This window comes from Dasypus novemcinctus, chromosome 2 (assembly GCF_030445035.2).
Source record: "Dasypus novemcinctus isolate mDasNov1 chromosome 2, mDasNov1.1.hap2, whole genome shotgun sequence".
Taxonomy (NCBI): domain Eukaryota; kingdom Metazoa; phylum Chordata; class Mammalia; order Cingulata; family Dasypodidae; genus Dasypus; species Dasypus novemcinctus.
In genome coordinates, this window is record NC_080674.1 from 5,493,482 (window position 1) to 5,565,570 (window position 72,089).

At 40.8% G+C, this 72,089-nt stretch overlaps 2 pseudogenes; one reads left to right on the forward strand and one right to left on the reverse strand.

The window, feature by feature from the left end:
* Window positions 1-7,619: 7,619 nt before the first annotated feature.
* Window positions 7,620-20,137, forward strand: LOC105744672 (methylcytosine dioxygenase TET1 pseudogene; annotated as a pseudogene).
* Window positions 20,138-20,543: 406 nt separating this feature from the next.
* LOC131280279 (CMP-sialic acid transporter-like) lies at window positions 20,544-22,622 on the reverse strand (annotated as a pseudogene).
* Window positions 22,623-72,089: the final 49,467 nt, after the last annotated feature.

Sequence of the window (72,089 nt, forward strand, 5' to 3'; positions counted from 1 at the left end):
CGGCCTGACTCCGGAGCTTTTTGTTTCGGGGAGCTTTTTGTTTCGAATCCGAGCCCCAAACAAGATTTTCAAGTTCCTTTTATACAGGGTGGGGAGTCAAATGGTGCTTTTATCAAAGAAAACTACTTTCTTTGTTAGTTAAGTCTTTGCCTGAGTACCAGGTAGGTTTTCAATTAACATATTGCCCACACCTCAGGTGAGCTTGAATTAGCATCTTGCCCACATTCTGTCTGGATGCAACTTTGAATACACATTCAGTCTTACATCCTTTTTGAACATTCAAAGCCCATATCACTTATTTCTAGAGACTAGGCACACTTGGATACAGAATTAGATGATTTTGAATTTATGCACAGGCTATATTATATTTCCCATTCGAGGCCAAGTCCACGTTCCCTTAAGTTTTGGCATCACCACCAGCAGAGTTTCCCTGGACTGAATGGTATGTATATAGAGTTTGCATTGCTAACTTGCCCCCTGGGACTGGAGTCGTTGCCATGGTCACCAAGAGCTGCAGCCTCTTGCCTTTCCACACCCACAAGTCAGGACAGACAGCTTAGGTTAAGGTTATCTCTGAAGAGACAGGAGCTCCCACCCAGAGCCCACATCAATGCGACCTACTTAGGTCAGCTTTTACTTACATGTCCACAGAAGCTCAAGTAGAGAAAATTCTTTTGCAACGTCTTTTTCTGCTTCTGACTTAGGCCAGAGTCATTGTTTAGAGATTTGAGAAATGTTTATGAGTCTATTTTGCCCCTATTATGTGGAAAATTTGCTAAAAATTAAAAATGAGCAACGATTAATCCTGATGAAATGCTGGTGAAACTATTTCCCATACATTGCCTTTGGCATGTAAATTGATAGAGATTTTCTGGAAGGAAACTGAGTGGTATTAACTAAAACCTGCCTAAAGTTTATTGGGGATTAATCCCAAAAAAAGAGAGAAAAATAATAGTAAAAAGTCATTTCTGAAATGTTATTAAAATTTAAAAAATGCAAACAAAAACAGAGGAATGGAAAATGAAATATTGTACATTTATCTGATAGAATATGAAAATATGAAAATATAATTATGAAATCTAATTAGTAAAATACTAAGTGAAAATAGGATACAGAATTTTACCTCTACTGTGTTTATAGTTCCAGAAAATTGAAGAGCAATTGATTGCAGTCAGGGAGTTACTTCATTAATGCCGCTACTATGATGCTCGTGCCATAAGCAGTCATAACAAGCATCGTGCTGGTGTGGGCTCTGGGTGGGAGGCTCTTTGTCTCTTCCGAGATAACCTTGACCTAGGCTGTCTGTCCTGACTCGTGGGTGTGGGATGATGGGGGGTTGCAGTCCTGCACTTGGTGACCATGGCAACAACTCCAGTCCCAGGAAACAGCTTATCAATGCAAACTCTATAGACTTTGAATATTCAGGGAAATGCAAACCAAATGTGCTAAAAGCTTATCTAGAATGTATGAAGTCTATGCTAAAAGCTAACCTAGAATGTGGAAAATATATGCTAATTCAAGTCTATTGAGAACTGAAACAAAAGCACCATTTGACTCCCCACCCTGTATAAAAAGAACTTGAAAATCTTGTTTGGGGCTCGGGTTTGCAACAGAAAGCTCCCGAGTCTGGTCGGCCGCCAATAAACCATTTTTCCTTCTCAAAATCATTCCAGCGTCCTGGCCTCTCTATACGCAAATAATTGAACGTTTCTCAAATTCTACAACAGTGTAAGAGGTGCTCAGCACGTGCCATAGTTAAGTTAAGGAAAATCCAACCATCCATCCAGGAACAGACACACTTCCCAGAGCATAGCAAAGCAGAAAGCAAGGCAGAGCACAGCAAGACGTGCCTCTGGGCACGTCCACCTCCTTGTCAGGATTTGATGTTTCAGTGCTATGATGTCTCTTAGTTCTCCTCTCTCTTTTTAGAGGTTTGAAGAGGGAAAGGAAGCTGTTGCTCATAGATATAAGACAATTATTTATTTAAGACCTTGATAGAATGAAGCCAATTTTCTCAAACCAAGCAGACTGTCCCTATAGACAGAGCAAAGGCAGAAGCGTCAGCCACAGAAACGCCGGTGTGGCCTCCCATGTCACTCCATGCCTTGAACTCAGTTTACTGGCAAGTTAGTAGGCAGGTTTGTTCCTGTTTTAAAAATCAATTCAGGGAAGCAGACTTGACCCAATGGATAGGGCGTCCGTCTACTACATGGGAGGTCTGCGGTTCAAAACTCCCGCCTCCTTGACCTGTGCGGAGCTGGCCCATGTACAGTGCTGATGCGCACAAGGAGTGCCGTGCCACGCAGGGGTGTCCTCCCCATAGGGGAGCCCCACGCGCAAGGAGTGCACCCTGTAAGGAGAGCTGCCCAGCGTGAAAGAAAGTGCAGCCTGCCCAGGAAAGGTGCCACACACACGGAGAGATGACAAAGAGATGATGCAACAAAAAGAAACACAGATTCCCGTGCCTGTGACAACAACAGAGGCGGACAAAGAAGAAGACACAGCAAATAGACACAGAGAACAGACAACTGGGGTCGGGGGGGAGGGGAGAGAAATTTTAAAAAAAAAAGCAAGGAGAGAAGCTGGCAGGCAGGCTACCCTGGGTGTGCCCTGAGTTCTAGCGTCCTTCTGAAAGATATCCTGAGAAATATCATGGGAGAGCGGCTGCTCGGGAGAACACTGGGATCAGGGGGTGTTTGGGGGCCACGCAATGCCTCAGAAGCAGAGTGGCTCTCTGCATTGAGAGGCACTTCTCCCGATGCTCAGCCGGAAGGTGGAGGCACTGGGCCTTTCTCCCAGTCAATGGCACCAGCTGAGGCAACTGGCTATCCCATGGGAATAAAAATCATCAAACCAGGAAAAATTGTGAGGTAAGTGAGCAACAAGTCACCACTGGAAAAACCTTGAAGAGATGAACCAAAACTAATGCAACATAAATAACACAAATTTAACATAAGCTTAGCAAGTACTCTTGGAGAGATAAAGAGAGAATATTGACAACACAAAGCCAGAACACGTGGTTCTTTGGAAGAAGTCAAATAAGTATATAGGGTAATAAAAGCATAATTGTTCAAATAAAGGCAACATCCTCAATGACCCTTTCAGGGTCAAAGGGGATCAGCTGAAGGACTGTTAATGAGGCCAGGGCAAAGAACTTCAAAATGATGTGAGCAGTCCAATACAAGTATTCATAACTGTCTACTAGGGGTCTCAGAAGGAAAGAAAAGACAGTATGGAAGGAAGACAATAGTTGAAGCAATAATGATGCAGTATTTCCCAGAAGTAAAGAAAAGCATACATAAGGAACAAAAACTTTAAATTGAAACAACATGAAACATAATAAACCACATACTCCACTCACCATTAGACATATCAATATGAAAACTAAGAACTTCAAAACAAAAGAACAATTATAATATTTTCCAGAGAGGAAAATAAGATAATCTACAAATAAATAAAAAGTCATGTGAATACCAACTTTTCAGTAGCATCACTGGTTGCAAGGACAAAATGGAATAAAAGTACCATGTGTTGAAGGAAAAGAAGTAAACTATCATTGTACATCATGATGACAATATAAGAAATATTTTCAGGTTTATAAAGACTCATACATTTTGACTCCTATAGACTTAAATTTTTTATTTTTTTATTTTTAAGAAGTTTTAGATTACATAAAAATTACATAAAAATATTGGGGATTCCTATCTGCGTCACTCCCACCCCCTCCCACACCTTTCCACATTAACAACATTTATTATTAGTGTGGTACATTTGTTACAATTGATGAACACATTTTGAAGCATTGCTACTAACTGTGGATACAGTTTACATTATAGTTTACACTTTGTCCCACACAACTTTATAGGATATAACAAAATGTGTAATGGTTTGTAACCATCATTGCAATGTCATGCAAGACAATTCCAGTCTCCCAAAAATGCCTCCATATTATACCTATTCTTCCCTCTCCCTACCCTCAGAACCTCTAGTGTAAATGATATATGTTCTTCCACTTTATGTAAATGATATAAGTTCTTCCACTGCTAGAATAATAATGTTTATAATAGAATAATAATAAGTACTCTAGTCCATTGTTCATTCCCAGTCTTGAGGATTTGGGGGTTGTGATGCCCACTCTGTTTCTAATTGTAAGCGGGCTTAGATCCCATGGGGTGGATGGATGGAGCTATCTTGCTTGCAGTTGCAGACACTCTCTGTTCCTTGGGATGGGCATCGTCCATCATCATCTTTTTGTTATTTGCCCTGGGTGAATCCAGTGAATTGGAGAGTAGGTGCTGCAATTCTGCTGAGATTCAGGGATCAACCAGCACATAAAACAACCAAAGATTTAAGTCTCTGAGACATATATTTAACAAATATAGTGCTAATTATAAGTTCAAATAAAAGGGACTGAAGAGCCTTGTGTAGGGAAACTAACTCTGTTAGACTGGGGAGCATAAATTCCAAAGTAAGGCCCACTGACAACGTGCCAAATTCCTGAGCTTGTCTGCCTTGTTTTATGGTGTCTAGATATTTCTAGAGCCCCCAGGTGCACCCCTGCCTGAGGCATTGTTTACTGTGGCAGTCAATGAGATCCTGCTGAGACTTGCATAAGCGAACCCACGGAAATGACCTTCTGACTCGCTTTGAAATCTCTTAGCCATAAAAACGCATTTATATTTCATATTTCCCCCTTTTGGTCAAGGTTTTTATCCAGATGCACTGTTATTTGATGCTTGATGATAATCCCTTGATGCCAGGGAGGCTCATCCCTGGGAGTAGTGACCCAGGCCAGAGAGAAGGTAGTATATTTATATGCTGAGTTTCACTTAGAGAGAAGCCACATTTAAGCAACAAGGAGGCTTTCAGGAGGTAACTCCTAGGCAATATATAATACTAGGCTTAGTTTCAATTTCAAAAGAGAATGTTCATAAGTACAATCATCGATATCAAGGGCATGGCATAATGGTCTGTCTTCCTTCACTAGGCATTGCCCATACACTTAGGGGATTCTTTCTGTTCTATTAGACAATGTAGCAGGACTCCCCAGGATGAGAATTCAATATTCTTTTGGTTATTGCATGGGTCTCCACCCACAAAGACAACACCCCATGACCACTTGAACACATTTACATGCCTTAGCGGCATGCCCCAGGTGCACCCCTCCCCCTTTTACCCCCATCACTGACACCCCACACCAGTGATCCTCCCCTGCCACAGTTGTGACCCTTTTGTGATGCAAAACCTCTCCAAAAAAAACAAAGTAAGAAAAAAAGCAAATAAAATAATAATGATAATAGGGTGGGTTGGGGGAAAAATAAACCAAATGTAAGATATTTTGAATAGTAGTAATATTTTTGAGGATGCTCTTTAATCTTTAGTTAAAAATGTTTCACAACAATGCAAGGTCAATGGTAGTGTGAGGTATGAGAGCCCTGTATGATGTTAACATACTTTTGTTTTATAAGTTCGCAACAATTACTATACAATTATTGTTTTTGTATGCTTATATATGAGTGATATACTTCAATAAATTAAAAAAATAAAAAATAAAATTAAAAAAAATTTTTATATGTTGTGTCTTCTTTCACTGTAAGATCTGTTGTCTTATTTGTACAGTGACAAATTCTTCCGTATGTTCCCCCAGGGTCTTAAGTTTTTCATTTTATCTTCAAAGAAGCTTTAGGTTACAGCAAAGTCACATAGAAAATACAGGGGAATCTCATATACTCAATGCCTTTCCCTTTTCCATTCTCCCCTATTACTAACGTTTTACATGTGTATGGTACATTTGTTACAATTGATTACAAATATTGAAGCATTGCTACTATGGTCAATGTTTTACATTTTGTTTACATTTTGCACCGTACACTTTTATAGGTTTTGATGAAATTTGAAGTGGCCTCTATCTGTTCTTGCAAGATCATGCAGAACAATTTTAAAGTCCTAAAAATGCCTTATGTTACATCTATTCTGCTGTTCCCTCCCCCTCCCCTTGGAACCTATGGTAACAACTAAATTTCAAGTTTTGAAGAATAAAATTCATAGTTACTTGCAATAATACTGAGGGCTTGACGTATTGGTCTGTTTTCTTTTATTAGGCACTGCCTATGCTCTCGATTCTTGTGCCTCTAATTGAGAACATAGCAGGACTCCCCAGGTGGGAATTTAATACCTTATTAATATCTTCTCTTATTGCGCGGCTCTCCGCCCGTGGAGATAACACACCATCCCTAGAGGCATGGTCCAGGTGCACCCTATCCTGCATACACCCACGCCCGGTACCCTCTATCAGTAACCCTCACCTGCCATATTTGCCAAAAGAACATTCCCACCTTTATAGTTTTAACCACAGACCTGCATGACTTTTCATGAAGAAAAGATAGGGACTTTGCATAGAAGTTAAGGAGTGACTTGAAACTGATACTTGATTTTTTCTTGATGCAAATAATTAAAAGGTAAAAATCATGAACCTATTGAAACCTAATAATAAGGCCACAATATATATACTGGCCCAGCAATACAGAAGAAAAGATAAATGTACAATAGAGTTTTCAGCAATTCTTATTTTTAATTGGCAGATCAATGAGCTAAAGTAAGGCATACTAGAAATCCTTAGTTTCCAAATAAAAAGCAGAAGAAAGCAAACAAAACAAGAAACAAAAATCCAGTTGAGAAAAACAAAATCGAAAGCTGATTCTTTGAAAAAATTTAAAATAGACAAAAAATTGGCTAAACTAATCATGTAATAAGAAAGAATGTATTTTATGCATGTTTGTTCTGTAAACCCACAACTTCTCTAATATAGGGGAAAAAAAGATGAAAGGCAACAAAACGTACATGAAAGAAATAAAAAGAACATACAAATAATCAGTTCTCAATGAATATGGGGAAATAACTGCAACTAAGTACTCAGCAATCCTGCTCTTCTTTTCATATTCTCCAGGAAATCTGCCCAAGCACACCAGGAGGGGTGGGCAGTAGAGCAAAGAGTTAGAGGCAGCCTAGCTGCTCAGCAGTAGGAGAATGGATGAAGTGGCAGGTTCCTAGGGTGGACCACAATGCAGGAACAGAGGAGGAACTGTATGCCTGCATGGCAACAGGAACAAATGTTGCTGTGAAAATAACAATGCATGGATGAGATTTATTGTATCATAACCAAGTAGATAAATTCAAACAAGCACCACCCACAACAATTTCATTAGAGATAAACATAGGAAAGTACCTTTACGGGAAGTGGATTGGAAGGATATATATTTAGTAAATGAGAGTGGTCCCCAACTTGGGGAGGTCAGGAATGGGATTGGAAATTTAATAGAAAAGGAGAAATAATGTGTTAAAAATGATTGCACTACCCTCGTGTCCCTGGGGATTGGCTGCCCTGAAGTTGTGGGAATGAGGGCAAGTTGGACAGTTTGCCCAAGGGCTGGCACAGGCTCCAAGCCGGGGGGGCAGGGGTGGGTGGGCAGGCACAGTCCTCAGAGCCCAAGCAGGGCAGTGACCAAAACCTTGTGGTTGAGCGCAATCATTGGACATTCAGTTTCTCTTCAGAAATAAGACTTTCCAATGGACCAATGACCCTGTGCTCCATACCCTATAGTTTTTCCTACTTGGGAACTATGTCTCGATCATCCCATGCAAGACCTTCCAGATTTGTCAGGAAGGAAGATTTAAACAAAAAGAAAAACAGCCAACTGAAGAAGACATCCAAGACAACCAATAAATATATGGTATTGGTCAAGACTGTGTGCCCTGGAAAATTAAAGCAAAGAATTCAACAAAGAGATGTTAAGATAAAAACAGGGCCCAAACCACCCATGCCAGCCAGGAGACTTCTGACTAGAGCAGGAATAGCACGGATGAATTGGGATAGGGCCGAGGTTCTTTTCCAGAACTTGAAGTCCTTAACTTGCAATGGGTTTACCAGGGCACTCCAAAGTGCCTCTCAGCAGGGGACTTGTCTGACCCCCAGTAGTCAAAGCCAAAACCAAGAAGGTTCCACCCAGGGTACTCACTGATGTGGGAGTAAAGACCTGATAAAAGGAATCATGCCCAGTGCAAGATCCCCTAATTCCCACCCCTGCTGTTTTTGCTGTCTGTGTTCATTTGCTGTGCAATCTTTGTATCTGTTTATTTTTGTATTTTTTTCTCATTTTCTTTTTCCTCTAGGTTTCACTGGGATTCGATCCCTGGGACCACGGATATGGGAGAAAGGTACCCTGACACTTGCGTCACCTCAGTTCCTGGTTTCTGTCACATCTTGCCTTGAATCTCCCCTGCATCTCTCTTTTCTCTTTTTGTTGCATCATCATCTTGCTGCATTGCTTACTGTGTGGGCCTGACATGCCTTTACCAGGAGCCCTGGGGATCGAACTCCGGTCTTTCGTTATGGTAGATGGAAGCCCAATCGCTTGAGTCACATCCACTTCCCCCTAAACCCTCTTGACATAGACAATGTAATTGGTGTACAAAATATACCTTTAATTAAAGATGGGGGCCAGGAGACAACCCAGTCTTGGCTCCAAAAGTTCAAGAATTCCAAAATAAGTGTCCCTACTCACCATGGGCCCTGTAGCTGAGATTCATTCCTAGACATTGGAAGGGACTCCTGGTGATGAAGGACTATTCTCTGGACAGACAGAGTGTGATACGAATGATTCTGCTGTATGTTCTCCTTTGCCCCAAAGAGCAACTCCCAAGGTCTCCTCTGAGAGAAGCCCCAGCTTTCTGTTGGAAGATTTGGGATCACAGGTAGAATCTCTTAAGCTACCTGATTCTTACCTAGATCCCATCAGGAGTGAGCATGATTGCTGTCCCACCTCCAGCTTTAGTAAGGGCGTCCCTGACCTGGACCTTAGAAACAGGCTCTTGGTGGATCTCTGGATCCTGCCTCTTTGATAACACTTTTGTTAGCTCAGAACAAGAAACCCTTGGTGCTAACTCAGATCATCAAGAGGCCCTCAAAGCGACCTCATTTCAACAGGAAATTCCTGGTGCCACCCCTGTCCTAAGAGAGGCCTTCAGTGAAATCCACAGCAATGGGAAGTTCCTGATGCTAATCTATTTTACGGAGAGGCCTGAGGTGAGACCCCAGACCCACCAGAAATTCCTGGTACTATTCCAGTCCAACGAGGGGTCTTTGGTGCTAGAACAAGTACCACTTGGTATGGGTGCTGCCACAGACCTGCCTACTCTCCTTCTTGCTCCTCCAAAACCAGTTGCCGCCGGTAATCCTCCCCCAGAATGGCTGTCTCCTGTGGGCTCAAGGTCCAGGGTCATGCGCAGATTTTGCCTTTGGGCTCAGGTCATACTCCTCCATCAGCAAACGTGGTACCTCCAGCAACGACCATACACAATGAGGACAAAGAGATGCAGGCTCAAGTAAACTTTTGCCAGTAGCACTCAGGGGCTCGCATCGGCCCCTGGGAGAGGACCTTACCGGGCTTTGCTGGGCACTGCCCACTGGCCACGGCAGGTCCCAGCAAACCGGGAGGAAGCTCCCAGGTCAGCACTGCGAGCACGGCTGAGCCCGCCAGCCCACCCTGGGGTCTTTGCCAATGTCTCTTGCCACTACTGCCTCTTCTTCCTACACAACTTTGCTACCCATAGTGGAAAAGAAGAAAGGAAAGTGATGTGGGGTCCACAAGCCCTGCCAGCAGAAGACCAACTGTGGCCAATATACTTAGCGGGAGAATAGAGAGGGCTGCCGTCAGATCCGCAAGAAGAGAAGAGTGAGGGACTGAGAAAGAAACCATCCATCCTTGTGCCTTTAGAGGTTATAAGGGCAAACGAGAGGCCCCGGAGAGCCGAGAAGCCCAAAGTTTTCTTTGTTTTGTTTTGTTTTTTTCTTTTTCTTCTTTTTGTTATTAACTTATTTTTACTTTTTAAAAATTTTTATTTATTATATTTATTTTTTACACTTTTTCTATTAAAGTTAATAGATGACAAAGAACGTTATATTAAAAAAACATAAAAAACATCAGAGGTTCCCATATACCCCACTCCCCAGCTCCCCACCCCATCATTTTTGTAAATTTTATCTTTTTGAAGATATATACATCATGCAAAAAAATGTTACATTAAAAAAATAACAGGTTCCCATATACCCCCACCCCCCCACCCCACTCCTCTCACACCAAGAACCTCCCCCATCATTGTGGCACACTCATCGCACTCTGTGAACACATTTTGGAGCACTGCTGCACCACATGGATGATAGTTTACCCTGTAGTTCACACTCTCCCCCAGTCCATTCAGTAGGTTAAAGCTGGCTATATAAAGTCCATAATCTGATCCTGCAATATCATTTAGGACAACTATTTTTTACTTTTAAAGAAGCATTAGATTACATAAATGTTACATAAAAAATATACCCACTCCCTCCCCTTCCTGCACTTTCCCCACATTAACAACGTCCTTTCTTAGTGTGGTACATTGGCTGCAACTGGTGAGCATGTATTGAAGTATTGCTACTGACCGTGCACTATAGTTTACATTATAGTTTACACTCCGTCCCACACAATTTCGTAGGTTATGACAAAATACACAATGACCTGTATCTGTCATTGCAATGTCATGCAGGACAATTCCAATGCCCCCCAAAATGCCCAAAATGCCCCCATATTACATCTACTCTTCTCTTTCCCTCTTCTCAGAACTTCTGGTGGCCACTGCTTTTATATCAAGGATAAGAGTTTTTCCATTGCTAGAATAATAAAAAGTCTGTAGTAGAATAATAATAAATCTACTTTAGTCCATTGTTCATTCCCCAATCTTGAGGATTTAGGGATGGTGATGCCAACTCTTCTAACCAAGAGGTAAAAAAGGCAAGAAAAGACTTCAACAAGTATAGGATGCAGAAAAGCCACTTAATGAAGGACATTGTTGATGTGGTAAATGTGGGAGGGGTTAGGAGCAGGGCATGTGGGAATACCCTATATTTTTTATGTAACATTTATGTAATCTAAGTATCTTTTTAAAAATAAAAAATTATATTAAAAAAAAGATACCTGATGAAGGTAGGGACATTTTTACTCTAATCATATTCTCCTAAATATTTGCTGGAATTCAAGACCCACTAGGACTCTTTCACATAAGAATCTGAGAAAAACGGAGAGCAGACCTCTGCACCAACAGGCCACCTGCCCTGACTCTGCGCTGAATGTGTAACTTGAACCCATTGCCTGTTCATTCTACAGCCCTAACAGGAACGAAGTTTGAAAAGGAAGTCACTTTTTATCATTTGATTCAGTGAATTCGAACTAATGGTTTTGAAAGGCTGGGTTCATGTGGCTAAATGACTTGTGGGTTAGAGGATAATAAGGGATGTAGTATGCTCTTAAAACTCATCCAGGTACCTTTATCTCCCCCCTTCTCAATGGCTAACTCTAGTGTTCAGAAAGATACACAGATGAACACAGATTAGGTCAATGATATAGTTGAGGCCTCCCTAGTAATGAAAAAAATGAAGAGGAGAAAATAATGCTTAATCGTATTCACATCTCGCAAAACCAAACCCTGTGTTCTTTCTTTTCCCTTTAGAATTAATATAGAGATTAATAATTAGAGGAGATAAAAATGCCTGAAAAAGAACTATTCAGGAGTAATGTTTCCATAACTTTTTGTCTGCCCTTCTCTGTCCTTTTATTTTCGTGAATTTGAAATAAAGTTAATAAAAAAAGAAACCTGAAAAAAAACAAAACAAAAAAACAAGTACTGGTAAATTTACTATAAAGAAAGGAGAGGGGCACTGTATATTCCTTTATTCTAAAATCATATTTACAAGCAAATACAAGCAGAGTTGAAAAACTCCCCAGATTAAACCACCAAAAAACAAAAAATCCACACTAATGCAAGGTGTTAGTAATGGGGTGGTTGATGGGCATTCCGTGTTTTATGCGTGGTTTTTCTGTATACCTACAACTTCTCTAGTCTAAAAAAGCCAGTGCTTCCAATTGATTTTCATGAACACAGATCAGGGCATATGACCAATTCAATTCTATGTTCCTGAGGGCCACCTTTCAAAAAAAGTAAAAAGTAAAGAGAATCCCCCCAAACATGTCCCCACTGTCCTGTTCGTTGCCAGCCTTTTAACCCTAACCATATGGAGAGGAACAATTGATTGATAACCCCGATGCCGATCAGAGCTAACATTGGCACAGCGCTTCTCTGTGAATCTTCTCATGGATTCTATCATTTGACCTTCCCAATAACCTTGCAAAGTGAGTAAGCAGGAATTCCTGCTATGCTCCTTTGGTAGAGGATGTAGCAGTTTGCTATAATTGATGAATTCCAAAAAGAAATATTGGATGATGCTTGCAATCTGATCTGTACATGGCCATGATTGAGTTATGATTAGGGCGTCGCATTCCCACCCTTTGGTGGGTGGGGACTCACAGACGAAAGGCATGGCAAGGGACAGAGTTGGAAATTTCTGATGTTAGAGTTTGATGCTGAAGACCCAGGAAGTCAGCATCCAGAGGAAAGAGAAGCCAGCCCCAGGAAGGAAGGAACCTTGAACCAGAGGAAAGCAAATCCCAGGAACGTAGGAACCCAGGAAGCCGGAACCCTCGCAGACATCGGCAGCCATCTTGCTCCAAATAGACTTTGGTGAGGGAAGTAACTTATGCTTTATGGCCTGGTATCTGTAAGCTCCTATCCCAAATAAATACCCTTTATAAAACCAACCAGTTTCTGGTATTTTGCATCAGCACGCCTCTGGCTGACTAATACAGAGGCTGTTGGGCATTTATACTCAAGGGAGTTAACAGATTTACACACAGCCGACCACACTCCCCCTTTGGATTGCACGTGCTGGGGCTCCTGGCGGGATTCAGGTTTTGTGGTTTAGCCTTGCCCAGTATTCCAGGTTTCAGTTCTTCACACAGTTGAATTACTAACATTTTCACTTATGTATTATTTAATATGCTTATTTATATATTCCTTCCAGTTTACCTTCTTACATCTATTGGCATATTCATCTGTAAATGGTATTATTTGGGTGTGTGCATGCTATTCACATGGGAATTATCTAATAAATTTTCTGTATGAATTTTTGCAAGTAAGTGGACCCCCCCCTTCATCTCATGTTTTTCCACCTGCGAGACAAGGGGCTAAATCCAAGTAAAATTGTTTCTTCTAGTTCTTTCATTCTACGAATATGTGAATATAACCTTGAAGATATACTAAAATCAGCCTGTTTCTTCATTTTCAAGTCTGCACTCTTTTTCAGAGCTTCCCCGGTCACCCCCTTGCTTCTGTACCATTATCATTTAACATGGAAACAGCATGTTTCAGTGAGAAGGGAAGACTCAAAACTTGGAAAGAATCAAGTTGTGTTGTAATTTTCTCTCTCTCAGATTTCTCTTACATCTAACTCTGTGCCTGGGAACTAATTTACGTAACTATGTAACTGGCTGAATGGCTCTTTATTAGAGACCCCTGGCCGCCTGGAGGTGCTGCTTGCCCAATGGTATCCTGACCCTGGCCCCAAGGAGCTGGCATGTGGGCAGGGGGGCGCGTGCCTGGTGTCCCCACTCTGGATAATGTGCAACACTTGTTGGAGCATCTGGCATTGCTTTTTCTCAGTTTCACTGAAAATTCTCATTGAAAATGGGAATGAAACCAAGTTTGATACCTACCCCCAACCCTATCCAAGAGTTTATTAGTGTATTCATGTGGAAAGAAGTGAGGCAACTTTAATAGAAAGCTCGCATGTCTGAAATAAACAGCTTTTCTTTTTTTAACCATACTGACACCCTGTAATAAATAAACTTTAATTTATGCAAACCAGAAGCAACTCTTGTCAGATTAGCATACACTTGTCTCTTCAACCTGGAGGAAATTGTATGCAAATATCTGTCTGTTAAGACGTGATTTAGCATTTTTGGAGCAGGGTTTATCCCAAAGGAATTCTGGCATAGCCAAGGAGAGCTTTCCAGAGACTAAAGTAAAAGACAAGCTTTTTTTTTTCTTTTTAAAGATTTATTTATTTCTCTCCCCTTCCCCCCCCCACCCCAGTTGTCTGTTCTCTGTGTCTATTTGCTGCATTTTCTTTGTCCGCTTCTGTTGTTGTCAGTGGCATGGGAATCTGTGTTTCTTTTTGTTGCATCATCTTGCAGCATCAGCTCTCCGTGTGTGTGGTGCCATTCCTGGGCAGGTTGCACTTTCTTTCGCACTGGGCGGCTCTCCTTACGGGGTGCACTCCTTGCACGTGGGGCTCCCCTACACGGGGGACACCCCTGCGTGGCAGGGCACTTCTTGCGCGCATCAGCACTGCACATGGGCCAGCTCCACACTGGTCAGGGAGGCCCGGGGCTTGGACCGCGGACCTCCCATGTGGTAGACGGACGCCCTAACCACTGGGCCAAGTCCACTTCCCAAAAGACAAGCTTTTGTGAGAAGGTGCCCTTTCCTTCTCTGGAGAGCACTGGCTGTGTGACCTGGAGCAAGTCAGCCAGGTTTCTGTACTTGAATTTTCTTTCACCTACTAAAATGGCGCTAATCAAAGCGCCTCCTTCCTAGAGGATTAAACTAGTCTTGAGGATTAAACGAGGAGATACATTGTGTTACTGGATTCTGTCTAGGTTCCTGGCTATGCTGCAGAAATGAATTTCAAGAGCACGCCAGGTGAGTTGGGCCAGTAATTTATTCAGGTAGGGAGGGAAGAGAAATGGGAGAAAATAACAGAGAAAAACAGAGCAGGGATCCTAAGAAGAGAGGAAGGGGGTGAAAGAGGATGAAGAGGGCTGATTTTGAAGCTACAATTCCCCATTATAGACGATAAATCCCCAGGTTTACTTGTGGCCACACGGCAGAGGAAAATTGGCGAGAGCGGCCCACAGAGGACAGGAACGGGTCCAGAGGCGAGAGGACAGGGCGAGCGCGGGCAGGCCCGTGCCTGGCTTCTAACCGGCTAACCTTCCGCCCCTTGGCTGATGGCAGGGGAGGGGCTCCAGCTGTCGCTATTGGGTTGATCACCCCACCCCCCAATCCCGCAGTGAGCACCCAGTGACAAGGTCCCAGGGAGCACCCGGGCTTTTCCTTGCTCCTGGAAGAGGCCTTTCCCCTGGAGAGCAGACTCCTGGGGCGGGGTTCCTCCAGCAGCCATCCTGGGGGTTCCTGATGTCCACACGGACCCTGCCAGGTTCCAGGTCCGTCTATTAAGTCCCTATTTTACTAGCCTGCCTCACAGGTGAAACATTTCAAACAATTCTCGGCATGACAGTAAGCAGGGAGTTAACGTGAGCCCCCTTCTTCTGACACTCTTATTTTTATGACTCGCCGAGAGGTTCCTGGTTTCAGCAGGGGCAGAAGAACGCGGAGGGTGCGCTCAGGCGCGCGGCCTTCCTGCTCAGAGGCCTGTGCCAGGAGCCTGTTTTTATTGGCGAGTCGTAGTTCAGTGCTTGAATGGGACACCGTTTGTTTATCCATTTGTTGGCGGAAGGAAATTTGCTTCACGTTCATTTTTTGGCAATCACGTTCACACGATGACCAGCAGTGGGCCAAGAATGTGTGTGAGTTTCTCTGCAAAAAATCCACCCACATCGAGGTGAACTTGGCTGTGAGGGGACAGAGGCATTTCTTTGGCCAGCGTTTCCCCCGCCCCCCATCTAATCCTCTTGCCACGAGGACCCCTGAAACCCTCCCCTCTGCCCCTGCCGTCGCCAGTGTGAGCTCATCGTCCAACATTTGATATTTGATGAATCATTTAAGAAATGATCCAGACTGATCATCTTCTAAAGTTTATGTTCATCTAAATGGAAATAAGGACAAAAAGGAAAGGGCAAATGACACTGTATCATTATAATTTCACAGGTTTCCCGTTGATAATGGATATTTCCTGTTAAGATATTTGTTCTCCTGCTTCATTTTCTCACTTTGCTAAAATTCATGACCCATGTGGATTACAAAATGACTCTCCTATTTTCATTTGTAATGTAGATTTGAAAATTCTTTAATAGTCTCCACTTTTATAGACCATACCATGTAGTGAATATTTTAGTAAGAGATTTCTTTTCAAACTTCTTTTTACAAAGAAATACTTAAACTTTCTCATTAACGTTAATAGACTTTTGCAGTAAAAACCATCTATTGTATATGGTATTGTCATTTTTCTATGCATTGAATTGGAGATTTTAGCCTTATTAAAACATTCCATATAGAATGTTGCCTTTTTTCCTTACATTTTTGTCCCTGGTTATTTTACTATTCTCTACCGACCATTCTATTTATGTGGCCCAATATTATGTCTGTGGCATTTTTTAATGTGTACTGAGTGAGCTTCTGGAACGCATTTTTTTTTTCAAGATTTATTTATTTATTTACCCACCTCCCCCACCAGTTGTCTGCTCTCTGTGTCCATTCGCTGTGTGTTCTTCTGTGACTGCTTCTATCCTTATCAGCAGCACCGGGAATCTGTGTTCCTTTTTGTTGCGTCATCTTGTTGTGTCAGCTCTCCGTGTGTGCGGCGCCATTCCAGGGCAGGCTGCACTTTCTCTTGCACTGGGCGGCTCTCCTTACAGGGCGCACTCCTTGCACGTGGGGCTCCCCTACGCGGGGGACACCCCTGCATGGCAGGGCACTCCTTGCACACATCAGCACTGCGCAGGGGCCAGCTCCACATTGGTGAAGGAAGCCCGGGGTTTGAACTGCGACCCTCCCATGTGGTAGGCGTTCACCGTATCCATTGGGCCACGTCCGCTTCCCTGGAACTCATTTTGATGACTAAAGAGAATGGGGCAGAGCGAGGAAAAGTTCTTTAAACAAGCCCTTTTGCTTTGCTCTTCTTTTCAAAATTGTTTTGCCTCTTTTCAGTTTCTTCATCTTTCCATATAAATCTTACAGTCAAATGATCCAGTTCAACAAAAATTTCTCCTGGGATTTTGATTGGGATTGTGTTGTAGCTATGGATCAATTATAACTTAACAGAAATTACAACTTATGCAAAATGCAACAACTCCACCTTTTCCATTCATAAATTCCTAAAATTTTGGGGTAAGTTGAGTTTTGGAGACATTCACATGTACTGTTGTGTTTTCTATTTGAAAGTACACAATATTAAAATAATAAAATCAGCATCATTGAGTTTTCCAATTTTTAAATGTTTTCTCTTTTCATTTATTCAGGTTTTTCTTTGATTTTTCCTCCCTCATAGTTTTGTAATTTTAGCATATAAATCTTTCAAATTTTCTGTCAATTTCCACCTTAGTATTTGATTTTTTGGGTGTTATGGTAATAAGTTAAAATATTTTCAGTGTTCAACTTTTCATTTCAAATGTACAGGAATACAACTGATTTTTATATATTGACTTGGTATTCTGTGTCCTTTGTGAACTTGCTTAATAGTTCCAATAGCTTTATCTTTAGATCTTTGGGATTTTTATGTAGTCAATCATATGCTCTACAAATAGAGACAGCTTTATTTCTTCCTTTCCAATCTGGATTCTTTCTGTTCTTGTCTTATTGTGCAGTGCAGTGTTGAATAGAAGCTGTAAGAACGAAACCCATACCTTGTTCTTACACTAAAATTTAGCAGATCCAGTTGCTACTACATAAAAAAGAAATGTCATTCATGATCCTAGAAATCCATTCGTCCTTGAAGTGTCCTTTGATGGAGCGCTTAGCAAAATGGCTTAAAAGATTGGATACTGCAAATGTGTGAGACAGGCCAGGTGTCGGGGCAATAGGGAATGTGGGTGGCGTGGGGGGCTGGAAACTAGAGGGCCGGTGCTCTGTCGAAGGGTGTGCCCACTTCCCAGAGAGAATGCAAGCCTTCTGCTGCTAGGATTGCCCTATTTTTTTTCAAGACCAGCCCCAAATTTGAATTTTTATGTGAGTGCTTTTCAAGTTTTTCAGGTCATTAATTTTTTTAAAGCAAAACTTACTTGGCACAATAACGTGGAGCCCAAACAAAGCACATCGGCAGCTTCATTCCTCCCCTGCCGTCGGCATGCAGATCTTACTAAAATAAACCTGCCTTCGATGGATGAGCTGGCCCTCAGACATACATCTTGCTGTGGCATCGCAGGGCCCCAAAGGAGACCGAAAATGAAGCCACCTCCAAGAGCGCGGCCGCTTGGCCCCTTCCTCACCAGGCTGACGCGTCAGGTGGTCCTAGCTGCTATTTCCTTCTATTGGAGGCGGTAGGAGACAGCCTGAGTAGAGGGATTTTAATATACAATTGCAGTCAAAGTAACCCTACAGTCCAGGGGGCAAAACTCATTTCCCTTCACATTCTGGATAAAATGATCTTGCTTTCTCTTTAAAAAGCACTTTTGAAATCATAACACATAACTGCATTTCAAAAAATTTGAAAAGTGAAGGAAATGACATGCTGCTACCCCCTAACTTAACCCTTTTATTATGTAGATAACCCTACTCTCCCTGCCTGTGACCTTCTGCTGTTTGTTTTACCAGCAACCCCGCTGCTTAGGTCGGGCTGGCTACTTATTGCCCAAACACAGCGCTGCCTGTTGGAGGTGAGTGTTATTATCTCTGTTACAAAAAAACTCCCAAGAGATACAGGGATTTCCCTTAAATTTACATGAAGTCCAATCCTGCTTTGAACCCGGTTCTCTCTGACTCCAAAGCACAAGTTCATCACTATTTGACACACACCGCCTCCCTTTGCCTTTATATTAGATACAAACAGCTCTTCATTATATTAATCGTCATTTCACATTTAATTGTCTTTTACACAATAAACGTAATTTTAGAAGAGGTTTTAGGTTACAGAAAAGTTACACTGAAAGTATAAGGGGTTCCCATATACCCCACTCCTCCTCCTCCCGCACTTTCCCCTCTTAGTAATACCTTGCAATGGTGTGATACAGCTGCTACAGCTAATGAGCACAGCTTGAAGCATTGCTACTAAGCAAGGTCCAGTTTCCACTGTGGTTTACACTCAATTCCGATGCCCTGAAAATGCCCTCAATTCCACCTATTCTTCCCTCCCCTTCCCCTCAGAACCTGTGGTTACCGCAATCTTTATAGCAATGGTACATGTCTTTAATTACTAAAATGTTAATAAGTTTATTTTCCCATGGTTGCGTTCCTCCCCTGTGTTTGTTCACCCCTCATTCGTGAGGATTTTAGGAGGGTGCTACCTGCTCTGCCCCAGATTACCAGGGCGCTTACACCCCAGGGGGCAGATGGGTAGATCTGTCTTGCTTGCCGTTGTAGAGACTCTCTGTTTTTCGGGATGGGGATTGTCCTTCTTGGTTCTCCCTGAATTTAGTTCTTTATTTTCATATACATAAATTAAATTAATAGCTGAATTTCCCCATGAGCCTTATAGAAAAAATTTAAGCACGACAATTTCACAAATTGAGACGCCAACAGTGGAACATGCTTTAAAAAAGTACAAAGGTGACATTAGAACTTTTTTTTTTTGAAGAAAAGCACAGTGTCTTAACAGCAAAGAGTTCTGCATCCTGACCACGAGTGGCACCAAGAGAGCACGAGAGGAGCGGGCAGTGACGCCCGGAACACGCTGCCGGAGTCCTGAGCCAGATGCCGCTTGAGGAAGTTACACGTTCAGTTTGTTTCCACGCTAGCCTGCCTTGCTTCTGCCTCTCTTTTGAAGGAAAAGAGCCAGGTCTTTTCTGCTGCTGGGAGACAATACTGAACTGGAGAAGAAGGCGTCATCCTCATCCCCTCCTCCTGGCCCAGGAACAAGAGAAGAGTTGGTACAGAAATGGCTTTGGCACTTTAACCCTTCAACATAGTTCCAAACCTTGTTCTTTGACTACTGTAGCCTCACATGATTTTTTCCTAATATATATTTTTTGTTTTATTATTATTATTTTATTGCCCCCTCCCCACCGAGAAGGCTCCCCCCATCTGTCTGCTTGTTGACTGCTTGTCTTCTTTAGGAGGCACCGGGGACCACACCCGGGACCTCCATGTGGGAAGCGAGTGCCCAACCACTTGGCCACCTCTGCTCCCTGTTGGTTGCGGTGCCTGCTGGTTGGGGCACTGCTGTTTGCAACAGTTGCTCATTGTGGCGTCTGCTGTTGGCTTCGTGGCGGCCGTGGTGACTGCTGTTTACTTCGTGGCGTCTGTGGCATCTGCTGGTTTCCGCGCCTGCGGCGTCTACTCATTGCGGAGTATTGCTCATTGCCGTGTCTGTTCGTAGCAAGGTCTGCTCATCTTCCTTAGGAGGCCTGGGAACTGAGACTGGGGTCTCCCTTGTGGGAGGTGGGTTCCCAATTGCTTGAGTCACATCTTCTCCCTCACATGATTTTTAATACCATATCATCTCCATACTTTTTATGTACATTATATATACAATAATAAAATTCTAAAATATAACAGGTTGACCCCAAACAGGTCCATTTTAAGTCTCTGTATTAGCAGTTAACTTGGATAGCTTTCTTCTTAATTCTCTTGTCATACAGTTACATTTTTGTTTGTTTAAGCTACCTCCTGCGATTTACTTAAGGCTCTAGTTTAATGTAAATTGTACAGCTTAGGATGAATTTCTCTTGAGGTTGAAATCAACAACAACTCTCTGTTTTGGTTGGATGTGGAGTCTGTCTGGGTCACCCATAGAGACTATGGAAACACATGAGAAGGACACCCAGAGCAAACGCAAGTGCTATGTGCAATCCAAACAGCAATGGTGGAAAGGCTGCTGCAGAGAAGCCTTTCGTGAGGCTGTCTGCGTGCCTGACCACAACAGGCGTGTAGAGGCTCCCAACACTTGCAAGAAAGATGACAAACCAGATGTAATCTGCAGAGCCATGGAAAAATCCCTTTTCTTTAATTTCTGCTCCATCAGACAAGTAGATGCCAACTAATGTCACAACAATCCCTGAGACATGAATTTGAGTATTTCTCACCCAAATGAAAGTGTCTGAACTCTTTAAAAACTTCATCTTTTTTTTTTTTAAAAAGTCATTTCTTGCAAAGATTATGTAATAATGATAAAAATGCAGAAAAAATTTTCTGACTGACCAAATTTTCTGAATGCCATATCAAATTTTACCTGGAACAAAACAGTAAACAGTGAATTTTATCTCAAAAAGTGGGTGGGTCCATACTGGCTGAAAACTTCAGTTCCAGACCCAAAGAAAAGAATGGAAGACACAGGGAACATAGACATAATGTCGCGTACATAGACATTAACCGTTCTTTACTTGCCCCTCACCAGGGTTCTGAGGAACAGAAGGGAGAAGGGGATCACGTGTGTACTCACAAAGGCAGAATTCTCCTCCAAGTGAATCACAGAGGTTCACGCATGTAGCCTTTATTATGTCTTGGAAAATGATAATATTTCATCTGTGGGAACCTGCCTCTGAAAATTACAAAAACAAAAAATCAATGGGAACTGATTTAATATAAAATATCCAAATTTCTCAGTATGAGGACTTCCATAGAACAGGGAGAAGGGGATGAAAACTAAAACAATTAAAAAACATAATACTCCCTTTAGCTTGTCCTGCTATACTAACTCAAAAACAAATCTGTATGAGACAAGGATCACAGAAAAGGACCAGGGAGGGTGTGAAGGTCAAAGGTCTTAGGGTCTACTCTGAACAGCTCCCATCACCCAGTCCATCCCCTAGGAGAAGTGAAGGTTCCTAGGTGTGCTGGAAAAAGCGAGTGCCCTCACATCATCAACTGGGCTTCACCACAGATGGCCCCAGATCATCTGCTCTGATGTGGGGGCATTTTCGGAACTTGGAGTTGTCCTGGGTGGTGCTGCAGGGACAGTTACCGGACATTGTATGTCCTCTCATGGCCCACCGGGTGGACTGTGGGAGAGTGTGGGCTATGATGTGGACCATTGACCATGAGGTGCAGCGGTGCTCAGAGATATATTCACCAAATGCAGTGAATGTCTCATGATGATTGAATAGGTTGTTGTTATGGGGGGAGGAGTGGGGTGAGGGGGGTGGGAGGTATATGGGGACCTCATATTTTTTGAATATAACATTAAAAAAAGAAAGAAAGAAAGAAAACAAACAAACAAACAAAAAAACTTAATGGAATTGACCTGGACAGAGCTGGAGCCTTCTCGGAGGCTGCCCCACTTCTTGTTTTTTTTCAAACTATACTCCTGCAAATCCTGAGTATAATACGGCAATAGCTACAGCACCAAACCCTGAAAATGAATTCTGTTCCACCACAACTTTTGTAGTTGGGGCTGGTCTCCACTGTACAAGTGTGACTCCACCACACAGCATGAAAATGGAAATCCACTGTAATTTGCTAACATGTAAACAGTGCATAAAGCAGTACGGGGACTCTTCGTTTGGCAGGTCACCCTGAACACGGCTGCATCCAGACTGCTAAGAGTGGGGAGAGCCATGTTGTTCTGAAGAGTCTACACAAAGATGGGACGCTGAACTTCATCCATTCCGTGGGGCTCCCCAAGACATTTTCTCTTAAAGATGCCTCGAATCTACCCAGACTACCAGTTTTTTTAGTCAAAATTCCCACACTTAGCAATAACTTTAAACATCTGTGATACGCACAGCTGTGGTTGAAAGGTAGCGTTCTTTGTCTGATGTCCTTGCATATCTTGAAGCTAACGTATACGCTGTAGCCTCCAGCGTCATCACTGTCAAGCAGTGTAATTTTAATTATAAACTGACATTCTTTCTTGGGGCAGCCATCTTTCCCTGACAGCTCCACATGGAACTACCTACATTTAGTTCTTAATGGTATTTTTTCTGATGTTAAAAGTAATATCTGTATATAGTAGAAAAGTTTGAACATGCAGAAATTAGAGAAGAAACTAAAAACTATCCATAAAATAAACACAGGCACAATAAATACTTTGTGCTTAAAAAAAATGTGTGTGTGTAAACTTAATTAGGATCATGCTGTGCATAGTACTTCATAACATTTTCCCTTATAACTTTTTTCACTTAAAAAATTATTGAGGTGTATCATTCATACATGAACATACATACACAATAGGTATATAGTAAAAGTTGTGAACTTATAAGACAAATTGCATATCATCATAGAGGGCTTCCATGTATCATCCTACCACCAATACCTTGCATTGCTGTGAAACATTTGTTACAAACTATGAAAGAACATCATCAAAATATTACTAACTATAGCCCATATCTTACCTTTCATATATTTTCCCCCAATGCACCCTATTATTAACACCTTGTATTAGTATTACATAAATGTTATAATGCCCAAGAGAACATTCTCATATTTGTTAACTACAGTCCACTCTCCACCATTGATTCACTGCATTATACAGGCACATGCTGCGTTAATCTGCCAAAGGGGTACTGGTGCAAAGTACCAGAAATCTGTTGGCTTTTACAATGGGGATTTTTGGGGGGGGGGGGGGGGGAGCGGTAGGAGGTTATGGTTCCAAGGCCAGATCATGGCATCAATAGACATGCTTTCTCACCAACAGCTGCTGTGGATCCCAGTGTTGCCGTGTGGTGAAGCAAGATGGCCGCTGATCTCTGCCCCAGTCTCAGCCTTCCCCTCTGGGCTTCTTCTCTCAGGCTCAGCCGCTCTGCTTTCTTCCTGATTTCATCTGCAAGCTGGCGAAGGGCTTGTCTCTTTGGGCATCCTATATCTGCCTAAGCTGTTCCAGTCTCTTCACAAATTCAGCTGTAAGCTGTCAGGCAAATGGCTCCTCTCTCCCTGGGGCCTCAGCTGCTTGAGCCGTCTCCTTTCTGTCACATGTCAGGATACAAAATGACAGAGCTCTCTCTTTTGTGTCTGACTGTAGATGTGAGTCCGTTTATATCAGACCCAGACGCCAACTGTCATCCTAAGAAGACATGTCTTTCTGTATGCAAAATGCATTCATTACATGACAATATTCCAAAAACTTTAAATCATTTCACTAGTAATGCTAAGTACAAAACCACATCAAAATCAGTTACAAGAATATGGTTCGTCTTAGGATAAAGTTCCCTTCTGGCAATAGACCTGTGAAAACTATGAACCAACTTATTTGCTTCCAATATACAAATGAGACACAGACATAGCATAAAGATTTGAATTACCATAAGGAGAATTTGGGAGGCAAATATGTGTCACAGGTCCTCCACTATGCCAAAAGCCTGCAGGGCATACTCCATTAGATTTCAAAGTCTGACAGTCATCCTTAAAGTTATTGTTCCTGTTTTTCCTCGGGGCATCCTGGAGGTCCACCCTTTCCACAGGCTTGCGTGTTGGCATACTTTGGTTCCACCCTCTTCAGGCATCTGGGTGGTGAGAGTTCTAGACTCCACCCTCCAATAACATTTGGATGATGGACACACTTTCCCCAATCTCTGGGGAATAGTGCCAATGTCCTTTGTAGAGTGAGGTGGCAGCAACAGTCTCTCTAATCTCTGGCATACAGGCTCAACCCCCTCAGAGCAGTGGGGTGGTGCCTTAACTTTCCCCAATTTATGGAGAACAGGCCTATTGCCCTCAGAGCAGTAGGGTGGTGACCTAACTCCCCATTCTTCCAGGGAATGTGGTCCATCATCTCTGTAGTCTGGGGAGGCCAAACTATCTCTGAACAATAGTCTGGAACATCCACCGTCTTCAATGTCAGGGCAAACTCACCCTCTCCATACAAATGGGTGGGGTCCCCCTCTTGGCCCATGGAGAGTCTTAATTCCAGACCTCAGATTCCATGGTTTTCCTCTTAAAGCCATTTTCCCTTCCATCTCTCCTCTCCTGTCCCTTTTAGTCTAAACTGACAGTGATTTCTTTCATACATGTTGGTTTAGCATATGGGAAATGGGTCCAAGACAACAGACAGTAAGACTTTCCCCAAGTCCTTACTGGAAAACTGCATTTTTAATCCTGACTTACAAATTCCAAGTTTAGTTAATTCCTCACATGGGTTACTATCTTCTCAGAGCTTGTGTTACAAAAGTTTGGAATTTCTGAAATCAGTCTCTGGTTTTTTTGTGCCCGTCAATTCAGTTCTATCTTATCTCTTTCCTCTCTCATTTTGCTATCGGCCGCAAGGAGAAGCCAGGCCACATTTTCCACATTTACTTTGGAAATCCTTGGCTAAATGTCCAAGCTCATCATTTTCAAATTCTGCCCTCCATCTAACTTTAGGAATCAATCTTAAAGTTCTCTGCAACTTTAAAGCACAGATCACCTTTCCTCCAATTTCCAATAATAGTTTCATCATTTCCTTCTAAGACCTCACCAGAAATAACTTTAGGCTCCATGTTCCTACCAACAATTTCTTAAAAATATTCTAGGCCTTTTCCATCAAGTATTTCACAATTACTCCCCAAAATACCACTTACCCTTATATAAAACCATCCAGCATTTTTGGTAATTGCAAAAGTGTAACCCCACTCTCTTGGTACTAATTTCTGTATTAGTCTGCTAAAGATTGCCAATGCAAAGTACTAGAAATATGTTGGCTTTTATAATGATGATTTATTTGGGGGTAAAATCTTACATCTATTCTAGTCTGGGCTGTTCTGCTCCCTTCCCAAATTTAGCTGTAAGTTATCAGGCAAATGGCTCATCTCTCCCTGGGACCTCAGTTGTCTGAGACTTCTCTTTTCTGTCACAAGTCAGGATAAAAAATCACAGAGCTCTCTCTTTTGTGTCTGACTGTCCACGTGAGTCCTTCATATCAGACCCTGAGAGGGGGTGGGGACTCAACCTGAGTCATGCTTTCCTGATGTAGCAATCTTACCAGGTAATCTAATCAAAGATCCTCCAACTGAATTTAATGCAATCAAAGGACATCGCACCCAGAGGAAGAGATTAGTTTACAACATAATCTTTCTCTTTTTGGGATTCATAAAATAACCTCAACTGCCACACATGCTTTGTCCAATCCATTCAAAGTATATACTCAGTGGCTCTCCTTTTCATCACAGAGTTGTGCTATCATACCAGTTAACCCTAGAATGTTTTCATTACTCCAAAAGGAAAAACCTCAAGCCCCCTTATGTTCCCCTGTTGTCTCTTGGAATTGATATATCTTCTTTATCATTGCTTCAAAAATATTAAAATAATAATGTTAACTATTGTCCATAAGTCACATTAATTCTAATTTCCTCCTTTATGTCATTTTTAAAAACAATTTGTAAAAGAAGAACATTCTTATATTTATACCACCAACCACAATCTTCATCTATCTTCATCTACCACTGAAATCACTGTTACATATAACCTACATTAACCGCTAGTTCCCTTTCAATTGGCATTTACATCCACAGACTACCCCTTGCAGCTAGAATCACATTTATAAATCAACAGTGTTATACTCACTATAATGTGTTACCATCAACTTCTCTACTTTTCCACTACAATACACCTTTTACAATAAACCTTATTAAAAGTTCTACATATATTAAGCATCAGCTTCCATTCTCAAATCACATTCTATCTTCTAGGAACCTATACTCTAGAACTTATCTCTGTGTTTACTCATTGTATTTAGTTCATATTACTGAGACAAGAAAATATCAGTCTTTTTTTGTATGACTTATGTCACTCAACAAAATATGCCCTACATTTATCCATGTTGTTATGTGTATCCTGATATCATTTCTTCTTACAGCTGATTAGCGTTCCATTTTGTTCATCTTTTCATTTGTTGATAGACATTTGTGCTGTTTCCATATTTCAGCAATTGTGAATAATGCTGCTATGAACATCAGTGTACAAATGTCACATTGTCTCTTTGCTCTCAGTTCTTCTGAATATATTCCTAGTAACCAGATTGCTGGATCATATGGCAATTCTATATCCAGCTTCTCGAGGTACCACCAAACTGTCTTCCACAGAGGCTGCACCATTCTATATTCCAACCAACAATGAAGGAGTGTTCTTATTTCTCCACATCCTCTCTAGCATTTACAGTTTTTGTTGTTTTAAATAATAGCCATTCTATAAAGTGTGAAATGGCATCTCGTAGTTTTGATCTGCATTTCTCTAATAGCTAGTGCTGTTGAACATTTTTTCATGTGTTTTTTTGTCCATTTGAAGTTCCTTTTTGGAAAAAAGTGTTTAAGTCTTTCACCCATTTTTTAATTGGGTTGCTTGTCTTTTTATTCTTGAGTTGTATGATCTCTTTATATAACATGGATATGGAACTCTTATCACATATGCGATGTCCAAATATTTTCTTTCTTTGAGTAGGCTACCTTTTTACTTTCCTGACAAAGTCATTTTTTTAAAGGTGGTACCAGGGATTGAACCAGAGACCTTGTTCATGGGTAGCGGGTGTTCAATCATTATGCTACATGTGCTCCCCAACAAAGACTTTTGAAGAACAGAAGTGCTTGATTTTGAGGAGGTCCCATTTATTTGTTTTTTCTTTCATTGCTCATGTTTTGAGTGTAAGGTTTAAGAAATAACCACCTACCACAAGATCTTGAAGATGTTTTTCTACATTTTCATATAGGAGTTTTATGGTTTTGCTTTCACGTTTAGGTGCTTGATCTAGTTTGAGTTAATTTCTGTATAAGATGTGAGATAGGGGTCTTCTTTCTTTCTTTCATATATGGATATTCAGTTTCTCAGCACCATTTGTTGAATAGACCATTCTGGCCCAGCTAGATGGATCCCCTATATCTTTCATTTTTAATTCCCACATCCTTTGGAAACATGTAAGATTTCACCTATATGGAACAAAAAGTTCTGTTTTTGTTAAAATTAATTATTAAATAAATGAGTGAATATCTCTATTCCAATAACTTCCAAAAATCGAGTATCTATTTTTAATTATCTGATCCTTATTTAAACACTTTGATGACAAAAAATTAAAGGGAACGCTCATTATTAAAATACCCAGTCATAAATATATAGCATATTAAGAGTTCCAAAAATTTGAAATTAGTGGGGAAAATTGAAATAGAAATTATCTATAAACTTGTTCAGTTTTCAGATTTATAAGTCCTTCCATTCACCAGAATAGAGTAACACAATACTTCTAGATTCTTTCACTTGATTTTTCCACTTGGGGACAAAGTGTGGCTACTTTAAAGTATTCCATTATGTGACCAGGCTGCAATCTACATAGCTCTTCTCATTTTGATGCACCTAATGGTATTTGCTTTTTGCCATTACACTCACTATTCTAAAAAGTCTATTCTTATGCAAAGGTGTGAGGATTTCTCTTTATCTTTAGTTTATTTTTCCCGTGTCCTTATTTTGAAACTTTCTGTGTCATTGAAGTAGGGCACTCTTGCAAGCAGCATATTGGTCTGTTTTTTCTCAAGTCAATCTGGTTGATAATCTCTTTTTCAGGAGGTAATTTCAACCACTTACATGCAGGAGCCGTTGCTACCTCTCTCCAAAGCCTGGCTGCCCACCTGTGTTCTCCAGCAGCAGGCTGCCAGTGTCCCCCCTCCCTGGGCTGTCACTCCTCCCCTTTGCTTGAGGGCATTGCCAGGAACTGCGAGAAGGTAGGCTCATCTATGAAAACAAGAGAAGGAACCCTGCAGGAGGCATATCTCCGCCTGGGGTAGATTGCGTCAGTGCCTCAATCCCTCCCCTTCAGGTCTGAGACTTGTTTCTCACAGTTTCAGAGGGTCCTCATTGGGACTGAGCCAAGTGGCCCAACGTACTAACCAGTTTATTAATACATCTTTATTAGGTTTTTCAATTTTACCCTTTCTCATGTATGCTTCTTGGAATCATCTCCCAAGTAAACTACCTGCACAAAGTCCTCGACTCATGGTCTGCTCTGGAGGAATTCAAATTAAGATTTTATATTGTGAATATTATTATCTTATTCGTATTTATTTTCTCCTCCTAAAGAAGGATAGGGCTCTGATAGGCTTCAGCTTTACTTCCCCTCATTCCTTTTAATTTTGTCAATTTTTATTATTAATTATTATGGTTTTAAGATAGTCAGTGGTTAATTAGGTTGATTAACTTACTTCACCATTTCTATGCTCACCATTGTTTCTTGAGTCCCATTTTTTCACCCTTGGTTTAGTGCTCTGCTTTTTAAATCTATATTGCAATGCTCTAGACTATTATTTAGAAAGGATCAAGGGGGTTGGTAAACTCTCTTGTGTTCTGAAAATGTATTTCTTCTCACTTTAGAATGATAGTTTGGACATAGAATTCTCGCCTGCTATTTCTTTTCTGTGAATTCTTTGAAAATATTATTGTTGCCTGCCTCCATTGTCACTGATGAAATGTCAGCTTTCAAACTAATTTTTGGTTTCCTTGTAGGTAATCAGTATTTTTTAGTGTGGTAGCTTTTAAGATTTTCCATGTCTCATGTTTTTAAACTTTAAGTCTCTGCTTCGACAATCTGAATGAATTTCAAAAATATTTGTGAAGACTGAGTTTAATCTGTTTACTCAGTATTTTCCAATTCAAAAACTCTTTTATTTTTATTTCCAGGATATTTAATTGACTCTTTTTCTTACTTATTACTGTTTTTATTTCAGAATGACTAATTTTTTCAAGGAGGCTATTTCTTCCTTTAGTCCCTGAGTATCACAAGTATTTTTCTTTTAAAGCCTCCTTGTAGCAGTTTGATATTATTTATGAATTCCAAAACAATATTTGATTATGTTTTTAAACTGGCATGATACCCTTCAATTCTATTAGATTTAGTTGAGATGCCTTTGATTAAATTACATTAAGAATAGGACTTTAATTCAACCATATCATTAGGGCAACTCAGTTTGAGTCCCTGCCCCCTTTTTGGACTATGTAAATGGACACTCAATCAAGAACAGAATACATGAAGGTAAATACATGAAGAAGAATACACAGAGGAATAGAGAGAGCTCCACAGATATGGAGGAGGAGTGAACTTCGGTCCTGAGGCCCTGGGAAGAGATGAGCCGTTTGCCTGATAGTCTACAGCTGACCTTGTGAAGAGACCAGAGCAGCTGATACTGGGAAGAAACAAGCCTCCAACCTCCAGCTGAGATCAGAAGAAGCTGGGCCCATGGAGCCTTCAGAGAAAGAGGAAGGCTGAAGCCTCGAAGATTTGCCCGCCATCTTGCTTCAACACCTGGCAACAGACCTTTCGTGAGGAAGTCGTTCTTAGGAATGGTGCTTGAGTTGGACTCTCTAGGACCTTGTTGCTATAAGTTTTACCCCAAATAAATACTCTTTATAAAAAGCAAACAGATTTCTGGTACTTTGCATTAGTACTAGACTAATAAACTACTTTCACATGTTTTCATTATTTTTTATTTCATCTGGGCCTTTTCATTTCCTGGGGGAATATTTTGTTGGATATCATTCTCTGAATTAAGGTTTATCCCTTTTGATTTGCAAGGTATCCTGCTAGTCACATTCTTTCCTTCTCACTCACATGGTCTCCCTCTCTTCCTCCTAGTCATTCTGTGGTATATTCCACCTGTTTCCCCAGAGCCCACAATGCAGAACCAAGTATTATCCTGCTGCTTCCACAGTGACCTTTGGGATGTAGTCACAAAAACCTTGGGTTGCTCTGACTCAAGTTCTGCTTGCAAAGCTGGCTCAGCTTCCTCTTGCTTTTCTGATAGGCAGCTCAGGTCTTCCCCAGTGCACCTGCTTGTGTCTTCATCCTTCCTTCATGGGAAGAGGAGTCTGATCCATGTCAGTTCAGGCTGGGAGCCTGGCTTCGGTCCCCATAATCCTCATAGGATCAACCTCCCCGTCACCTCTATTTGAACAGCAGGTGCAGGGCAAGCCTCAATTTCCCTTTTGTGTTTTTTTTCCTTTTTGGTCTGTAGAGACTGTTGTCCTGTTTTCTTTCCTAGGCTATGTCTTCTTTTTCCTCTTGATCTTACATTCTCTGTCATTCTTATGTGTTTGATGGCAGTCATGATGGTGGAGGAGTTGGGAGAGATTTGAAGGATGAGTTCACCCTACCATTTGGGCCAGAAGTTCATTTCTTTCCCTTTGCAAGGATTTCAAATGTAAACTGAAGTTCTGTTCCAACGGTCACACATTTCAAGTGAGAAAAATAAAAATTAATGAAAAGATAGAGCATCTCAGTAGAATTCTAAATTCCTGTTTTCAGCATGGTGTTTTCAAGACAGCTTATTTTTCATGATCACTAACAGGGTGAACAGAAGTCTATAGTGACTAATGGGGGTGCAAGTTTCTTAGAAATTCATGGGTCTGGCTTACTTGCCAAGGTCCCAACGGCTTCAGGGGAATTTACACTCTGATTAGTGTAAGACTTTAAAAGATAAATCTGTAATGGCTGCAGGGAGGCAGCAAAACTAATGGGTGGCCATCTGGCTTGGTTTTATTAACCTATTTGTTCCAACTGTGCTTGTTGGCTTCTGTAGATATGGCAGATGAAGATGAACTGTCAACAAAACATTTTAAAATGACTTCCGAGGTTCTGCTCTCACTTTTCTTGAAATAAATTCTGGAAGACTGTACCTTGATTGTGTCTGTCATGTGCCAGGCAACTGCCAAAAGCCCCTCAGTCCCCCCTCCCAGGATGACTTTCTTGGTGCCCAAGGGAGATTGGCCCCCAGGGTGATTGCTTTTGTTTGGGGACTGGTCATACCCTGTGTTTGTTCATTTGTTTGTTTTCACATTGTTAACCATGTGCTAGAAATTTTGTACGAGCTAAATGAAAAATCTGACCCAGGTGATACATAGGGTTTTTTTAATTTCCCTCCCTCCTGCCCTCCCATCTATTTTTCTTTCTTCATTTCCTTCCTATTTCTTCTCCTGCCCCCCCTCCCCTCCCCTCCTCTCCCTCCCCTCCTCTCCTTTCCCATTTCCTTGTTCCTTCTTCCCTTGCTGTCTTTCACTTTCCTTTCTTTCTTGTTAGATCCAAGATGTTACCCTCTTTATGACTCCTTATGTGATGGAAGAATTTGGGGAAAGGGCTGCCCACCTTGGTGCTGGTCTCCTGGACACAAGAGCTCCAGCCCAGTCCAGCACTCGATGCTAGTTAACGTGAAGGGATGTGGTAGGTGCCAGCAAAGGGCCCTGGGAACGGCTTGCATTTTACCTCCTTCACTTAGAGAAGCCTGAAGGGGCAACTCACAACTTTTTTGAGCCTCAATTTCCTTGCCGGTGCAGTAGTGGAAGAGCTTTCTAACTTCTCAGGTTACATGTGAAGTAAAACCTTACAGAGCAGTGAAGACCTATGCATAAAGGGAAGAAATAATCCATTATGTGAGTTTGGCCTCACAACAGTGAAGACACATTTTCACACTCACAACTTATTATCCAGGCTGCTGGGAATAGGGGGACCTATTCTCACGGGTTTTTCATTTCTTGAGGAAATGAGTGGTTTCCTCTGAGCTTCTCCTCTTGCTCTTCCTGTTGGGCTCCTACCTACTGATGCCACTGAGGACAACACGGTGGACTTCAGTTCCAGGAGACTGCGACCCAGGATTTCTCTGGACTTCTCCAGCTCTGAGGTTTCTTTCTCTTTTCTAGCACCTTCCTTGAGAAGATGAATGGAAAGTCAGGCAATGATGAAGGTAGAAATCATTAATTCAGCAAGTATTCAATTTGGCTCCTCCTATCTGCCAGACAGCGATTTAGGTTAGGGAGGTAATGGTGGAGAAGCCAAGGGATTCAAGGCAAGTGTAGGATGGTGGATACACGACAAAACCGGTAAGAGAGCAAGGGCGTTGCAGATGGGGTCCAAGTTGAGAAGGACGTGGCAGAGGCGTGTTTGGAATTCTCTACCACCTCCGACGCTGAGCTCTGTTTCCTTCCCCAGGGACATGAGTTTGTGTAATAATAATGGTGACAGCCACTTACATCGTTTGTAGTGTGTGCCCAGCCCTGCCAGGCACTAGGTCCTTTACTCTTCACCATCACCCTATGAGGAAGCTGGCATCCCTTTTTTTTTATTAAATCATAATTTTATTTTATTTTATTTTTTTTGTTTTTTTTTCTTTATTCATTTTTCAAATATTACATTAAAAAAATATGAGGTCCCCATATACCCCCCACCCCCCTCACCCCACTACTCCCCCCATAGCAACAATCTCCTCCATCATCATGAGACATTCATTGCATTTGGCGAATACATCTCTGAGCACCACTGCACCTCATGGTCAATGGTCCACACCATAGCCCACACTCTCCCACGTTCCATCCAGTGGGCCATGGGAGGACATACAATGTCTGGTAACTGTCCCTGCAGCACCACCCACTCCAAGTCCCGAAAATGCCTCCACATCTCATCTCTTCCTCCCATTCCCCACACCCAGCAGCCACCATGGCCACTTTCTCCACACCAATGCCACATTTTCTTGATTACTAATCACAATAGTTCATGAATAGAATATCAGTAAGTCCACTCTAATCCATATTCTATTCCTCCATCCTGTGGAACTTGGATTGGTTGTGTCCATTCCACATCTATGTCAAGAGGGGGCTTAGATTCCACACGGATGCTGGATGGAATCCTCCTGCTTTCAGCTGTAGGCGCTCTTGGCTCCATTAGAAACTGAGGCATTGGCTAAGTTACTCAAGGTCACTACTGCTGGCGAGTGATGGAGCTAGAGTTCAAATGCAAGCTTGTCCCCAAAGCCTGGGTCCCATGCAGAGATGAGTTACAGAAAAGTGGGGCTTTTAAGGTTCCCCAAACCACTGCATTGGGTCAGAGTCAGTCTTCTGGGATCCCAGCCAAGGCAAGACGGGCACTTGGAAGACTGTGCCGGCTTCTCCATCAGTGTGGGAAACCTGGGGCAAGGGACATTAATGCTCCTCCCAGGTCGTCCCCAGTAATTCTTCTCTGAAAGTGTGTAAGTCCATTTGCCACTCACAGTGGTCACAGTGCTGGGCTAAGAGGGACTACAGGGAAAAGGATGGGGTACCTAGTTCTGTCTAATGACTGTTCCCTGTGTGCCCCGTTGGATGGACTAGGCACGAAGGAGGCTTTGGGGGAGTCCTGGAATCACCTGCTTCTCTTCCAAGCACTAACCGATGGGGCAGAGTTCTTTGGTTTTTATTTTTGGCATCAGCCTCCATATTTATATACACTATCTTATATGTATACGTGTTTACAAGTTTGAATCTGCTTCTGGCCCCAAATAACCCCCTTCTTGACTTGAATGAGGCCACATTCTGTTTTCTCTGTGAATAAATGAGATTCAAAATCATCCAGCATCTGCAGAGCTTGTGCTGACGTGATGCTGCTTCACTCTGCCTTGTCTTTTCCTGAACAAAACCCTGGTTTGCTGTTTATTCTGTTGATTTACTTTTTGGAAAAGTCTGTTGGAATGTTTTTTCGTAGGGAGTGAGTTTTATGCTTTGTGTCTCTTTCTCAAACTTCTTAAGAGTTTCGATAAGTGATTGAATTCAATCCACCTTAACAAGTGTGCGCTGGGACCCTGCGCAGTGACGGGCCAGGAGGAGGGGCAGCCGGCCCCCAAGGTCACCTGCAGGCTCCACAGCTGCAGGCTGGAGACCCCTCCCACTGCCCTAGCCCCTTTGTCTCAGGCAGACAAATCCCACAATCTCTTTGTCTTCCAACTTTAAACTCTGTAAAATAAAAGGGTGGGGTGTGGTGAACCAACCCTAAAGTCCCAGGATTCTGGATTCATTTATGGAAGATTTGCCTCTTACTTTTAATATAGTATTTGTAAACTTTGTGCTGAATTATTTTGTGAAACAGACAAAATATCTCTCTTCAGTTCAATAGGCCTAGAATATGTATAACTGTTGAGCAACTGTTTAGAACACTTCAAGGCAGAGTGAAATTTTGTCAAAAATATGCATGTGACAAAATTCATTGATAGTCACTTTTCGTATAAAGGAGCTCTTTATACAAACTTCTCTTAATAAGTGTTTAACTATTGGATCAGAAGATATATGTAATATGCCCGTCAGTTTTAATGAGTTTACAGTCAGTGTTAACATACATCCACATATTTAAAAGTTTACCATATGTAGGAGTTGATTGTTTTTATTATATCAAATTCAGGTCTCAGATTGCTTTCTTTTTCTTATAAAAGAAAACGTTATAACCCATCAAAAGATACAGGCTTTTTCTTGGTGCTAAATTACAGGATGAATTTACACTGTATTTGAAAATAAAAAAATTACTTAAAAATTTGAGTACATCATTCTATGAGAAAATTCAATATATGAAACAAAAAGATTTTAAATGGATATAATAAGAAGACCCTCTCCATTCCCTCCATGAACACTGTGAGAACATATGATGTCAACTCTGGTTTTCCCAGACCTTTTATTGTCTCAGTGTAGTAAGCATATTACATGCCTTGCACTAGTTTTCTCAAACCTCCCTGATCATAAAAATAATCTGCAGGAATTTATCTCACTTCCACTAAATCAGATTCTCCAGGGGCTGGACAAATAACAGCATATGTGTGCTATGCAATTTAAAAAGTAGAAAGGTTGGGAAGCACTGTGACAGCTGGGTGACAAAATCTATCCCTTGTCTTTACTCAAATAAGCCAGAGTTATAGAGAGAGATTCAGAAGGAGCTTAGGAGATATACTTCAAAGAACCTTCTTTCTTGTAAAGTGCAAGCTCATACAAGATTGTGTTTAAGAGACTGATATGAATAGCAAAACTAGAACATTACATAATAAGTCAACTAGCCCCCAAATGCCCTGGTGACTAAATTGTAATGAAAATTAATTTCTAATGCAACTTTGTAAAGATACTGCTATCAAAGCATAATGTCAATAAAGACGTAAAGTAAGAAGGAATGTTTCATTATATTAAAAAGTATGCTCATATTTAGAAATAAAAGCACAGTGCACAAATGAAGAGTGTTCAACAGTGTGTGATTTTTGGTCATTGACAGTTTTCATATAATTGTGATTATTCTCAAATTCACATGCATCTAGAGCTTTTGGCTGTGACTTTGTGGACTTGGAACAAGAGCTCGATAGTAACTAGACAGGATGGGGGTAGTGTACAAGAAGGGCTATCTTTTGGGGAAGTGCCAGGAAATCCATGATCAAAGTCAACCTGGGGGCCTTCCACCAGGGCTGGAGAAAGGACTCAATAGTCTCAGAGAACACCGTACCAAGGTCAAGGCCAGGTCCAATGACCAAAAGAATGAGCTGGCAGTCAGCTTCTGAGTCATCAGACATGTGTGCTAGAGAGGCACTGCATGCTTTACCATATGTTGACTTTTCATTCTTCCAACAATCCTGCGAGATATGTGTTAGTCCATTCCCAATTTTCTCAGGAGAAATGGAGTCAGGGTTGAACAGATTCTAGGAACCAAGGTCTGCAGTCCCACAGCAGAAGACACTGAACCCGAATATGCTGCTTCAGTCAAACATTCCTCTATTCCCTAACATCTGATCACAAGCAGCCCCTTGCTTCGGAGGTGGGACAAAGTGGAGTTAGCACTCACGCCTCCATCTTTGCCAGTGGATCTGTGTGGTGGCCTTCCAATGGCCTCTTTCTCATCTCTGAACCAAGGGTGGGCCCACCCAAAGTCCAATATTTATAACTACCTAGCCTACTCACCTCATTTCTCAAATGAAGAAACCAAAGCCACAGAAAAAGAAGCCTTGCTCAAGGTTACATACATAACTGGCTTAAGTAGCACAATCAGTCTTGCAAATACAGGCTCAAAGATATTTCCATAATCCCTTAGCTCTCTCTAAAACCAAGGGAGAATGTGTGCCATCAAATCAAATCAAATCATTGTGGGTATTACTCAAGGATATCCACAGAGTGTCCTAGAAGAGGCACTAGATTAGAAGTTGGGTATGGAACTCAAATTTAGATGTGTGACCGTGAGTGAGCCACAAGCTATCTGTGGGTTTCTTACATGAAGATAACTCCTTAGAGCATTGTTTGAAGGAGTAAGACAGCAAATGAGAAAGTACTTGACAGAGAGGTTGGGATATAGAAGGTGTTCATTAATTACCTTCTGATGGTGACATTTATTGAGCACCTCTTTAGTCCAGCACTGTATGCATACACCATCCCCACAAGGGATAATAATATATTTCTGTTCTGCAGATGAAATGGCTGAGGTTCAATTGCATTAAAACTTGGCTAAAGTCCTCCAGACAGTAAATGGCAGAGCCAGGATTCAACCCTGACTCTGACTTGGAAAGATGAGATCTAGCCACTACACTGTGTGTGCTCTGTCAGGTATTGGGGACGGAAGAGTACGTTTGAGGTTAACTGGCTGCCAGCGCTTTATCCTGACTCAAATATGAGTTGCAGAATGGGATTCAGACCTGATGTCAGGGAATAGATTTTCAAGATGTGGAGTGGGTGCTGAGGACAGCCCCTGGGAGTCCTCAACCCCAGCTCTAGCAGCCTTGCTGGGTGGGCAAGGGCTGACATGCACATGTTGCCTCTGGAGGAAAGGCAGGGTTCTTGAAGTGTTCTCGGTACACCTGAAGGATAGGTACATGTAGATGGGTTCACATTCTGCTGTGGTAGATTGGAGAGGGCAGCGATGGGTGGAGATGGGGGCTCAGGCTGTTCTGGGGGAAAACCAGAAGCCATAACAAGGAAACTCCCGTGTTTAAGCAGCTTAACCCAATAAGCTGATCAATGCATTGATCCTAATGTGCATTGATCCTCATTTGAGAGCAGCTTTCCTGTATGAGGTGGTTCAGGGCCCCTGCTCTGTCCATCTGCAGTCCTCTACTTTCAGCTGGTGGTAGAGAAGGGGGTGAAGGGGCATCATTGCTTCTTACCTGCCTTAGGTTGGAAGCGGCATACAGAATTTCCATCACTTCCCACTGGCAATGGCTACTCACATGGCCTTTTCTAGATAAAGGAATGACTAGAAGATACACTCCTTGGCTGGGAAGACATTTCCAAGAGACAACTTTTTACTCTGGAATGGGCCATCACAAGTTTTGGGGGGCAGTCAGCTGTCTATGTTGAGAAGCTTTAACACAGTTCCGATTTCTAAACCTTCTTTATTCTCATGGTCCGATGTTGTCCCCTGGTTCCTGGCTCTGAGTCCATTTCTGTTTTGATTAACTTATCTGGCACTCAGTACCCCTTTCAGAAGGAACCCTGCTTTTTACTTGTAGCCCCTCTTCCAGAGACTGTACTCACTGAGTACAGAGAGCTGTGGACAGACTTCACTCGCTGGAGTCTGTTCTGAGCTGATGACCTGTCTGTGTCTGTGTCGAGGTATTTCTCACCTACATTTCCTGCCTCTGTGCTCTGTCTCCCATCCTCCATATAGGGACAATCTCCTGCCTTCTCTGCTGAGCACTTGGATGGTGATCTGCAATCCACCTCCAACTTGAAAATTTCACTTGGTTTACCAGATAATACCTTTTCTTTTCATCTCTACCCACCCTTCCAGTCCCACCCACTGAAGGACACCCTCTTGGTTTTTACTGCATCAGTAGAGTGGCCAGTCCAGCTACTCTTCCTAAGCCTCTGTTCTTAAGTATTAGGCTGCAGTCCAGGTCAGGTTCTGGCAGTGGGACCTGGGAATACTCAGTACTGAACAAGAGATTTCTTGTTAGCTTCCTGACCTTTATTACCTCATGGCTACTAATCAATTCCATGACTCTCTCTGCAGCTCAAAGAGAGGATGACCCTTGTCGAAAGATCAACATACTTTGCTTTAAGGCCACATTGTCAGAGAGTCAGGCCATTACTTTAATATAGCCTAGAAACTAAAATCAGAATATTCAGAGAATGAAGGAGGAGTGCCATCTATACAATGCTGCGCTTGGTGGTCTATAACCCAAGGTCTCAGGGCATCCCAGTGTAATGAGTCACCACCTACAGAACACACCCAGATAACATTTAGAAGTGGTTATTAGCAGCACTCCCCCTCCCCAAAAAACCTTGATTTTAGGAAGCCCCTCCAGTAACCTGGTTGAGGATTCTGGGTTTTAGCATCTTCTTGGCTTGATTTTCTCTGCCAAGAGTGAGACAATGGTTCTCACACAGGGTCACCTTGGAAGTTAAGTGGAAGATGTATGTAAAAACTATTTTGTAAGATATGAGTACATTGACATTTTAATTTAAATAATTTCATATCATAGTAGTAGGGAAAATCCCTGATTCTGTCGGTGAACAACAACTGAGAAGGACCAATAGAGATATAAACTGCCGAACAAAGTCCAGATACTTGAATTTCCCAAGCTCTGCTTCCATCCTTCCCCCTTACAGATGTCTCATGAGATTATCATCCATGGTGGCTGAGAAGATGGCTCTGGTCCATAATTCTATCAGTGACCTGAGCCTCCACTGACCATGACACAGGAGGTAGGTGACTCCCAGCTCCTCCTCTTCCTATCTGAAGCAGGGACAATGGCTGTTTAATGGCTGACTTTTGGACCAGGAGCAGAAGTTGTTTTCTGTAGGCAGTGGCACATTGATGTTTAATTCTGGCTTTTCTAGGTTCATCTTGAGGAGAATCTGATTCAGTCTGGTTTTCAACAGATGAGCTCCCGAACTTGGCCTGAAATTGCCTACTTAGTGCAGCAAGATCCAAGAGGACTCTGCCTATCCAGCTCTCGATGGGTGTCCTGCAGGGAGTAGGCACTTCCTCTTAGATCAGTGAAGAGGCCATACCCTGAAAAGCAGCTGGTGATATGCCATATTGGACTGAGCCATGATTTCCCAAATCAGTTCATCTTCTTTTATGATGCCAAGGAAGGGAAAATATAAGCTTACTGCCAAACCACTTACAGAATTGCTGTCCCATTGTGCCTGGCTGCTGTAATTTCAAATAGGGAAGCTGAATTGGTTGCAAATTTTGAGTGCACAAAATTAACTCATTTCATGGAAGATTTTAGATGAGAAAAAGTTTCTAGAGTAGCATTCCTTTAACTTTTGGAGAAGACTTTTTTTTTTTTTAGATTATAGCTTGCTTTAATGAATTTACTTCAATGTGATCTTCATGGACGCCTAGGTGGTACCCTAAGAAATATGCAATGAAATCCCAGGACTCCCGAAGACTGGCGTGTAAGAATGGCACATAAATTTTGAGTAGTCATTTGGTTCCTATCTTTGTATTTGCCTCTTATGTCATCCCTTCTCATCCTTTCAGCGCCACATCTGTTCCCCAAGGCCACAACAAACAGTAAAAAAGATTCACAGAAATCACAGATCTAGGTTCCTCGTGAAGACTTCCTAGGCTTATGTATGGGGCTGTTTTGTTTTGTTTTTTCTTTTTCCTGGAGATGTCTGATAAGGAGGGCTTGAAGGGAGAGAGACAAGGGTGACAGGAGAAAGGACCAACAGGAAGGAATATTAGTCCTCTAAGTGGAGAAAGCATGAGAAACTTCTGATGCAAAGATCAAGGGAGAAGAGTGTGAGGGACTCAAAGGACAAGTTTCACACACAGATCCTCCTTGCCAACTCTCTCTCTCTCAACTCATCACCAATGTCAAAACGCTTTTCAAGGGTTGGACATTTGTAAGCCCCTGACCTGAGGTGAAGGACTTAAAAACCTAGCATAGAAATGGGGACAGGTAGGGAGACCCCTCTCCCCAATCAGGGAAGGACTCAAGAGCACCTGTGGGAAATTTCCCAATAAATGGACAGTGGGTTGTCCAACCACTGCGATGACCTTACTATCAACTATCCTTAAGTGTGATGATAAAATGGAAGCATTTTGACTCAGGAGAGGCCATAGAGTTTTCCCACTGCTACCTTCTCCTTTGACATAAAACAAGACTCAGAGGGATTGATTTCACATTTTAAAATTCCTGCCCATGTTCTTTGGCCTCAAATACTGTTTTATAGCAAGAGATAATGCATAGTCCTGGGATTCATCACTAATTAATATAAAACACATCTCAACAGAATGTATAATTTTTTCTTTAGTAGAGTTAAGGCTATTCAGATTATTGACTTCACCCTGAGTGAACCTTGGTAGTTTGTCTTTTGAAGAATTTCTTCATTTCGTCTAAGTTGTCAAATTTGTTGTTCACGATACTCCCTTAACATCCTTTTAATGTCTGTACAACCTGTAACGATGGCACTTCTTTTATTCTGGTATTGGTGCCTTGAGCCTTTGGCTAGAGGCCTATGATATATTAGATACATTGATTTTTCTCTTATTTTCCTGTTTTTTATTTCATTGATTTCCTCTCTAATCTTTATTATTTATTGTTTTCTACTAATGTTGGATTTAAATTGCTCTTCTTTTACTGGTTTTTAATATGGAAGCTGAAGTCATTGTTTGAGACCTTTTTTCTTTTTTAACATAGTCATTTATTACTATAAATGGCATTGCACAAATTCTATGTTGCAGGTTTCTTTTTTATCCCCAACAACATACTATCATATTTTCCTTTTTGATTTCTTCTATGATTCATAAGTTATTCAGAACTGTGTTATTTGGTTTCCAAATATTTAAGGATTTTCAGAGATCTTATGGTTATTGATTTCTAACTGTAATCAGAGAACATAAATTATGTGACTTGAATACTTTTAAATTTGTGTTTAATTCAACTATATATATTTATTTTAGTTTAAATGGTTCTGGTTCTGTCACTGGTATTGAAGCAGACTCTTTTTTATTTTATTTTATTTTTTTTATTGACTTTGTAATAATATTACATTAAAAATATATATGTGAGGTCCCATTCAACCCCACCCCCCCCACCCCACCTCTCCCCCCCCCCCCCCCCCCAGCAACACTCGTTCCCATCATCATGACACATCCATTGGATTTGGTAAGTACATCTTTGGGCACCTCTGCACCTCATAGTCAATGGTCCACATCATGGCCCATACTCTCCTCCATTCCATCCAGTGGGCCCTGTGAAGATTTACAATGTCCGGTGATTGCCTCTGAAGCACCATCCAGGGCAACTCCATGTCCCAAAGACACCTCCACCTCTCATCTCTTCCTGCCTTACCCCATACCCATCAGCCACTATGTCCGCTTTTCCCAATCCAATGCCACTTCTTCTATGTGGACATTGGATTGGTTGTGTCCATTGCACCTCTATGTCAAGAGGAGGCTCAGATTCCACATGGATGCTGGATGCAATCCTCCCACTTTCAGTTGTAATCACTCTAGGCTCCATGGTGTGGTGGTTGTCCTTCTTCAACTCCATCTTAGCTGAGTGTGGTAAGTCCAATAAATCAGATTGTAGGTGCTGGAGTCTGTTGAGGCTCAGGACCTGGCTATCACATTGTCAGTCCAGAGATTCAAGTCCCCTAAATATATCTTAAACCCCAACATTAACTGCACCTCCAGCACATTAGCATGAAAGTCTTATGAAGGAAGATCCCATCTGAGTCCAGATTCATCACACATAAACACCATTTCCAAAGAGGGGCCATCTGACCTGGTAGTTAACCCCATCGGCCATGACCATAACTCTCATGGGTCTCTTTAGCCCTCAAAGGAACCAATATCTGGGGGTTGTATCTGCTTTATCTGTCTCTCTGACTCTGCTCAGTTGTGCATGAGGGCAATCCTTCTGCCAGCCTCCAGACTCTTTTTTAGAAACTCGTAGCCATATAAACTCATTTCTCCTTTCCATTTCCCCCTTACTTTAGGTCAAACAGCATTTTAAAGTCATGTTATTTTATGTAGACAGGGATATTCGAAGCAGACTCTTATGGTGGCCTAGAATATAGGTTTTGGAGTTATCAAGACTTCAAAATATCTATTTTAATTGCACTAATAATTCTGTGTCCTTGGGAAAGTCAGGTGATATATTTGAGCCTCAGTTTCCTTTTTGTTAACGAGATTATTGTAAGTTTTTAATAAAATGAATTATAAAAATGTGCTACATAAATATCAAGTACTGTGTAAACATGTCTTGTTGAATGCTTAATAATAGTGAAACCATTATATATATAAAACTGTAGGGAATGCAAATGCACATAAGTCATGGTATTTCTGCTCTCAAGGAGTTTATAATCAGGTGATGTTGTGTTCTTATTTCAGGACCAAGACAATTTTTTTTAATGCACTTTGTTTGACTGAAGTTGAGAATTTTAAAATGCAGAAATGAGCGGGTCTGCTTTTTTAAGAGGTAAAGAGCAGATTTGATTAAAAAATATCTTTCTCTAGAAGTCTTTGTTTCATTAGTGCTGCAACTCTTGGAGCCTGCATTTATGCTTTTTTCCTCATCATCTCAAAGAGAACTCTGTACATTTTAAGCCTTAACTTCCCATTCCCTATCCCCATCTTGTTCCCTGGTAACCTATATTCTAGATTCTGACTCTATGAGGTTGCTTATTCTAATTATTTCGTATCAGTGAGAATATACAATATTTGTCCTTGACTGGCTTATTTCACTCAACATGTCTTCAAGGTTCATCCATGTTGCTGCATGTATCAGAACTTGATTCTTTTTATGGCTGAATGATATTTAATTTTATGTACATCTTACATTTTAAAAAAAGATTTATTTTATTTATTTCTCTCCCCTTCCCCCCCACCCCAGTTGTCTGTTCTCTGTGTCCATTTGCTGCGTGTTCTTGTCCGCTTCTGTTATTGTCAGCGGCACGGGAATATGTGTCTCTTTGTTGTTGCATCATCTTGCTGCGTCAGCTCTTTGTGTGTCCCGTGCCATTCCTGGACAGGCTGAACTTTCTTTCGCGTTGGTTGGCTCTCCTTACAGGGCGCACTCCTTGCACATGGGGCTCCCCTACGGGGGGGACACCCCTGCGTGGCACAGCACTCTTTGCGTGCATCAGCACTGCGCATGGGCCAGCTGCACATGGGTCAAGGAGGCCCAGGGTTTGAACCGTGGACCTCCCATGTGGTAGACAGACGCCCTAACCACTGGGCCAAGTCTGCTTCCCTTTATGTACATCCTACATTTTTTTTACCCGTTCATCAGTTGATAGACACTTGGGTTGCTTTTATCTTTTGGCAATTGTAAATAATGCTATTATAAACACTGGTGGGCAAATAATCTGTTTGAGTTCCTACTTTCAATTCTTTTGGGTATATGCACTGGAGTGGGATTGCCAGGCAATATGGTAATTCTCTACTTAACTTTCTGAGGAACTGTCAAACTCTTCCACAGCAACTGTATCATTTCACATTTCTACTAACAGGGAATGAGTGAGTGGTCTTATTTCTCTCCATCTTCCCCAACACATGTAATTTTCCATTTTTTAATAATAGTAATTGTGTGAAGTGGATCTCATTTTTATTTGAATTTCCTAATGACTAATGATGTTGAGAATATTTTTGAATGTGCTTTTGACCACTTGTATATCTTTTTTGGAAAAATGTCTATTCAAATGTTTTGCACACTTTTATTTGAGTTGTTTGTCTTTTTGTTGTTGAATTGAAAGTTTTCTTTTTATAATCAGGATACTAAATGCTTATCAAATATGTGATAACCAAATATATTTTCCCACAACGTTCTAGTTTACTAGGCTGCTGATAGCAATATACCAGAAATGGGTTGGCTTTTACAATGGGAAAGTGTAAGCTTACAAACTTATAGTTGTAAGTCCACGAAAACATCTAAATCAAGGCATCATCAGGTTAATACCTTCTTCCTGAAGACCTGCTGCCAAAAATTCTGGGCTCCTCTGTCACAGAGCAAGGCACATGATGGTGTCTGCTGGTTTCTCCCTTCTTTTCCTGGTTTCCTTGCTTCCAGCTTTTTGTTTCCATGGCTTTCTTTTCCTTGTCTGAATTTCATTCTCTTATAAAGGACTCAAGAGGACTGAATGAGATGGGTTACATCGTAACTTCAGATTCTACTTACAGTGGGTCCACACCCACAGGAATGGATTAACTCTAAGAACATACTCTTCTGGGGTCCAAACAGCTTCAAACCATCACACATAGTATAGGTTGTGATTTTCTTTCATGATAAAGCCCTTTGAGGGGCAAAAGTTTTAATATATCTATTTTTTTCATTTCTTGTTTGTACTTTGGATGCAAAGTCTAAGAAACCCTTGCTTAAGACAAGTTCTGAAGGTACTTCCCTATATTTCCTTCTAGAAGTTTGATAGTTATGGCTCTTATAATTATGCCTTTCATCCATTTTCAGTTGAATTTTGTATATGGTGTTAAGTAGGGGTCCACTTTTACTTTGCAAATGGAGATCCAGTTATACCATTTGTTGAAGAGACTATTCTTTCCCAATTGAATAGTCTTTTCTCCTTTGTCAAAAATCAATTGGCTGTAAATGTGAGTGTTGACTTCTGAGATCTCAGTTCAATTCTATTTGTCTTTATGTCTATCCTTGTGACAAAATCATGTTGTTTTAAATATATTTTAAGTGTAAGTTCTTCAGATTCATACTTGTTTTTAAAGAAGGTTTTGGCTATTTGTGGCCCCTCATCTTTCTGTATAAATTTGATGATTGCCTTTTCCGTTTCTGCAAAGAAGATCACTGAAATTTTGATTGCAGTTGCATTGAATCTATAAATTAGTTTGGATAAGATTGACATCTTAATAATATTTAGTCTTCCAAGCCATGAACACAGTATGTTCTTCTATTTATTTAGATTGTCTTTGATTTCTTTTGATTTACAATGTTTTGTAGCTTTCTGTGTACAAGTCCTTTATATCCTTGGTTAGATTGACTCATACATAATTGATTCTTTTAGTTTTATTATAAAAGGAATTTTTTCTTGATTTCTTCTTCTGATTTTCACTGCTAGTATATAGAAACTCTACTGATTTTGGGGAGTTTATCTTGTAATCCATTACTTTATTGAATTCATTTATAAGCTCTAGGAGCTTTGTTGTGGAATTTATGCTCTTTTTAATCACTAAATTACTTTACCTCAGGTCATCATTTAGACAGTCATATCTTCAGTGGTGGCAAGTAAGTTTTCACCTTGGCTCTCCACAGCTTAGCTTGATGTACTATCTGGAGGACATGCTTGATGGATGCTGGTTGTAGATGATTGAAACAGTTTGATATGGTTATGAATTTGAAAAATAGATATTGGATTATGTTTGTAATCTGGTCTGAACCTGGGCATGATTAAGTTATGATTAGGGCTTTGATTGGGCCATATCATTAGGATATTGAGTCCCCGCCCCTTGGGTAAATATAAAAGGCATGGCAAAGGACAGATTTGAGAGTTCTTAATGTTGGAGTTTTGAAGTTGGAGTTTGATGCTGAAGTCTTAAGCTTGAGCCCCAGGAAAGTAAGCACACAGAGGAAAGTGAAGCAAGCCCTGGGAAGAAAGGAACCTTGAACCCAGAGAAGAAAAAGACCCTGCAAGGGAGGAACCCAGGAAACCTGAACCCTCATAGCCATTAGCGGCCATCTTGCTTCAACCAACGTGAAAACTTACTTTGGAGAGGGAGGTAACTTATGCTTTATGGCCTGGGATCTGTAAGCTCCTACTCCAAAGAAATACCCTTTATAAAAACCAACCAATTTCTGGTATTTTGCATCAGCACCCCTTTGGCTGACTAATACAGAATTTGGTACTAGGAGTGGGGTAGTGCTTTTGTAATAACTGAAATGCTGGAATGGTTTTATAAATGGGTAAGGGGTATTTTTTGGAGAAATTGTCAGATGCTTGATGGAAAAGGCCTAGATCACTTTGAAGAGACTGTTGATAGCAATATGGATGCTAAAGAGCCTTTTTGTGATGTGTTAGAAGTAAATGATGAAACTATTGTTGGAAACTGGAGGAAAGGCAATTTGTGTTTTAAGTTGCAGAGAACTTAGCAAGATTAACTCCTGGTCTTTTATGGAAGGCAGAATTTGAAAATGGTGAGCCTGAGCATTTAGCTGAAGAAATTTCCAAAGTAAACCCAGAGATTGCAGCTTGATTTCTGTTTGCAGCTTATAGCAAAATGCTAGATGAGAGAGATATGCTGAGCACTGAACTGTCGGGTACAAAGAAAACAGAAACTGATTCTGGAAATTCCAAGCCTCTGGAAATCAAGCTTCCAGACCAAAGTGCCCCATTAGAGGACTTAACTAAACTTGGAACTTGCAAATCAGGATTGAAGATGCAGTTACGTTGGAAAGACTTGTGAAAAGTCTTACTGTCTGATGGCTTGGACCCCTGCTTCCTGCATGCTAATCCAACAGACTTTCTGAGAGAGCTGTATGAACAAAACCACTGTCAGACTGGAATAAAAAGGACATGGAATGGAGAGATTGAAGGAGAAACATCTTTAAGAGGAAAACCATGGAAGTTGAGATCTGGAATTAAGACATCACTTTGGATCAAGAGAGGAACCCCACCCATGTGTACAGACAGGGTGAGTTTGCCCCAGCAGTTGAAGAGGGTGGATGCTCCTGTTCAGTGTTCCAGGAGAGTTTTGCTGTCCTAGGGTGCAGACAGGGTGGAGCACATTCCCCAAGTATTAGGGCTGTTAAAGTCGGCACCCCAGAGGTCTGAGAGGGGTGGACCTGTTCCCCAAAGGTTAAGGAAGGCCAGTTGGTCAATTCATTGCTTTGAGAGGGTTGAGCCTGTATGCCAAAGGTTAGGAGGAATGTTGTCTTAACATCATTGTACTAGGGGGGTTAAAACTCTAATCCAAGGATTGGGTAAGGTGTGGCAATCACCCCAACACTCTTGAAGGGAGAGGTCTGGAGCTTCATCAACACCCAGATGCTTGATGAGGGTGGAATTAATAAAATGCCCATTGGGCAAGCCTGTGGAAGAGGGGGTTCGCATAAGGCCCCAAGGAGAAGAAACCATCATCTTAAGAATGACTCTCAGACTGAAATCGAATGCAGGATGCCCGGTAGGTTTACTGAACTGTAGAGGACCTATGACTCATGTTTACCTCCCAATTTTTCCTTATTGTAATGAAAATGTTTATCCTTTGTCCATTTGTGTATTGGAAACACATAAATTGTTTTGTAAGTTTCAGAAGTCTATAGCAGATGAGATTTTACCCCCAAAACAACCAATATTTCTTTAAATTGATTGTGATATGATTTAGTACTTGCATTGTTACTGATTTAAGATTTATTTCAATATTATACTGTCATTTTGGAATTCAGAGGGTGGAGTGTAGCAGTTTGATATAGTTATGAATTCCAAAAATAGATATTGAATTATGTTTGTAATCTGGTCTATTCCTAGGCATGATTGAGTTATGATTACGGCTTTGATTGGGCCACGTCATTAGGGTGTTGAGTCCCTACCCCTTGGTAGGTGGGAACTCACAGATAAAAGGCATGACAAAGGACAGAGTTGGAGCTTTTGATGTGGGGGTTTTTGATGTTGGAGTTTTGATGTTGGAGTTTGATGCTGAAGCTTTAAGCTGGAACCCCCAGAAGTAAGCTCACAGAGGAAAGAGAAGCCAGCCCCAGGAAGAGAGGAAACCTGAGCCCAGGAAGAAGCAAACCCAGGGAAGGAAGGAACCTTGAACCCAGAGAGAAGTAAGACCCTGGAAGGGAGGAACCAGGAAGCCTGAACCATCCCCAGCTGTTGGCAGCCATCTTGCTCCAACATGTAATAAAAGACTTTGGTGAAATAACATATACTTTATGGGCTGGTATCTGTAAGCTCCTACCCCAAAGAAATACCCTTTATAAAAACCAACCAATTTGCATCAGCACCCCTTTGACTGACTAATACAATGATGTTTAGGATAACTCTCCAAAGGTGTCATTTCTTTGTTTAAAAATATATTTGTGAGCAACATGAATTTCCAGGAAGTCCTGAGGAATTTTATAATTTTAGAATACAAGTACTTATGATCTTGGTGAAAAGCAGAATGAAAACTTCAAGTACTTTGAAACACTGAGAGGAAAAAAAACTTAAAAATCCCCATAGCATTGAATAAGCAGTTACAGTATTAAAGAAAACTACCAGTATGTTATCACCTCTTTTGTACTTTGGAGATTAGAACAAAGTTCATAACCTTGCAAGTTCTTTGTAACAAAATTGCTATGTTAGAAACAAAAAATAACTGACTACCACAGAAAGCAATTTTTTGATTCCTACTGTGATTGGAATGAAAGTCAACAAAATTCCTTAAATAATGTGGTTCAGATCATTGAATTCTTAGCAAAATCTCAACATTGAGTTAACAAGGATGGGCAATTTGGAGTTAAGGTTTATTGTGTCAATGATGACATTTGAGTATGAAAAATAGCATTGACAGAAAAAGTTGTTGCTCTGTTGCTCTAATAGTATTTCCAGTTCCCGTTGATCTAATGCTCTTGTGTGCCCAGGAGGGCAGGTGCCATGTGAGTAGACTTTAATCAGTTTGCCTTTTATTCAATGCCTCTTTGAAAGGACCAGCTCAGGCATATATCCATTGATCCTGTGCCATCATAGTGCCTGGCTCACCAGTATGAATGGCCGATTGTCTCTTTATTATCAGGGAATTGGAGAAAATAAAAAATGCTCTCTATATTTTCCTACATTAGCCCTCATCATTGAAATCTACTGGGAAGGAGTAAAAATTCAATTACTAAATTAGGTTGGATTTTTTTTTTTAGGAATTCATTTTCATCTAAACAACACAAGCTTAGATCCATATGCAAAGTGTACCATGCTACATCAAGACTAGTCCCAGAAAAATGATTGATGGATCTTTCATGGTATAAATATAAATTCAACTCCACTCAGGATTTAAAATGTAATACAGTTCTCTTTCAAAAACTTTGTTGTAGAAAAACAGCGAGTTCAATAAGATCTGATGTTTTACAGTGTTCTCTTTAAGAGTAGATTTAAAAAATTATATTTATTTTAAAAAGATGATACTACCTGTTTAACTTTATTTCTGAATCTATGGCAAATGGATCTTGGTTTACACTAAAAATGTAGGTCCTCATATTTAGGCTGCACTCATGGCCTGAGGAGTTGAGGACTTGAGTGATTTAGATCCAGCACAGCACTCTTTTCCTTATATCTTTTCTCAAAGTGTTCTCCAAATCCTACTTTAGAAACTTAGCTTCCTGCTAAGCTGATATGTCAGCTGCTTTTGCCTTCCAGATTTACAAAAGCTTTCTAGAATGTTTGAAAGTTTGTTTGGGGCATTTCCTAAAGAGTTAAGCATGAGGTCACTTCCCAAGCACTGCAGCTGCTTGGCTCCTCTGTCTTCATTGACCTTTCCCAGGTGCTTCCATCTCTGTCCCGCTAGACCCACCGGGTTGACGCTGTGCTAGTTATTACATTATTGACTCTCAGTTCTGCACTCTGCCTTGTCTTGCTGGGATAGCGGCCCTGGAAACTATGTTAGTCCTTTGCTAGCTGTGTCCCTTTGTCAACACAGGGTGCTAGAGAAAGACTGAGATGAAGAAGAAAACAAGGCTCTCCCCTTTCTGTTTTCATTGTTCCTTTGAACTTCAAACCAGCATATCTCTTTACCCCGCTGGTGGCAGTTCTTTGCCATGAAAAGGGTTGGATCCAGTTTGTTTTTTCAATGCTTGTAGAGCAAGCCCCCTTGCCCCCTTCTCTGAGACACCAGCATGATCCAGCGAGCACCCCATTCTCATATCCATGGGGTTCATCCTCTGAGTTCAGAGCAGAAGTCTGCATTTCTCCTCTGTCAGCCTTTTTCCTCCAAACTTCCAAGACTGAATCATCCCAACCTCTTTTTAATTTTACTGTCAGCCCTGGCAGTGATAGCTGTTTCCTTCAGTTACTACTGAGTGATATTATCTTTTTTTTTTTGTCTTTTCAGTAACCTAGTTAATAACTGTTCTTATCTAGTAAATGACGCAGGATTCCTCTATTGGGTGATACTGGCTCAGGCACTCTGCATGGGCCTGGCCCATGGACTTTTTCAGGACTGTGCTGACATCTGCAGCTCTTTTGGTCCAATCATTTTCAGGTCCTTCAGTATCACAGGAGTCAAGCTGTAGCTCTGTCTGAGGCTCTCTGCCTCCTGCTGCTTTCTCTTTATTGTGCACAGGTATCTCTCTCCCCCACCCCCAAATCTCTTGCATGTATAATGCTATTTGGATGTCTTCTCCTCAGAGACCTCTACCTGACACAGCCATGAAAACAGTTATGTAGCTCTGTCCTCTGAATGGTTGGATTTTGTGTGTGCTCTTTGATTTTGACCAATGGTTGGAGAGAAATATCAAACATTTCTGTTAGTGATGATGTTTGGTGGGGAAAGAAGAGAAAGTCTGAAGGATGACTTCTCTTCAGGACAAACTGGATATCCTTGAGTAAAGAAGCTAATTCTGAACAGTGCCCTTATTCAACCACATTCAGATTTTCAACTTTTCATCCATGATTTGTTTTGTTTTATGGACTGCAACAAGAGAAGGAGTTTATAGAGGTAGATGCCTTCTTTTAGTTTTATGGACTGACATAAGAGAAAGAGTTTATAGAGGTATATGGCTTCATTTGGTTTTATGGACTGACAGAGAAAGAGTTTATAGAGGTAGACACCTTTGGTTTTATGGACTGACACAAGGGAAAGAGTTTATTGAATGGGCTTGGTCACTGTGAACAGATCTTGGTTGGCCAGGAAACCTAATAATAGTCCACTCACTGAGACATGGGGAGATGTTGGCTCTTCTGAGCCCTTGATAGTGAAAGGAACTGTCATGAAGTGTTTTCTATTTTGCCATTTGATGTATAGTATAACTTGATGGTAATACCTGTGGAGTTTCTCAAGAAGTCAGAGGCCACATGAGTTCCTGGCCCTGTCCTCATTGGCACATATAGAGCTGGTGAAGGTTCTTGGGTCTTTGGTTGGAAGAGTGCTTTCTGTTATATTCTAGTTGTTATTACCCAATCAGTCCAGCATGCATTCCCATGAACATCTGTGACTATGTATTCCTTAGGGGTGGCATTTTACGTCTCAAAACATAAACTGTTTCAGGTTTTAGATAACAAACTGGAATATGATCATTATAATTGACCCAAATGGAGAAATGAAGCAAATCTTATGAACTCTTCTATGGGTCCCAATCCTAGTTTCTACAAATGGATGAAATTTGTGCTTTTTGTTTAGAGTGATTTTGTCTTAGTGAAGGTCAGTCCATTAGGAAGATCAATGGAAGGGGCTGGAGAGACAAATTCCCACCCATTCTAACAGAAATAATTCTCTTCCAGGTTGATAAGAGGCTCTCCTCATTAATAGGGAGACTATTTCTCCTCTGTGGCCATGAGGCTGTATCTACTTGAACTTTCCAGGGTATTTTTATACGAAAAGTAGGGCATCAGTAATTTGGTAAGAATTCAGAAAACAAAAATTTTTCCTCTGTCCAAGCCAACGACCTCAATTTCTGTTTGTTCCTCTTCACAAAATCAATTACACCTAATGATCGTTCAATTCTCCATTTCATTTTTGTTGGTTCGAAGTAGATGGTTGGAAAAAAAACCCTTTGCAACAAGTCAGAGAAACCTGTGGTATTGTCATTTGCTTTTACAAATGTAATAAAAATCCTAATAGATTATGCCAAACATATTGGTTTTGTTTGTCAGCCTAAGCCCAAGTTCCAAAAGCATGGTAAGAGAAGAAATGATTGTAAGCTCACGTATTTCAAGTAAAAAACTCCTTCAATTTTGGAACTATTTAATACACTTTCTTCACATATCAAAAATAAAGTCCTGAAAATTGCGTTTTTAATGAAAACAAGAACATTTCTTTCATTTCTAAATTATAGTTAAAAAAATTCTCATCTCCTCAGTGTGAGAAAGATATTTTGACACAATGTTTAATCCTGGATTCCCTTATCTGTTGATTTTTCACCAGTATAACTTCCAGTTTTCTGATGTGCAAGAATTTAAAAATGTAGTTATGGTGAGTAGAAATAATCTGTAATTAACTTCCTTTCCAAAAAATATTTGAGTAATTTGATATTCGGAAAGCTCTTCTACTATTTTCTATAGATAAATTCATCTTGTATACAGGATTGCCAAATATTTATTTTTACTCTTATCCCCATAAATGCACTCAGACAATGGTTCCTAATTTTGGTTTTATAAAATTATAATTAATACAACCAGGGAGAATCCTCAAAATTAAGAAAGGTATTGATATATGTGAAAAGCATGCACTGATATTTGTCTTTCAATTGTATTGAGTTTTTGGTTGGTTTGGTTTTGCCTTCATATACAATTTTACTCAGTTGGTTAAGAAACAAAGACTGAATTTTTTTTATAATTGGAATTCAGAAAGACAGATTTTAATTAGCTTGATTGAGTTTGCATCCACACTGGTGTTTTTAGTTAAAGTTCAGTTTAATTTAGGTTATGACACAACTAGATTATGGGTAAAATCTTAGCAGGTGATTGAATGGTGATTGATGGAAAGAGAAGTTTTTAGACATTCAGTATGGAGTGCTGAAGTTAGGAATGTAAAAGGCACATCTGCTTCATACAAGTTTCTATGAATTGTATGATATCTGTATGTAGTTTAAAAGGCTGGCTTACTATTTAAAAAACAGACAAACAAAAACAAAACAGCAGCCCTCTATCCCACCATTCCCAATGGCTGAGTCTTCTTAGAGGCAACAGCTTTCATTTCCTTTATCAGTTTCTTCTGATATTTACTCCATAATTCTATTGTTTGGATTTTCAATTATAAACATTTCTTTTGATTACTATTACTGAAGATGAGGTTGTAACACTCTTAGCTGCCTACAACTAAGCCCCAAAGTGGAGTATGCAAAGATTATATTTCTTTTGTTTTATATTCTTTTTTCCTGGAGTAAATCATGCCACATTTTCCATTTGCTTAATTTTCTGTATTTGTGAGGATAAATTATACCAATCTCTCCAAAAGAACTATAAAAAATCTTTGTGCATCCATTCAAGTACACCAGGGAACTTTTATTTTCTCTTTGAGAGACATCCCTCCTGAAGTTACCTATCCTCCTCCTCCAATCTGGAGCTTTCCAGAACCTGCAGAGCTGCCTTCAGCATCACCTGGGAATTCTTTGTCTCTGTCCCTCCTGCATGTGATCCCCTGCTTCCTGGGTCCCAGGTTTCCTTTGTTCTTGTTTATTGATATCATTATGGTGGAGCAGATCTTCCAGCAGCTTCCTGGATACACAAAGTAATTAGTTGAGAGCACTTTGCCCATTTAAAAATTTAGTTTCTAGGTACAGAATTCTGGTTAGTACTTATTTTCCTTCTGCATTTTGAAGGTTCCAGTCATCAAAATCCCCCTTCCAGTCTTCATGTTAAGAAGCTTGATGGCATTATGATCCCCAGTGCTTTGGGACTTTCAGAATCCTCTTTTTTTCTCTCGTATTCTGAAATGTCACAAAGACGTGCCTTGCTGTGGGTTTTGTTTTAAATCCCTGGAATGAATATATGGGCCCTGTTAACCTGGAAAATCACACTCTTAAACTCTATGAAATTATGTTTTATATAATTTATAAGATAAATCCTTCCTTTTTACTTTCTTTTTAAAAGAAATTCTATTATTCGGACTCTATACTTACAGAATTAATCTTGTTTTTCTGATATCATCCTCTTATTTTCCATTTCTTTGCCAGTTTCTATCTTCTTTCTGGATCTGGGGGATTTCTTTTGGTCTTTTTTCCCTAGCCATTCACCTGATAGTCTCTTGATTCCCTCTTAATCTCCCACCCTACCATCCTAGCTATGTGGTTATCATTTCATCAATGTGGTAATTTTGAAAAAGTATCTTTGTTAATTCTCTGATTATTCCCTTTATAAAATATCATCCCAGTTTTTTTTATGGATAGAAATCTTTTCTTATGTAACCATTCTCTATCACCTTTACTGAAGTCCAGTATACACATGTGCTTCCACTTTAAATTTGGGAATAAATTAAGGCAGTAAAGTTTAGCTTCTTGTCTGGATTTGTGTAGAATATTTTTTTAGAAAAGCAGACAAGAAGAGAGAAATGCAAGTGAGGTCAAGAAATGGGGGGAGTAGGAACTTGAAGCCAAATGTCTCCATGAAAATGCATGTGCCTGACAATGGGCAGAGATGCCATGGAGGTCACTGGATTCCCACGGGATGTATGAACCATCCCTTGGTAAAAGAGCTTGACCCAATTTTATTTAACTCCTTTTTAAAATATTGACAGTTTTAGTCAACATGTGGTGTTGGGGATTGAACCATGTGCCCCATAAAGTCATGTTCAAGTCCTACCCTTGTGGATGTGATCCTAATTGTAAATGGGACCTATGAAGATGTTAGTAGGGTATGGCTAAACCGAATGAGGATGGGCCTTAATCCAACAAAATACTTATAAGCAAAGGAAATTAGACCCAGAAGTAGAAGGTAGAAGTGGAAGCCAGAGAAAGAAAGAGATATTGCGATGTGGTGGAGGCAGAGATGCATTTGAAAGCCGAGGAACTCCAACGATTGCTGGCAAGCCGTCTCCAGATACCACAAACTCCAAGATACTGCATGGTTTTGATTTTAGACTTATAGCATCCAAAACTGTGTAACAATAAATTCCTGTTCTTTAAGCCAACCAGTTTGTGGTATTTGTCATAACAGCCCTGGCAAACTAGGACATGTGACTTACAACAAATTTTAGTATATATATACATGTGTGAATAATCTACTTCTTTGATTCTATGGTTCATTAACCTCTCCATACCTGCTACTGTACACTCACACACATACTTACAAATGCACAGATGCAGATTGTGTAAAGGTCTTCTGAATAATTGTTCTGTACAAGCCTTTTGTTCAATGTACTTGTAATCTTTAGGGGACCTGTGCCCTTCAGTCCTTCTTTCTTTGGGTAACTGATTAATGGGACACAGCTCAAATGTTACATCACCCGGGAAGTTTTTTCTGATGATCCCAGGTAGAGTTTGTCTTTTCCTCCTTTGTTGTCTCATGACATCCTAAACTTGTGATGTTAGATTTTAATTGTGTATTTACATTCATTCTCCCCCTACAACTCTGCCACCACAACAAATATTTATTGAGCACTCTTCTAAAAATTTATTACCCTTATTACCTCATTTATTTCTCATATCATCTTTATAACGTAGCTATTCTTACCAGCCTCATGTGATGCAGGAAGAAACCAAGTCACAAAGGAGATAAGGACCCAGCCTTACCTCCAATAAGAGAATTTTATCACTTTAACCCACACCATATCCCATGCCTTTTTAGTGTGACACCTGGGTGAATTCTCAGGAATGCCCATTGATCAATTCTTTCATAGATAACACATTCTTTAAAAAGAGAGTAATTTTCTCCTGGTCACAAGTTGCAACTCTTTCAAAGTTAAATAAATGTTTTGCTGAGGTTGTCATTGGCTTTATCAAGCACATGCTCTGAAGCTCTTTTCAGTGAAGTGATTTATGGAGGCAATTTGCACCTTGATTCATGTTTCATACATTTGCCAACTAATTATTATGTTTAATAGTCTCGCCTCCCTGTTGACAGCTAGAGCTAGGAGGGCGCCTGACCCGCCACGGGGCATGAGTCTTCCCAACCATGCTGGGAGCAGGCTGGTCTGTCACCCTAATGTCTCCACGCCTCTCCTGGCAGGCAGAGCTATCACTGTGCAGGTGCTGCTTTAATATAAGCCTTCCTTGTCAACTGCCTTCCAAAATTTCAATAGCAGTAAATAGAAATGAACTCATACAACTACAAAGGGAGGGACTATTTCCTACTCTCACTTGGGTTCTGGCACAAGGAGCTTGTTACTAGCCATATAATTACTGATCTGTTAGTCTTCTGTGTAGCTTTAATTGCCAAATAGTTGCTGTGAGATGAACTGACCCAGGCTAGCCTTGGCATACATAGGTTTTACGAAGTCTGCAGTCATTTCTCCATTAATGAGGCTTCCTAGTGCTTTTGAGAAATGTTCCAAGAAGACGAAGACCAGGTTACTCTTGCCAGTTATCTGATGTTTATACATCGGTAAGAGTAGAAAATGTTCTGAAATTGTGACAGTCTCAACCTTCTTCAGACCACAGTGTCACTGGGAGAAGGATGGACATTGATGGAAGGGCTTTCATTTCCCTTGTCACCTATCCAGGTATCATCATTCCCACTTAGAAGGTGCTAATAAAATTTGTGCTTACTGTTTAGGTTTGGGGATGGCTATTTGGACATTATGTGGATTTTATTGCCCGTTGAAGTGCTCCTTGATCCTTTATGACATCAAGAAATGCCCACACAGAGGTCCAAGGCTCTGGATTTTCTCCCTCTTCCCTGCTAGTCTTCACTAGAAGTGACTAGAGAGAGGAAGATAGTTTCTGATGTGTGTCTATGCTCATGAGTATAAGCAACCCCATTCTCTCTCATGAGCACATCTTGGTCAAGAGAGTTGAGTGCTCTTCCCGTCTCTGCAAAGACTTAGAATTTCTCTTCAATCTCATCCAGAAGACTAGGCCACAAGTGACATAAGATGAAATAATGCTTTCAATTAAATGCTTTTAATTGTAACTTGTGCAAAATTTTTGGCTTAGTCAAAGGCAGTGGCCCATATAGATCTACGATTTTATGAAAAATCTACAATTTTATGAAAAATCTATGATTTTATGAAAAATCTCTTTATTACCAGAATAATATGCTAATGGAATTTGTATTTTTCACTACATAATTTAGACCTCGGATGTGCACCACAGTGTGTTACTTGCTAGGAGCTTCATTAATAGTAACAGTCTCCTACAGCGTTGGCCCTGGGACCACTGTCATTGTTCATGCTTGCTCTTCATGCACCTCCCAGTGCCAGCATCACGTTGCACGTCTATGGCAGACATTTAAGAAATGATCACCAATTACGATATCTTTGTATTTTAAAAGTTAAGCACATAAGTGCCTGATTCTCAGTCTGTTCTCAAGGAGCTCATGGCAACATAGGGAAGACTCACCTGAAAAGAGATTATGCTAATACGAGTTACATAAAACAATGAATTGTAAAACAAAGTGTGTAGAGCCATGGGTGCCGAGAAGGAAAGTGCTTCAGAAAGATGGACTGATCAGTTGCAGCCTATACTGCCAATAGGTCAGAAGACCTAGAAGCAACCATTGACTTTGATAATATCAGCTCTGGTGACCTTCACAAATGCAGTGTTGCAAACGATGAGAAAAGGAAACCTATCAAATGGGTGGAATGGAGGTTGCGATGCAGAGTTTGGAGACAATGACTATATAAACTTACTTTCAGAAGAAATGTGCTGTGAAGGGAAGAGAAACTGGAAGCAGCTGAGGGAGGGTGGAACTAATCAGTAGAGGAATAAAATGGATGTGACAGATGTGATGTGAGAATTAAATGAGATAATGCACTTTAAATTATTGGAGAATAGAGAGTGGAATGATGACAATCAGGGATCATTATTACTTTTTGAAAATGTGCTATTGTGCCTAATTATGGAAGAAATTAATGATCAACGTAGAAATCACAGAAATGTTGAAAGAGTAAATCCAAGTCCTATAAATTTGTAACTCAGAAATAAATTGTTTTAACATTTTAGTCGTTCTGCTCTTTGTTACTGTAGTTTTATAGTCACCATTAATATTTAGTAGGTAAAATTTCCTTCATTAATCTTACAGTATTTTCATAGTTACCTACCTTTGTTTACTTTTCCAAAAGAACTTCAAGTCTATTTTGTGAAGTTATAAAAATAAACTACTGGTATTTTGAATTAATTGTGAAGAAATTTATAAATATTTTTGGAGTAGCCAGTCTCCCTATCATCACATTTCATATTTTCAAGTCGTCTTCATTTTCTATTAAGAAACATTTTCCTAGTTTTCTTCACAGAGGTCCTGCAATGCCTGTTAAGCTAGCATCTGGATATTTGTTGTTGTTGTTATCATGGAAAATTTTCCTTTTACTTATTGTCACAACATAGTACTTTATCATTGGTAGTTTATCACTAGCTCAGAAACTTTATAGGGAATTTCCTTTGAAAGCATAGATCCAGACCACTATAAATACTAGAAAGAGTGAAATAGACTTTTAGTTATACAATTCTTCTATCTTTTATCTTAAATTCAATGTCATCATGTAGAATATTAACTCAATATATCATGCCAGGTACAGTAAGACTGAGTTTAGTCTAATATAAAGAGGACATCTTTTTTAAATGGTTTATATGTCCTTTGCTTACTCATTTTAAAACAGAAATATTATTCAAGCATCTCCTTACATATTTCTCAAAAGTTAATTCTCAAGCAGACAAAATATAGGATTTGAACTTAATGGGGTTGGTACACCATGAATTTTCAGATCCATTTGTTTAAAGTGTCAATACACACCTAGTTCTTTGCAAATGCTCCTATGTATACTATCTTATTTTTCTGAAGAATATTTTTGATGTATGATGAAAAATAAACAAGACTAGATGTTTCTTTTATTTTTCACTATTTCCTTACTGGATTGTCTAGAATATAATCAATTCCTGGAAGAATGGCTTATAAACAAATCTCCAGATGGTTATTAAGGAGCACTTACTTTATAAAAGAATGAACAAGATATCAAAATTTAACCCCAGATGTTTGCTTCTCTGCTGCTGTCAATGGCAACATCTAGTCAGCATTTCCTTGTGGACATGTTTTACCCAGGCAAGCAAGGTCTCGGGGCAGTTAACATAGGTTTCTGGCATTACCACAACAACCTCTATAGCATCAAGTCACCAACCTATATTTAGACAAAAAATGTAATCAGTGGCATATAAAAATTTAATTTTTTTTAGGATGTACCGGGCATTGAACCAAGGACCTTGTACATGGGAAATATGTGCTCAACCACTGACCTACATCTGCTCCCAAACGAGAGTTGTTTTTTCCCTTTGCTTGGTTTTCGGAGGTACTGGAGACTGATCACAGGACCCTGTACCTGGGAAGCAGGTGCTCAACCACTCGAGCTACATCTGTTCCCCCAAATTTAGTTTTTAAGATTTATTTTTTGCAGCTGAGTAATTGAAGGTCACTTAAAACCCAAAGCACTGTCGTGCATCAAAATATAAAATCAGCAGGAATCCAGAAATCTGTAGCAGAACTGCAATAAAACAATATGCTCATGGCTGTGTCCTGTGGTCTTATCAGTGTCCGGGACCAGATTGCTAAACGTTGCTTTGCTCATTGGAATCCGGACAGAGTGAAGTAAGTGAGGATCGCTGGTCTGGAATCAGGAGGCCTGACCCCTCGGGTTCCTCCCCTGTGAGAGAAATAGTGGTTGAAGAATCGCAAAGGCCCTCGTAGGTTGTACTGATCTCATAAAACCAGAAGGTTTTAAACACTGAGCTCTATATGTCAAACAAAGTATAATTTCTATCAAAGCTTGTAGTGAGAAATCTTCTTGTATCAATATCTTAATAACTTCGTATTCCTATCAGATCATTAGAACTGCTCAATTATAAGCACTGAAAAAATAGTGTGACTTTATATTAGGAATTTTCCAAAATGGCCATGTAGATCTATTGAAATGTGCTTTAAGGTATAATCTACTAAAAAGTCTTGGTACATTAATGTGAATGCACCTATTACAGACGTAACTAAGATGCTGAAGGCTGGACGTGTGGATATCGCATAGAATGTTTCTAAAAACACCAGTCCTGATTTTAGTATCAGTGCTCTGTGGTTCCTATTGTCTGAGCAAAAATTTATTTTGATTGGGACAAAACTAAATTTCAACCTATCTATTTTCTGTTACTCTGAAGCAGGGGAATCAAAAGGAGCAAGATTTTACATTTAAAAACATTTTTAAAAAATCAAGCTCTCTTATTCTGCAGGTTTCTTTCTTTATAGTGAGCATTTATTGAAACACTTCATTTTGAACTCTATAAATACGTTATATTGGTCAACAAATCTATCCAGTATCCATGATTATTTTTTACCATTTTACACAAGAGGAAAATGAAGCACGGGAGGTTCAGAAATTAATTTAAGGATGCAAAGGAAGTGAATTGGCAGAGTTGAGATTTTATTTTAGTTGTGTCTGACTTCAAAGCCCAGACCCTTAGGCTTACCACCCTGCCTCCCTCCCTTTTTATCTTGGATTCCCCTCCCTCCTGTTCCCTCTTACTATCCTACTCTCTCCTCTTCCCTAACAAGAACCTTGCAAAGTAAGTGTTAGATGTTATTGTACCATTTCACAGACAAGGAAGCTGAGTCCTGTATGGCTAAGGCCATATTGCTGGTGAAAGAGTAAGGCATCCAGATCGAGGTCTGGGTTTTCGACTCTGTCAGGCAGTTTCATCCTTTTTTATTTTTTTTAATGTGAAATGTTTTATTATCTTTCTCCTTTTTGTCTTTATTTATTTTTCTGTTATTACATTCAAAAAATGTTAAGTCCCCATAAACCCCCCACCCCCTTCACCCCACTCCTCCCCCTATAGCAACAATCTCCTCCATCATCATGAGACATTCATTGGATTTGGTGAATACATCTCAGAGCACCGCTGCACCTCATGGTCAATGGTCTACATCATAGCCCACACTCTCCCACGTTCCATCCAGTGGGTCATGGGAGGACATACAATGTCCAGTAACTGTCCCTGCAGCATCACCCAGGACAACTCTGAGTCCTGAAAATACCTCCACATCTCATCACGTCCTCCCACTCCCCACACCCAGCAGCCACCATGGCCACTTTCTTCACACCAATGCCACATTTTCTTCGATTACTAATCACAATAGTTCATGAATAGAATATTAGTAAGTCCACTCTCATCCATATTCTATTCCTCCACCCTGTGGACCTTGGAATGGTTGTGACCACTCCACATCTATATCAAGAGGGGGCTTAGATTCCACATGGATGCTGGATGCAATCCTCCTGCTTTCAGTTGTAGGCACTCTTGGTTCCATGGTGTGGTGGTTGACCTTCTTCAACTCCATGTTAGCTGAGTGGGGGTAAGTCCAACAAACCAGAGTGTAGGAGCTGAAGTCTGTTGAGGCGCAGGGCCTGGCTATCACATGGTTACTCTAGAGATACAGATACCCTGGGTATATATTAAACCCCAGGACTAACTACAGTTCTGGTAAAAGTAACAGGAGAGGCTTGTGAAAAAGATCACATCTGACTCCAGCTCCATCACACAGAAACACAGACTCCAAAGAAGGGCCAACTGACATGGCACTGAACTCCATCTGCCATGACCATAGAACCTGTGGGTCTCTGTAGCCCTCAGAAGAACCAATACCCGGGGTTGTATCTACTTTATCTGTCTCTGGGACTCTGCTCAGGTGTGCATAAGGGCAACCCCTCTGATAACCTCCCAACTCTTTTTGGAGACTCGTGGCCATATAAACTAATTTGTCCTTTCCATTTCCCCCTTGATTCAGGTCAAAAAGCATTTTTAACTCCTGGTATTATATGTAGACTGAGATATTCTGCTGGTCCGAGTTGACCCTTTTATTCAAGGTCATTTTCTAGTTACATTACTTGGTAGTAATCCCCCGGCGCCAGGGAGGCTCATCCCTGGGAGTCATGTCCCACGCTGGTGGAAGGCAATGCATTTACATGCTGAGTTTGGTTTCGAGACTGGCCACATTTGAGCAACATGGAGGCCACATTTGAGCAACACGGAGGCTCTCAGGAGGTAACTCTTAGGCACCCTGCAGCTCTAGGCCTTGTTCTTATTTCAGGTGCACAGGCTTACAAGCATAGTCATTAGTGTCAAGGGCTCATTGTTGGACCTTCATTCTTTTTTGGTCATTGCTGACTCTGTCAGGCAGCTTCATCCTTGTTATAGATTGAAAACCCCTGTGTCTCTTAGTTCAGCAAGAGAACAGACTGGTGGAATGCTACTGGCTGAAATTTGCCCACTTAGCTGAGAAGCACTTGCTTCAATCTTTGTTGTAATTTTAAAAAATTAATTAATAATTAATTTTACATTAAAAAAATAAGAGGTTCCCCTATACCTCACTGCCCACATCCCCCACTCCTCCCACATCAACAACATCTTTCATTATTGTGGTACATTCATTGCATTTGAGGAATACATTTCAGAGCACTGCTACATGGCATGGATTATAGCTTACACTGTAGTTTATACTCTCTCCCAGTTCATTCAGTGGGTTATGGCAGGATATATCATGTCCTGCATCAGTCCCTGCAATATCATTGAGGCCAACTCCAAGTCCCACAAATGCCCCCATATCACACCTCTTTTTCCTTGTCTTTGCCTTCAGCAACTCCTGTGGCCACTATCTCCACATCAATGATACAATTTCTCCCATTTCTAGCCACAGTAATTCTATAGTAGAATACCAGTAAGTCCACTCTAATTCATATTTTATTCCTCCATCCTGAGGACCCTGGGATGGTGATGTCCATGCTACCTCTAAATTGAGAGGGGGCTTAGATCCCACTGGATCGATGGATGGGATTCTCCTGCTTGCAGTTGTAGACTCTCTCAGTTCTTTGGTGTGGTGGTTGACCATCCTCAACCTCCTTGTTAGCTGACCTGGATAAGACCAACGAACTGGAGAGTAGGTGTTGCAACTCTGCTGAGGTTCAGGGCCCAGCTGGCACATGGTCAGTTCAGAGATTCAGTCCAGAGATTCAAGTCTTCTGGGCATACACCAACCCCCAGTGTCAACCACAGGTTCAGTAAAAGTGACAGAAAAGGCATGTATAGAAAAGTCACATCTGAGTCCAAGTCCATCACACTCAGGAGCACAAATTCCAAAGTAGGGTCCACTGGCTAGGCACTGAATTCCAGAGCCAGCTGCCATAACTGTAGGACCTGGGTTTTTCTGTAGTCCCCAGGAGCACCACTACCTGGGGTTGTATCTACTTTGTCTGTCTCTGGGATCCTGCTGAGATGTGCATAAGCAAGACCCCTCTGATGACCTCCCAACTCTTTTAGAAGTCTCTTAGCCATATAAACTCATTTTTCTTTACCATTTCCCCCTTTTATTCAGGGCCTTTTCTTAGTTGCATCACCAGGTGGTGCTTGGTATTAATCCCTCGGCACCAAGGATGCTCATCCCTGGGGGTCATTCCCATGGTGGGGGAAGGTAATGCATTTATGTGCTGGGTTTGGCTTAGAGAGTGGCTCCATTTGAGCAACAGGAAGGCTCTTAGGAGGTAACTATTAGGTACACTGCAGCTCTAGCCAAGTTGAAATTTCAAGCTCATGGGCTCATAAGCATAGTCATCAGTATCAAGGGCCCATCATTGGACGATCCTTCTTCACTGGTCATTGCCCTTGCACTTGGGGGATTGTTGCTGTTACATTGGAGAATGCAACACAGTTTCCCAGAATGGGAACTCAGCACTCCCTCAGTTGTCATGTGAAACTCTACTCACTATGTCAGTGCCCAACGAACATCCGAACATATCTGTATACGCTTTTTGCATGCCCTGGAGAACTCCCTCCCATGCATCCCCCATCAAATGACACCTCACATCAGTGCTCCTTCCCTGCCATAGTTGAACCCTTCTGTGATCCAAAACTTCTTTAAAAATGAAGCCTAATATATTGCCAAATTCCTAAGTGCTTTCTCATGGCTTAACTTTCATGACTCCCTGTGTTTGTTTGTTTGTTTGTTTGTTTGTTTTTTGGAGGTACCAGGCTTGGGACCTCATACATGCAAAGCATGCTCTCAACCACTGAGCTACACCCACTCTGCCTCTCTGGTTTTAATTTCCTGCGATATGACTCATATTCATATGAAAGGAAAGAAACAAACATTTTTAGGGCTGCTCAGGTAATGAGTATCTTCCTTCTGGTCTTGTGCTAAAATTCATCCTCATCCTGAGTATCTAAAACATTTGACTCAAAGCAGGGACATAGTCTGGTGAAGGCTAGCACTGGGAACTGTGATATGGGGAGGGGAGCAGTGGAAACATGGAGATACAGAGTTGGACTCAGGCTGGGTCTTGTGCTGGGTCCTCTTCTGAATTTCCCCAGTCTCTTTAAATCCAGTGTTCCTTGTCTTACAGTTTAGGAACCAAGGCTCAGTAAGTTCCACAGATTAGTTCATTTAATAGCTTATTCATTTGATTCATCCATCTGTCCATCTGTCTGCCTATCTGCCTGTCTGCCTATCTGTCCATCTATTCATCCATCCATCCATCCATCCATCCATCCATCCATCCATCCATCCATCCATCCATCCATCCTTATTGTCCTTGATAGTAAGAATCACCTGGGACACTTGATGTATCGGCAACCCACAAGCTCTTCCCCTGGGGGCTTCTGTGGGTCTAGAAACTGGTCCCAGAATTGTATTTTCCATGAGCATTCTATGGTATTTGCCTATGGTCTCTGTTCATAGCATTGCTATCACTTGGGAGTTTGTTAGAAATGGAGATTCTCATGCTACCCTATCTCAGACCTACTGAGTCAGAAGGTGCATTTCAGTAAGACCCTCAACCCCTAGGAATTTGAATATATGTTAACGTTCAGGAAGCTCTGTGGTTCTTGTCTTTAAAGAAGTTTGGGGAATGCTTCTGGGCACATCTTAGGGATCAGTTTTTGATATCTAGAAAAGTGTGGGGCTCTGACTTTGCTAAGAAGGAGCTCACTGTCAAGGTTCTAGAATTTTCTTCTTGAAAGTGTCCTCTGAAGTACTGCTGCTTGAAAATAAAATTAATCTAAATTTAGAGCCCCTACTTCTGTTCTTGTTCTGAATTCAGCCCCACTCCAACCCTCCTCTAAGCCCTCTCCAACTTCTGCATTTTACCCCACATCAGCCATGACTCTGTGTGGGGTCTTTCATGACACTTATAAGAATATTATAAAGAAAGTTGAATTAAATTACATATGTTCCCTCCAGCGTGGGACATGACACCCGGGGATGAGCCTCCCTGGCAACGAGGGACCACTATCAAATACCAACTGATGATGCAACTGGAAAAGGACCTTATATGGAAGGTTCAATGCGGATCAACAGAATATCCATGTCTACATAAAACAACATGACTTTAAAATGCTGTTTGACCTAAAGTAAGGGGGAAATGGAAAGGAGAAATGAGTTTATATGGCTACAAGTTTCTAAAAAAGAGTCTGGAGGCTGGCAGAAGGATTGCCCTCATGCACAACTGAGCAGAGTCAAAGAGACAGATAAAGCAGATACAACCCCCAGATATTGGTTCCTATGAAGGCTAAAGAGACCCATGAGAGTTATGGTCATGGCCGATGGGGTTTACTACCAGGGCAGATGGCCCCTCTCTGGAAATGGTGTTTATGTGTGATGAATCTGGACTCAGATGGGATCTCCCTTCATAAGACTTTCATACTAATCTGCTGGAGGTGCAGTTAATGTTGGGGTTTAAGATATAGTTAGGGGATTTGAATCTCTGGACTGATAATGTGATAGCCAGGTCCTGAGCCTCAACAGACTCCACCACCTACAATCTGATTTATTGGACTTACCACACTCAGCTAAGATGGAGTTGAAGAAGGACAATCACCACACCATGGAGCCTAGAGTGATTACAACTGAAAATGGGAGGATGGCAGCCAGCATCCATGTGGAATCTGAGCCTCCTCTCGACATAGAGGTGCAATGGACACAACCAATCCAATGTCCACATAGAAGAGGTGGCATTGGATTGGGAAAAGTGGACATGGTGGACGATGGGTATGGGGAAGGGCAGGAAGAGATGAGAGGTGGGGGCGTATTTGGGACGTGGAGCTGCCCTGGATGGCGCCTCGGGGGTGATCACCGGACATCGTGGATCCTCACAGGGCCCACTGGATGGAATGGAGGAGAGTATGGGCCATGATGTGGACCATTGTCTATGAGGTGCAGAGGTGCCCAAAGATGTACTTACCAAATCCAATGGATGTGTCATGATGATGGGAACGAGTGGTGTTGGGGGGGGAGAGGGGGGGGTGGGGGGGTGGGGTTGAATGGGACCTCACATATATATTTTTAATGTAATATTATTACAAAGTCAATAAAAAAAAAAAGAAAAAAGAAAAATAAAAAACATAAAAAACAAACCATAAAAAAAAAAAATTACATATGTGGTCTTTGTAACAGCTGTCATTTCTAAAATCTGGCATTACGTTATTGTAGTCTTCTGAGACTTCCACCTAGGAAAAATGGATAATGTTTTCTTTCAGTTCAACAAACACTAAATTCAATATCAGTAGCGAAATCACTAAAGGAATGAAAATTTTGTAATGAAGTATACTCTGAATGTGGGTGAGTATGCTTGTGTATGTGATGGGAGATATAGAAGTGATATTTATTTTAACAGCTTTGGAAAAAGTGTTTTTTTTTAAGATTTATTTTTATTTATTTTTCTCCCCTTCCCACCCCCCTCCGCAGTTGTCTGCTCTCTGAGTCCATTTACTGTGTGTTATTCTGTGTCCGCTTGTATTCTTGTCAGCAGCACTGGGAATCTGTGTCTCCTTTTGTTGCATCATCTTGCTGTGTCAGTTCTCTGTGTGTGCAGTGCCACTCCTGGGCAGGCTGCACTTTTTTTCACACAGGGCAGGTCTCTTTATGGGGCGCACTCTTTGCCCGTGGGGTTCCCCTATGCGGGGGACACCCCAGCATGGCACGGCACTCCTTGTGGACATTAGCACTGTGCATGGACCAGCTCATCACATGGGTCAGGAGGCCCTGGGTTTGAACTCTGGACCTCCCATGTGGTAGGCAGATGCTCTATCCATTGAGCCAAATCTGCTTCTGTGGAAAAAGTATTTCTGTATTTCAAAATAATTTTATTTTTTCTAATGTAAAAATACATGCTCATTATAAAAAAGAATTCAAATAATATTTATTGAATTGGATGAAAATGAAAAATCAAGTTGAGATATTCACTGGTAATATATACATATATTTTAAATATTTTTTATTAGAAAATTTGTGAACTTATAAAACAGTCATGTATAATGTGCAGGATTCCCATACATCACCTCTCCACCAGCACCTTGCATTGCTGTGTATTATTTGTTGCAGATTATGAAAGAACATCATCAAAGTATTGCTACTAACTGTGGTCCATAGTTTACACTTGGTATATTTTTTTCATACACCCCCTTATAATGAACACCATGTATTAGTATTGTACATTTGTTATTGTTCATGAGAGAACACTCTTATATTTGTACTGTTAACCACATTCCATCACCTACTGCCTGGTTCACTGGTTCACTGTTATACTGTCCCATGCCTTGTACTGTCCATCCAAAATGTACACAGTGACTTTCACTTTCATCACAGAGTTGTGCAGTCATCAATCTCAGTAAAATCTGAATGTTTTCCTTAGTCTCCCCCAAAATCTCTTACCCCCCTATTATCGATCACTAGAGTTGATATAGTACCTTTGACATTGATGGAAGAATATTACAATATTGCTCTAAACTATACTCCATAAGTTACAATAATTGCATTTTCCCATGCATTGCCATATCCTTAACACCTTGTATTAGTGTACATTTGTTCTAGATCATAGAAGAGCATTCTTTTTTTTTTTTTTTTGACTTAAGAACAGAAATTTATTGGCTTACAGGTTCATAGGCTAGAAGGCTTGCTTCCTCCCAGTTGAGCATCTTTTTATGTTTATTTGCCATTTGCGCATCTTCTTTGGTGAATCATCTGTTCAAATCTTTAGCCCATTTTTAAATTGGTGTTGATTGATTTAGTAGCCTTTGAGAGCTCTTTATCTATTTATCTGGATGCAATTCCTTTTTTAGATATGTTTTGCTACTAGTTTCGCCCAGTCAATGGCTGGGTCTTTTCATTTTCTTAATAGGGTTTTTGAAGAGCAGAAGTTTTAAATTTTGATGAAGTACAGTTTTTTAACTTTTCTTTTATGGATCATGCTTTTGGTATTATACCTGAGAAATAGTTGCATAATCTAAGGTCACAAAGGTTTCTCCGATAAGTTTTATACATTTTGGATTTACAGTTATGTCTAGCAGCCTTTTGAGTTAATTTTTTATGTAGTATCAGATGTGGGTCCAGTTGTTTTTTCTGCATCTATACATCCAATTGTTCTAGTACCATTTGTTGAAAAGATTATCCTTTCTCCATTGAATTGAATTTGTGTCTTTGTCAAAAGCAATTATCACTTGTGTTGGTTTATTTCTGGACTCTATTCTTTCCAATTATCCAATTGTTTATCTTTGTTCTAGTGCCACACTGTCTTAATTACTGGCTTTTAAAATAAGTCTTGAAATCAGGTAGTTAGCTCTGTAAATTTTTCTTCTTTTTCAAGTTTTTTTCACCTACAGTAGATTCTTTACATTTCCATATGAATTTTAAAGTCAATTTGTCAGTTTTTACAAGGAACCTAGCTGGAATTTGATTGGGTTTGTGTTGAATCCATCAGCCAATTTGGGGAAAAACAATATTTCAGTAATACTGAGTCTTCTCAACCTGGTATATTTCTACATTTATTAGACCTTCTTTACTTTCAGCAAAGTTTTGTAACTTTCAGGGTTTGATATGCTAAACTTTTGTTTAAATTTGTTTTCATCTATATTCATGAGGACCAGTAGCCTATAGTTTTCTTTTTTCTTTTTACAATTATAGTATCTTTATTTATTTATTTTTTAATTTAAATTATTTATTTATTTTTAAAAATTACATTCAAAAAATATGAGGTCCCATTCAACCCCACCGCCCCCACCCCCCACTCCCCCCACAGCAACACTCTCTCCCCTCATTGTGACACATCCATTGCACCTGGTAAGTACATCTCTGAGTATCACTGCACCCCTAGTCAATGGTCCACATCATAGCCCACACTCTCCCACGTTCCATCCGGTGGGCCCTGGGGGGCTCTACAATGTCCCGTAATTGTCCGTGAAGCACCACCCAGGACATCTCCTCATCCCGAAAACGCCTCCACATCTCATCTCTTCCTCCCATTCCCCAAACCCAGCAGCCACTATGGCTACCCTTCCCACACCCATTCCACATTTTCTCTGTGGACATTGGATTGGTTGTGTCCATTGCACATCTATGTCAAGTGGGGGCTTAGATTCCACATGGATACTAGATGTACTCCTCCTGCTTTCAGTTGTAGACACTCTAGGCTCCATGGTGTGGTGGTTGACCTTCTTCAACTTGATGTTAGCTGAGTGGGGTAAGTCCAATAAATCAAAGTGTAGGAGCTGAAGACTGTTGAGGCTCTGGGCCTGGGTGTCATATTATCAGTCCAGAGATTCAAATCCCCTAAATATATCTAAAACCCCAGCACCAACTACAATTCCATTAAAGTAGCATGCAAGTCTTGTGAAAAGAGATCCCCTCTGAGTCCAATTCCATCACGCAGAAACACCAGCTCCAGAGAAGGGCCATCTGCCATGTCAGTGAACCCCATCTGCCATGACCATAGAACCCGTGGGTCTCTTTATTCCTCAAAAGAACCAATACCTGGGATTGTATCTACTTTATCTGTCTCTCAGACTCTGCTCATTTGTGCATAAGGGCATTCCTTCTGACAGCCTCCAGACTCTTTTTTAGAGACTCATAGCCTTATATTCTCATTTCTCCTTTCCATTTCCCCCTTACATTAGGTCAAACAGCATTTTGAAGTCATGTTATTATATGTAGACAGGGATATTCTGCTGATCCGTGTTGAAACTTTAATTCAAGGTCCTTTTCTAGTTGCATCTTCAGCTGATATGTGGTAGTGATCCCTCGGTGCCAGGGAGGCTTATCCCTGGGTGTCATGTCCCACGCTGGGGGGACTGCACTGCATTTACGTGCTGAGTTTGGCTGTGATAGTGGCCACATTTGAGTAACATGAAGGCTGTCAGGAGGAAACTCCCAGGCACAGTGCTACTCTAGGCCTTATTCTTATTGGAGGTGTATAGGCTCAAAAGCATAGCCATAAGTATCAGGGGCCCACTGTTGGGCCCTCCTTCCTTCCTGGTTCTTGCTGTTGCACCTGGGGAACTGCCGCTGCTCCCTCAGGGTCCATGACAGTGACCCCTCGGCCAGGGGCCCAGTACCCCCCCCAGCTGTTGTTTTTAATTGTTTCCACTATGAGTATATCTAGACATTACTATATACCCTGGGCATATGCCCTGTATAACTCCCTGTCAACCATATATATCCTGTCAATAACATCCTATATCAGTATTCCTCCACTGCCATTGTTGAACCACTCTGTGATCCAAAACTTCCTGTAAAGTCAATCCCAGCATATTGTCAGAGAAGAGCATTCTTGTGTGTGTTTTATTGACCACAATCCTCATCGACCACGAGGTTCAGTCTAGCACGTAAATGTCAATTGAAAGAAAGCTAGAGAATAATCTAGGGACTGAATAAAATAGAAAAAGCCTTTTTTTTCCTTTTTTTGCTAATTATGGAAAACATTAAAGAACTTCCATGAAGCTTCAAGAGAGCAGGGCAACAAAAGTAAATGTTTACGAATGTCTTTTGGGAAAGGTAGTGATGGTAGAGTGTCAAATGTAAAGTGTTAGATTCAATAAACCACTCTCACATATTTGTATATGAAAACTAAATCTTTTTTTTTTTTTGATTTTCATTATTTTATTTTATTATTATTTTTTCTCTATATATTTTTTTAAATTTTAAATTATTTATTTATTTTTAAAAATTACATTTAAAAAATATGAGATCCCATTCAACCCCACCGCCCCCACCCCCCACTCCCCCCACAGCAACACTCTCTCCCATCATCCTGACACATCCATTGCACCTGGTAAGTACATCTCTGAGTATCACTGCACCCCTAGTCAATGGTCCACATCATAGCCCACACTCCCACGTTCCATCCAGTGGGCCCTGGGGGGATCTATAATGTCCCGTAATTGTCCACGAAGCACCACCCAGGACATCTCCTCGTCCCGAAAACGCCTCCACATCTCATCTCTTCCTCCCATTCCCCAAACCCAGCAGCCACTATGGCTACCCTTCCCACACCCATTCCACATTTTCTCTGTGGACATTGGATTGGTTGTGTCCATTGCACATCTATGTCAAGTGGGGGCTTAGATTCCACATTGAAAACTAAATCTTGATTAATATTCATAGACCATAATTAGAATGTATATAGGGATCCTGAATGACTCTGATCTCTCTTTAATAACCATCACATTCATTTTTGTGGCACTTTTCAGTTTACAGCACAATACCGCCTATATCAGATGAGGAAACCAAAGCTCGGACAGGTTTGAGGGTCCACCCAAGGTCATAGAGCTAGCAACTATTGATTTGGGACTTGAGTCCACATCTTCTGTGAATTCTCTAGATATCTCTCTCTTTTGATCATTTCAGGGAGATTGGCTATGAACCTGAATTCCAGAATATATACTACATCATGTTTTTCTGTTTTTTTAAAAATATGCCTACTCGACTTGAACCACAATTTCAAAAAAGGAAACCCCTGGCAAAAATCAATTAGAAGAGCATTCTATTGAGTTTTAGCTACTTAAATGAAAGGTTGTGTTTACTCAGCCAGCATTCAACTGAAATGTTTTGGTGTATGGCACACACCTCAGCATCTGCCCCTCAACCTCAATGGATTGCTTAGTTTTTATAATAGGTTTCGAACAAGTCCTTCAGTT